Below are 72089 nucleotides of genomic sequence, written 5' to 3'. Positions count from 1 at the left end.
CGGTCTTAGTTGCACCGCGGGTGCGGTCTTGCTTCAAATAAAAACTCTCATTTTCTGTCCATGCACCGCGGGTGCGGTGACTCCTGGACCGCGGGTGCGGTGTGGCTTCGGCCTCACCTTCAAAATCCAGAATTATGTAACTGCGGGTGCGGTCTCTTCCTAAGCGCGGGTGCGGTCTATCTTGTACTCAAAACTCTAATTTCTCATGCATTTTCTCCCCTCATTCCATGTCATGCATTCTCATATCTTTGAGTATCATATTAATGAAGACTAATGAATCTCGAGCCTTACATTTCTCCCCCTCTAAGAAATGATTTCGTCCTCGAAATCGTAGGCAATCTATCAATCACACATGAAAAGTAATATTATCAAGACTGAAGAATTACTTACATCATGTAAATAACTCAGGATGTTTTTGTCTCATCTCTGCTTCTGTCTCCCAAGTCGCTTCTTCGATGCCATGACGACTCCATTGGACTTTCACTAGCGGAATAGTATTCGTTCTGAGCTTCTTTTCTTTCCGATCAAGAATCTGTATCGGTTGCTCAACATAGCTCAAGGTCTGATCAAGCTCAGCTTTGTCAGGGTGAATGACATGGGAAATATCTGGCATATATCTACGTAACATTGATACATGAAAAACGTCATGTATCCCGGATAAAGAAGGAGGAAGAGCAAGTCGATATGCTCGATCGCCAATCTTTTCAAGAATCTCGTATGGACCGATGTATCTAGGAGACAACTTTCCACGCTTGCCAAATCTGACAATGCCTCTGAAAGGAGAAATCTTTAGAAACACTCTGTCTCCTTGCTCGAATACTAACGACCTACGTCTGATATTGGCGTATTTGGCTTGCCTATTCTGTGCCGTATTCATTCTTTTCTGAATGATCTTCACCTTCTCAATCATCTCACGTATCATATCAGGCCCAAGTTCTGGTACCTCAGATACATCATCCCAGTACAACGGAGATCTGCACTTCTTGCCATACAAATCTTCAAACGGTGCCATCTCGATACTCGTCTGATAGCTGTTGTTGTACGAGAATTCACACAAAGGTAGTGAATCTTGCCAACTAGTGCCGAAATCTAGCACTAAAGCTCTCAACATGTCTTCTAAAGTCTGGATAGTCCGCTCTGACTGTCCGTCTGTCTGAGGATGATAAGCAGTGCTTAGGTGTAATGTCGTACCCAAAGCCTGCTGCAAACTGTGCCAAATGTGCGAAGTGAATCGTGAATCACGATCTGATACGATAGACTTCAGCACACCATGCAATCTGACAACCTCTCTGACGTACAAATATGTCATCTGATCGTGTCGGTATGTCATTCTGTATGGAATAAAACACGCTGATTTGGTCAATCTGTCAATAATGACCCAAATCGCGTCACAGCCCCGAGAAGAACGAGGCAATTTCGTCACGAAATCCATGGAAATGTGATCCCATTTCCATTCTGGAATAGACAAACTCTGAAGTAATCCTCCGGGCTTCTTTCTTTCAGCCTTCACCTGTTGGCAGTTTAAGCACTTAGAAAAAAATTCTGCAATATCTGTCTTCATCTGTTTCGACTAGAATTGTGTCTTCAGATCATTGTACATTTTACGGCCTCCAGGATGAATGCTGAACCGACTACAGTGTGCTTCTGATAAAATCTGTTGTTTCAACTCTGAAACATCTGGCACTACAAGACGGTTATTCACATACAGTACAAAATCATGTACCTGATATTCGGATATATGCCTTGATCTGACCATATCAATCGATTTCTGCACATTTGGATCAATTTTCTGTGCTTCTTTGATCCTCATAATCAAGTCTGGCTCAACTTGAATCGAAGAAAGTAGCAATGGTCTACTACCTGTATCAAATGCTAATCCAGACAAAAAGCAATCTTCAACTAAATTCGAAACTCCTATCGTCGACAAGGATAAAGCACAAACCTTTCGACTCAAGGCATCTACTGCTGCATTTGACTTTCCTGGATAGTATTTGATTTCGAAATCAAAGTCTTTCAATAAATCGAGCCATCTACGCTGTCTCATGTTCAACTCAGATTGAGAAAACAGGTATTTTAGGCTCTTGTGATTGGAGTAGATTTCAAATTTCTCGCCATACAGATAATGACGCCAAATCTTCAATGCAAACACGATAGCTGCCAATTCAAGATCATGAATTGGGTATCGAGTCTCGTGAGTCTTCACCTGTCTCGAGGTATAAGCAATCACATGACCTCGCTGCATAAGAACACACCCCAACCTTCTGTGAGATGCATCACAATATACAACGAAATTACCCGTACCTGAAGGAATCATCAAGACAGGTGCACTGGTCAGCCTCTTCTTCAATTCTAAAAAGCTAGACTCACAATCTTCAGACCACACAAATGGCGTATTCTTCTGTGTCAATTGGGTAATCGGCTTCACAATACTGGAGAAATCTTTGATGAATCTTCTATAGTACCCTGCTAGACCCATGAAACTGCGTATCTCTGGCATAGAAGTCGGTCTAGGCCACCTGATCACAGCCACAACTTTACTCGGATCAACAGAAATATCATCTCCAGATATAATATGACCCAAAAAGACAACATGTCTCAGCCAAAACTCACACTTGGACAGTTTAGCATATAATCTTTCGTTTCTCAGTGTTTGCAACACAATTCTCAAATGATTGACATGCTCATTCAAATTCTTTGAATATACCAAAATATCATCAATAAAAACAATCACAAACTCATCCAAGTACCTCTGAAAGATGCGGTTCATTAAACTCATAAACACCGCTGGAGCATTCGTTAAATCAAAGGCATGACAACAAACTCGTAGTGTCCATACCTGGTCCGGAATGCTGTCTTCAGTATATCAACATCTCGAACTCTGAGTTGGTGATATCCCGATCGCAAATCAATCTTAGAATAGATAGAAGATCCCTGCAACTGATCAAATAAGTCGTCGATTCTAGGCAAAGGATATTTGTTCTTTATCGTTGCCTTGTTCAGTTGCCTGTAATCTATACACAACCTCATAGAACCGTCTTTATTTCACACAAATAGTACTGGAGCGCCCCAAGGAGATACACTATGTCTAATATATCCCTTGGCTAGAAGATCTTCTAACTGTGCTTTCAGTTCTTTCAGCTCTATCGGTGCCATCCTATACGGAGCTCTTGAAATAGGAACGGTACCTGGAATCAGATCAATGCTAAAATCTACCTCTCGAGCTGGAGGTAACCCTGGAATCTCGTCTGGGAATACATCTGCAAACTCCCGTACTACTGGCAAATCTGCCAATGCCGGGCTCGATTTCTGTAGATTTACAGAATAAATAAGGAACCCTTCTGCTCCTTTCTGTAACAATCTACTCATAGTCAGAGCAGATACTAAGGGAATCCGAGATCTGGAACCCTTATCGTAGAATTTCCACTCTTCTGTCATTTCAGGTCTGAATCTGACAATCTTGTGGAAGCAATCCACGGTAGCTCTGTACTTAGTCAACATGTCAATCCCGACATTGCAATCAAAATCAGATAAACCAAGTACAACACAGTCTAAATCGATCACATGCCCTTCAAAATGTAGTATGCAATGCTCAACTGAAGTCACAGATATAAGACCACTTCCCAACGGAGAAGAAATAGATACTACAGTAGACATTGACATGACAGGCAATGCATATGTCAATGCAAAACGTTATGATATAAATGTATGTGATGCACCTGTATCTATCAACACATATGCAAGATAACCGCAAAGAAAACAGTTACCTGCAATCACGTTGTCTGGCGCATCTTGTGCCTGCTCCTCTGTCAATGCAAACACCTGAGCCTGTTGTCTGGGAGGTTGGCTCACTGTCTGGCCACCTCTGGCTCTAGGCTGGGACTGTGTAGGCGTGGGTTGGAAGGAATGGACAGACGAAGCTTGCCTCTCGGGCTGAGCTACTGAAGCTGATGACCCTGCACTCTGAAATCTCTGGGCACCTTTTTGGGGACAAACTCTAGCGAAGTGTCCCGGTTGTCTGCAATAGTTACATCTGCCCATCACTCCCTAACACTGCTCAGTGGCATGCCTAACACCACAAGAAATGCAATAAACACCTGTATAATCGGTACTCTGGCCAAGACCTCTCTGTCTTGACCCACTAGAGCTCGACGAACTGCTCCCTGCTCTCTTAAACTGCTTACCCTTGGCTTTCAGAAAATCCTTCTTGCCACTACCACTGCTTCCACTATCAAATCGAGGAGGAGGTGGTGGAAACTGTGCGGCGGGCGGTGGCGTCGGTCTCTGACCCTGAACACTGTAGGAAGCTCCTCGCTGCCTAATCAAGCCAGCCTCTGCTCCTTTCGCTCGATTCAATGCCTCAGAAAAAGTGTTGGGTCGCCCCGTGTTCACTAAGGTGAAGATATCTGGATTCAAACCGTTTATGAATTGATCGGCGACCGCCTCGTCATTCCCTGCTACATGTGGTGCAAATCGAAGCAAGGAAGAAAACTTGGCAACATGCTCCTCTATGTTTCATTGCCCCTGTCTCAAGTTGGCGAACTTTGCCCCTTTGTCTTTTTGGTATGACACTGGAAATAAACGTTGATAAAATTCATCTTTAAAAACTTTCCAAGTAATATCAATACCTCGATGTTCTAGGGCTCGTTTCGCCGTTAGCCACCAACTCTTGGCCACTTCTTGCAATTGATGCCCAATCAGCTTTACTCTGCGTTCATCTGAATAGGCAAGTGATTCAAATAACATTTCTATATCATCCAGCCAGCTTTCGCAATCCGCTGCATTCTCAGTGCCTTTCAAAGTCGGGGGTCGGAACGACTGAAACTGCTTCAACACAGTCTCCATCGGGGTAGCGGTTACGTCCATCTGAGTACCTGACGTACTCCCCTATTCTGGCACTTGTCCTGCAGCTGGTTGCGGGATCTTTCTAGGCGGCATATCTGGTTATCAAACAGATTAGTACACAGTCTATACAAGCTGTCTCAGCCCTCCTCTGATCATATACCTCTGATCCAGAATTGGTTCTGATTCAGGCTTGACAATTATATGGTGTAAATCAATTCAGATACAGTACAACACATAATAAGGAAAGCAATAAATCATGCTAGCACATCAAAAGCAAGGAAGATGACTCGATCTACCCCGCTCATTCTATTCTATCTCAGTCTACAGAACCTACTGCTCTGATACCACCTGTTGTGGGGACCCGGGCTCTAACTCAATTCTGTCTGAGATTAAATGGATCTGTGAGAAAATGTGGGTCAAATTTTCGCTTTTTAACATTCATTCAAATGTATATAAACAATCATAAGTTCTTTATTTATTTCTACAAACATACAACATGTCTTGTTCGGGTACAATCATACAACTAGGGTTTAATACAAATCATGAACTACAAATAATACAAGTCTAGTGAAAGCCACTAGTCATCTTCTGCGCCCGTAGTCACCACGCTAACTCGAACTCATCTCTTTCGTGACCCAGATCCTGCCCCACCTGTTGTTATGCACACATACAGATATAACAACAGCCGGAAACTCCGGTGAGAACAAATCCCAGTATAAAACATGTATACATGCATATGCATAATCAAATCATAAAACACCATATCATGCATGTAACATAAATCATGGGTTCCATAGTCTATGAAACCAATCAATATAAGCATACAATGCAAATCAAATCATGTCTTGACTCAACTCGACTCTACTCTAGGAATCCCGGGGTGAATAAGACGTCACTGTCTGTTACCTACCCTCCCAATCGTGGTAACTGTACGTCTTATTCCTAGACTTCGGTCGTGTCTGTATCGAATGTCTACAATCAGGGGAAATCTGCTCCAATGCGTCGATACCCCGAACATCTAGTTTTGACAAATCTGTCAATGACTCTCCTATCTCAATGCTTGAATATAAATCTATAAACACAGCATTATCATATCAGGGGATTTGAATATAATCTATAAACAATTCAAAACATATCAAAAGATACAATAATAAATCTAGTATGTGATTTTATTGGGAAACTCCAATCAAATCTGATTCGATTCGTATCTTCCCTATAATCACATGAATTATACCTTTCGTCGAACAATCTCTGTCGATGTCGAATTCTCGTTATCAAAGTTGCCAATACAAATCTGAAATGGCAATGTAGAGGAGTATCATGTCAACATACTACTCAAGGCAAATCTTGTACAATTCAATATCATTCTCGGTAAAATTTCGACAGCATATCGGCGTGATTTCTCAATACCGCTATCTCAATAACAACACAATCAATTACAATCAACTCCTACTCCCATCAATTCACCAATATCTACTCTGAAATCTGTATAATTTCCACATAATATATGCTGGAAAATCGTAATATTCACATTCGACATCATTTCTTCGATCCGGTTTCGAATTCATCATATTCATAAGGACACATAGTCTCAATCATATCAAAATTCTCCCAACAAGTAATCTTCAAAACATGCTGAAAATGAATGAAACTTACATCCTTTAATAGCTCTTGATACAAGGAACACAAATCTATTCTTGTATTGAAATTTGGATGAATGTCTCTTGCACCACTCAAATCTAAAGGAAAGAAACCTTTCACTTCTTTTGGGAATAGCTCTCAATTTTCCTTTGACATCTGAAGAACAAGTGACTCAGCCCAAGTATCTATATATATATAAATGCCATGTGTCATCATAAAATACAAAGGTGGACTTTTCTCATACAGCACCGCGGGTGCGGTAGGTTCAGGAGCGCGGGTGCGCTGTGCTCTCGGCACCAATTTCATTTTCTGAAATTCAACGACCGCGGGTGCGGTCTTAGTTGCACCGCGGGTGCGGTCTTGCTTCGAATAAAAACTCTCATTTTCTGTTCATGCACCGCGGGTGCGGTGACTCCTGGACCGCGGGTGCGGTGTGGCTTCGGCCTCACCTTCAAAATCCAGAATTATGTAACCGCGGGTGCGGTCTCTTCCTAAGCGCGGGTGCGGTCTCTTCCTAAGCGCGGGTGCGGTCTATCTTGTACTCAAAACTCTAATTTCTCATGCATTTTCTCCCCTCATTCCATGTCATGCATTCTCATATCTTTGAGTATCATATTAATGAAGACTAATGAATCTCGAGCCTTACAATCATCACTATATCTTCAGGCACAAGTTTCTTCCTCAGTTGGTTTCGACAATCTAGAACTACCTCATCATGAATGATCATGGCACGATCAAGTACTTCTTCTCTAAATGCAGATGATGCTTTGAAATTCTGAGCGCCTTTCTCCTCAGTCCTTTTCAGAAGATTATTGCACGCCTCAGAGACAAGAAATTGACCACCTTTCTTCACCTCAGTCGAATACTTCTCTTCCAGGATCGAAAATTCTTTTATCTTGTCCGCAAGATTTCCCTGAACCTGCAGCAGCTCCGTGTTGGCTTTTTCTTTCTCCTGAGTAAGACGAAGTTTCTCTTCTTTCAGCCGAGCAACCTCTTCTCGCAGTTTATCTTGACAATTGCGCAGCCTTTCCTCCCGAACTCGCACAACACTAGCTAACGACAAACCCTGCAAATATAATAACAACCAATTTTAAAACGGACAAACCGTGCAAGATTCTAACATAATAAGCACAATACCTGACACGAATTCCAGGCAAGGGAATGAGAAAATGAATCTGTAGACAGCGACACTAGATGGACCATGTCATAGTCTCCGACAATGCTTCGTCCTTTCTTCCATCCAATCTCTGGATCATCTAAATCCCAGAAAGAGTCATCTTTCTCCCTATGGTTCACCCCATCGACAAAGATATGCTTAACACGAGAAGTCTTGGAAGGTGCTCCTTCATCGTCCACACGGACCCTCTTAGAATTCTTTTGCATTTCATCATCAATCTTCTTTTGCACCCCTTCATGAGCTCGTTTTTTTGCCTCTCCTCCTCCCCCATTCGCAGGCCTAATCTCCAAAGTTTTGCTTGATGGCGAATAATTAGTTTTCTTTTGCGAGTTAGAACTCGACCCACGGACAGGCTCAGAATGTGCCAGAGGAATACCTCTACGGATAGGGTCACGAAAGTCATGAACATCCCGATTCGCAGGCGCTCTACTATCACCAGCAGACAAGGAACGCCTCCCCACAGTGGCCTTGCGAGCCCGGATCGTTGCCAAATCAAATCTATCGCCTGCACAGATACAGTTGGCCGAAAATGTTATATAAAAGAAAGAGAATCAGCTATTTACAGTGCGAAATAATATGGAGAACGAAGAAATAACCAACACAGAGTACAAAAAAAATTAAAATTAATACCAGCGATCATTAAATTCCTAGGATTAAAAAGTTCTTCAAAAAGACCTAAATCACGACATTGAAGTTGAAGTGCATGGTGATTCCCTCTCATCACAATCACTCGAAGTCCCGAACTCCAGACCACGGGTATACCCCACCCGCAGTCCTTAACATAGAAAAAATGAGACTTCCAAGAGCTCATAGGAGATGGAATTCGGGAAAAAAACTTGCATGTGGCCCGAGGTTGGAAGTAAACGTGCGAATCCGGTTTGCCTCTACGTGCAGAGAAAAGTGAGTGGAACAATTCTACAGACAAAGGCATGTGAATTTCCTTCATCTTATGACAAAAGGCCGAATAAACTATAACGGCATTTGGTGTCAATTGACTAAAGCTCATACCGAGGCTTTTAACCAACTCAACTAATAAAGGTTGCGGAGGAAACATAAGTCCACCAGTAAATTATTCAAGGAAAAGGGTGAAATAACCCGGCGGCGGTTCATGACAATCATCTCGAGGTCCTGGAACCTTAATGTCGCACTCGGGTGGTATCCCAAGCACTTCGTGCAAATCCCAGACATCTTGGCCAGACAAAGCATCTTTATAGTCACCGTCTAAAGGTTCGTTCCGTTCAGGATTATCACCCAACAAACGATCCTCTAATGGCATAGATCCCCATAGGGAATCCACGAGAGTCTACGGATCGAGGCTTGGAATCACTAAAAAAACCCAAACCACCCGAGAAGTCGGCGTCATCAGACTTTGAAGAGTCACTATCAGAATCATCACTCTCGCTAGAGCTACTTATTAAATTTTGGCTATTCCGGCGGTTGGCCATCAACAAGGAGTACTCTTTCCCTCGAGGAACACAACCTGCACATATTGTTCGATTTTTTTTAAACAAAAATAATACCTACAAGCAATACCCTGTCGAGCAAATCCAAATTTATATCAAAAAAATTTATAGTCATCAAAAAGACATGTTCCTTGATGGTGGGAAAAGTGATGTTCCTTGAAACCAATACAGTCATGATACCACCAATAGTTTCAAGACCAGCGGAGAGATGAGTGACATCCAGCAGCAACAGACCATGCACCTTCGTGTTAAGTTCCGAAAATTTCCTGAACAAATCCATGCTGGAATTCTGCGAATTAGTTACGTGTAATGGTGGAGTGGAAATTAATACCCTCATGGAGTGAGTCAATCTCAATAGTAGTTTGTTCGTTGTACAGTTTTTTTTTCTCGGGGAAAACGGCGCTACCTTCAGCACGGCCAATACACTTATGCACGCATTGGCTCAACACGTTCATCTCTTTCGGCTCCGTCGAGAAAAACAATCGCATGTTGTTATCTGCACTGGTTTGCTCGGCCCGGCTCGTGGCTTTAGCAATGCGGATCTGCGCCAGCCCAACCAAGGAAGAAGATGCACGGGTGGCGGGATCCGACCCAAACACGTTGAGGCAAATCTCTGGATCAGTAGCTTTGTTGCATTCTGTTTCGAAAAGCGTGGCATGTGTTGCTGAGAATAAGCATGCATGGAGAAGAACAAGAAACGATGACTCCAGGAGAAAGAATAGCTTGTCCGCCATTTTGGTTGTCAAAACCTTCAAGATGGGCATCACTAGCAACAGCATCGGCTATAGACAGAGACGGATTTATATAAGGGCTGTACTGGGCTGTAGCCCAGCCCATTTTTAATAATTTAGCGACGGTTTTTCAAACCGTCGCTAATATTTGCGACGGTTTGAGTAAAACCATCGCCGATGGGGATCGGCGACTGTTTTAATTATACCGTCGCTACTAGCGACGGTTTATTCAAAAGTAAATAATAACAGTCGCTATTAGCGACGATTTTTCCAAAAAAAGTCGCTAATGGCGACGGTTGTTCCAAAAACCGTCGTACATCCGTCCAATCAAGTCCAATCTATTTATACCAAATTCATCCTATATCCTCTAATCCGCCCCACCTCAATTCTACAAAATTTCTCTCCCAAGTCCCAAGCCCTTTAGCGATAGAATAGAATTACGGACTCTCGAAGAAATCGAATTGCTCATCGGCAAGGCAACAATCCAGGTAAGAATCGGCTATACATTTTTTATTTTGTTTTTTATAGCTTCTCTGTGCGTGATTTGTGGTTTCTTGATTGTTTGTTGTTGAGTTGTTGATTAACTATTACTTGTTTATTTGTTTAATAATTATTTTATTCTTGTTTAAGATTATAACTTGAACTATTTCAAAATGGAACATCAATCTGTTGCAAAGAAAGGAAAAACATTGATATCTTCTTTCTTTAAGAAGAGAGATCGTCAAGCTAGTGAAGATACTTCAATTCCTACGTTCCTTACAATGCAACATCAATCCAATGAAAGTCTTCTATTTCCCAATATCCAAATTCCTTCATGTTCCTCTCCTAGAGACGATCATCAGTCTTCGTCTACTTTTATTGAACGAGATCCGGGAAAAAGAAAACAGATATGTGAATATCATGTTAATGTACGAGATGAGATAAGACGTTCATATCTAAATATGGGGCCTTATCAACCAGATATGTTAGAGTATCCAGGTACGAAATTTGGAAGCCAGAATCGTCGTTTTCAGAAAAAATGGTTTCAGAAATTTTATTGGTTGGAGTATTCGCCTTCAACAAATAAGGCATATTGTTTCTATTGCTTTCTTTTCCTGAATGATGTTAATTCATCTAATATCTCGGCATTGGTCAATGAAAGATTTGACAATTGGAAAAGGGTAAACCAAGGAAAAACATGTGCTTTTCTTTCCCATATTGGTTCTGCAGCTTCTTCACCTCATACTATGTGTGAGAGAAGGGCTGAAAATTTGATGAGGGCCTCACAACATATTGATAAAGTGATGCATGCACAATCTAAAGAGGAAAAAGAGAAAAATCGTCTGCGTTTGAGCACCTCAATTGTAGTTGTTCGTTGGCTAGCACTTCAAGGTTGTGCTTTTAGAGGTAACGATGAATCTCTATCTTCATCTAATCGTGGAAATTTTCTTGAATTGGTGAAGGCTTTTGCAAAAATGAATATAGAAATTGATGAAGTTGTGCTTGAGAATGCTCCAAAAAATTCCCAATATATCGCTCCAAAAATTCAGAAAGAGATTTTACATATTATGGCCAATAGAGTACGAAAGATGGTTCGTGAAGAAGTTGGAGATAAATACTTCTGTATTCTTGTTGATGAAGCCCGAGATATATCTAAACGAGAGAAAATGGCCATTATATTGAGGTTTGTGAACAATCATGGGGTTTTGACAGAAAGATTTTTTGCCATCAAAAGTGTTAGTGACACTACCTCAATGAATTTGAAAAATGAGATATCAAATATTCTTGTTCATCATGATCTCCATGTTAAGAAAATCAGAGGCCAAGGATATGATGGTGCTAGCAATATGCGTGGAGCCTGGAATGGACTTCAAGCATTATTTCTCAAAGATTGTCCCTATGCATACTATGTCCACTGTTTTGCACATCGTTTACAACTGACATTGGTTTCTGCAGCTAAGGATGTTAGTGTTATTTGGGAATTCTTTTCTCATTTGGACAATATTGTTAATATTGTCACTTCTTCTACTAAGCGCATTGCTGAATTACATACTGCACAAAGAAATGAAATTGAGTATATGTTGTCAATTGGAGAACGTGATTCTGGAAGTGGTGCAAACCAGATTGGTAATTTGCAACGAGCAGGAGCTACTCGTTGGAGTTCTCACTATGATTCGGTAAAAAGCTTGATAGGTATGTACACTGCAACTTGCAAAGTTTTTGAAGTTCTCAGTGATCATTCTCCAAATGGAAGAGCTAAGGCTGAAGTTCGGGGGATTTACAGAAACATGGCAAGCTTTGAATTTGTGTTTATTTTGCACTTAATGCATAAAATTATGAGAACAACAGATACTCTTTGTCAAATTCTTCAAAAAAAAATCTCAAGACATTTTGACTGCTATCACATTTGTCACTACTACCAAAACTTGCCTTCAAGAATTTAGAGAATGTGGGTGGAATGAATTTCTTCAGGAAGTTAAAGTTTTTTGCTCAAGAAATGAAATTGATGTGCCTGATCTTGATTGTCTATATAAGATTGGACGTTCCTGTCGGCAAACTACAATAGAACATCATTACCACTTTGATGTTTTTAATGCAGCAATAGATTTCATTTTGATGGAGTTGAATACTCGGTTCAATGAGTCATCTGTGGAACTTCTTTCTCTTAGTACAGCTTTAGATCCTAAAAATTCATTTGACTCATTTAACAGTGATGATATTTGCAAGCTTGCGAAGAAGTTTTATCCTGGAGATTTCACAGATCAAGAAATTGTTACTTTGGAGTATGAATTGATACATTATAAACTTGATGTGATGCAGAATTTAAAGGTTTCTACACTTGTTGAGTTGTGTCAGCAATTGACCGAGAGTGGACGGTCAAGTGTTTATGTTATGTTGACTAGATTGATTCATCTTGTTTTGACATTACCTGTGTCTACTGCCACTACTGAGCGAGCTTTTTCAGCAATGAAGCATGTGAAGACGGCACTTCGCAATAAAATGGAGGATGACTTTCTTGCCGATTGTTTGACACTCTATATTGAACGAGATTTAGCTAAACATATTGATGTAAATTCTATTATTGATGAATTTTATGTTTTAAAATCTCGTAGGGCACAACTTTGTTGAACGATATAATGTAATTTTTTTTTTAATAATATATAACTTATCATATTGAGTTCAAGCCCCCCAACTGTTATTCCTGGATCCGTCCCTGGCTATAGGCTCCTTGATGATACAAAACTTTGCCATGGTTCACACCCATCCACGTTTAAATGCACTGCGTGAAGAGGCCACGGGAATTTCCACCACCGTGTTCCAGAGAAGCCGCCTAATGTTGTCCCGGCGCTTGAATTCCACCACCATACCCCGCTCGCTAATAGCGGTGAAAGCCCGGTGTATACGCCTTCGTTTTCGCCCTCGCCGATCTCTTCCTCGGCGCTGCACACGCTGCTTACCCACATCCACGCCCCGACCATCACTCCAGAGAGCAGTAGCATTCAAAGCCCAAATCATGAAATAAAAAATAAAAACAAAACGCGGAGGAGGAGTCTTCGATTTTTATTCCAACCATGAGCAAGGATAAATAACCATCATACTACAATAAAACAAAGACGCACAGACAAATAGAAGGCACAATAATAACGAGATAGAAAACACAGTGCGATAGTGAAGGCAATAATACTACCCAAAAATAATGAAAAGAAGGAGAAGACAGTCCATACCCATTTCTCCAACTACGTTGACTGAGCCTTTAGGTTTTTGTTTTGTCCTCTTGTGTTTTAATTCAAGGGTAAATTGTGTATCAGTACACTTTAAAAACCAACTTTGGTTTAGGTACCTGGAGAGAGAAAATAATTTTCAAAATGCCAAAATTGCCCTTCTTTCCCATTTAAGTTTAATTGATTTTATTGATCCCCACGCCTCCCCGAAATGGTATCAGAGCATGGTTAATTTATTTCAAACACGAAAATTTTATTATTACTAGTAACTAAATGTATGAGAAGGAGAATTTCGAAAAAATTATGAATCCGAACTATAGTTCGAGAAGAATAATTCACAAGAACTATTCCAATATTTTGGAATATACACAAGTTCCTCTAACTATTGTTAGATATCAGAAACAGGAGAACAAAGGTATGTTCCAATGGTGACCATCAAGTTATGGTACAGATCTGATGGAAACATCAGACACATGACGATATATGTCATGTATCAAGAAATGAAAGGATTTAGGTACCCCCGAAATCATTTCAATCTCTATTCCAGAAACATTAGTTTCCGAATAGATCTATTCAGATGTTCTATAAAACATCTGAAACAACTCATTGAATCAGGAAACTTATCTCCTGATGAAAGACAGCAGTGTTTGCAAAACCTTGCATACACAAAAGGTAGACTCTTACAGGCCGAAAAAACCAGATCTTCAATGATCTGTTAAAAATGCCAGGGACTACCATCCAGTTCGAAATTGAACTTATTTCCCTGGAAATAATTCAATTAGAACAAGAATTACAGCGAAGTACCTGCTTCACTGAACTCAGGACGAAAGGTATGCGTTTACAAGGTTTAAAGAACCGTAAAAACATACTTCAAAATCAACTCAGAAGAAATTCTTCAGAGAACAATGGATCTGAATAGACAGAAGATCTATGAAGGGAAGCAACAGCACCCTCAGGTAAAAATTTATGATTCAGAATAATAAATTTCTGGAGATAGTACCAGACTCCTCTAAGCTCTCTCTGGATCTTAGAGAAATACAGAAAACGGTACAAAATTATGGCAATGTGCTATTTTATGTACCTCAAAGAGTTGAAAAGGTCCTAGAGAAACAAGAAGAAATTCTTGAAATTTTAAAGGATATTCAAACAAGAATACAGAAACTAGAACAACAACCAAGTTCTAGTAGAAGAACTTCAGGAGGTTGGCTACCACCGTCTTTTGGTACCGAACCTTTGTTACATCAACAAGGGAAGGCCAGAGTGGTGTCAAAACCATTAACTGAAGAAGAAAAGATGATCAATCTAATTAAGGCTGTCTCAGAAAAGAAATTGATCTGATGACAACTTTAGAAAGGATTGGTTTGGAAGATCTACAAGAGCTTGCAGAATCCTTCGCAAATCTCAAAGTAGTAGATCTAAAGATGAATACAGCGGTAGGTGAAACACCACCTGCGATAACCTGGTCATCTTCTCAGGTACCACCAAGGGAAAGTATGGGATCTCATGATGTAAATATGAGAGAGTCTCAAACTGATTTCCATACTGGTGGAGGATCACACCCAGCGGAACAAGGGCAAGGAGAACTCAAATTCCTTTGCACCAAACACCCTATGGGAAAACTGTTTTGGATCCTATACATCCTTACGGGGTTATGCTTAACCTTGATATATTGGACTTCAAAAATAGAGAAGATCTCATAGACGATTGGACATCTGCTATGAGGATTGCAGCAGGAACACTTGATCTCAACAAAGAAGGATTCATTAAACTTTTGGAAATGAGTCTTATGGGATCAGTGAAAATTGCTTGGGACATGACTACACCAGACATGAAAGAGTCAGTCCTAGTTGGGGAATCTCTTAGTGAGATCGCAGGAAAGATGGCTACCCTATTCAAAGCACACTTTATAGGGGTAGACTATTTCAATAATCAAGATACAGAGAAAAAGAAAAAATATACGCAAGCTCTGTATAGTCTTGAATTACATGATATATGTTTGGTAGATGAATACATTATGTTATTCACCAAATATAGATGGAATTCAGGAGTCGAAGAAGATATAGCTATGCAGCTTTTCTTCGCAAAAATGCCAAGTCCTTGGAGAGAAATGCTCATAAGGGAATATGTACCTGGTAATCCAGATACACTGGCAAGAAGAGCCTCTTTCCTTAAAGGAAAATTGGCAGAATGGTGCCACATAGCAGCATTACAAAAGAATTACAAACGACTAAGGGGCATCAACAAAAGAGCTCCTTTGTGTTGTAAAGAAAATGATCTTCCAACAATTATTGGAAGTAAACCACAGAAGCATAAAAGGAAAAGTTTCAAGACTCATCCTTATGCCCGAAGTGGGAGAAGTTCTTGGAAACCAAGAACTATATGGTCTAGACAGAAAGCCAGATCTTATAAATCTGGACAAAGAAGTGGACCATCAAGAAGTAGGATATCATCCCAGGCATCGAGTACATCTCGAAGCACAGGAAGGACACCTACCAAGAAAACTTTCAGAAGAGCTCATACTCGAGCCAATGAAAGTTTCAAAGATTGTAATTGCTGGACATGTGAAGCAAGAGGTCATATCTCGACCAACTGTCCAGAAAATGAGAAAAGAGGTATTAAACGCTTCGATCCTACTCAGGATATAGAAGATGCAGTTTATTACCAAGATCTCATTCAAGTATACCGATTTGAGGACATTGCCTCAGATGAAAGTATATATGAAGAAGAAGAAGTCTTAAGTCAGGAAGAATCTGATGGAACAGAATCGGAATCTGACTGAAGACGAGGTGTTTCGACACGAAACACATGAAGATCTGTCTGGATTTTTCAGCCAGACAACAATATCTCATAACATGGTTCAAAGAATCATGAGAGAAAGTCCGAGCCTACAGAGATATCAAGGTTTCTCTGCAGGACAGGTAGAAAAGTTCTTAGGAAGTCTTGGCCTAAGAAACAGAAAGCATCACCTAATCTATAAAGTTTCTAGAAGGGAAATGGCAATCCCGATGGAACTTACAGGAAATAGAATGGAGATGCAGTTAATTCCTTCCGAAGAAATAAAGGAGGAATTACAAAAACTCAAGATAGAAGTAGCAAGGACTATGTCCTGGATTCATATAGGAGCAATCCAGATTATGATAAAGGCTACTTTCAAAGAAGGAATAGATTCACCAATTGATATCGCCATATGCGATAAAAGAATGGGGAATCTACAAGATTCAGTACTAGGAACAATCTCAGGAAACCTCTGTGCAGGGAAAATTGTAGGAGTAATCTATCCAAGGATAGCCTACAACCTGGCAGATCGAGATTTCAGCCGAGCCTTGACATTACATCAGAACTTCAAGGAAAAAAGGTTGATGAAAGAAGGTAATAGACCGTATTCTATTACCTATCAAATTTCATATGCTCTATCTAATACACATCATTCTGAATTATTTATTAGAAACGAGTTTATTGAAATCCCTGAGATATTTGGAAAAGTTGCACAGGCAATTTATCCAGAAAGAATTGAGTTTCCTTTAATACAGGAAACAGATATCCAGATCCAAGACAAACCGATTCTACAGAGGAATCAAAGTCTTAGACTGGAACCAAGAAGACTATCTTTTCAAGGAGATAGGATTACAAGTTACAGATGGGATAAAAGGCCTGTCATAGAAACCCAACAAGAGCTGAAAAGTTTTTCTACAATAGGAAAACTTAGATGCCCAGAAGGGTGGAAGGAAGTAGAAATAGTATTTGACATTACAAAGCAAAGGAATCAATTTCCGTGTAATTCAATATACTATTTGGAACAACAGATGATAGGAACTTACCAAGGACTGATTAATATCGGAGAATTGGAGGTTCATATTCAAGGAATCTCAGGAAAAGAATCAGATCGACTGATTCTTGGACTAGAGTTTCTCGAGGAACATAAACCTTGGAAACGTCTAGAGTATGGAATGGAGTTTATGGCAGAAGATAAAATGTGGAAAATCCAATGACCACGAGTCCATTCTCCATATACATTCCAGTAGGAATGTTGTATGAACAATATAAGGCAGAATACTTTGCTGCATATATTGATTCAGGTGCTGGAATATGTACAGCAAAACGAGGAGTTTTTCCAATTGACTTGGAAGAAGAGTTACCCAAGATTGCTGGAAGAGATTTTTCCAAAAGAATCTTAATCTTATGCAAAGGGATTAAGATGACTGAAATCATGATTGGCGGTGCTGGACAAACACCTTGGTACAAGGTAAAGACACCACCAATTTATTTTCATGATACAGGAGCTGACATATTGTTAGGAAATAATTTCCTACAAATGTTCAAGTCCTATACACAAGAAAATGAGACTAGAAAATTAGTGTTCACAACGCCATGTGCCCACAAAATCATAGTCCAGAGACTTAGGGAGGCATTTTACAGAAAATTGCCAATCCAGTTTCGCAGCAAGCGTGGTGATTCAGGAAAACTTCTGAACCCAAAAATGAAGGATTCAAGACGGTTTGGAGAAACAATGCTCCAGTTAAGAGCAGATAAAGAACTCCAACCAGAAGATATAGAATGCCTTAAGATAACTCTACACACAAATGAAGTAGAGTTTGAATCTAAGGTATCACTGGAAGATGTCAAGAAAAGGATCAAAGAAAATTATAACGAAGATCCCTTGGCATGGTGGGACAGAAATCAACTCAAGGCTTGCCTTAAAATCAAGGAAGGCAAAGAGTATGAATTTGTCCGTTGTAAACCCATCCCAATGAACATCATTGATCAGAGGGATATGCAGATTATAATCAAGGAACATTTGGACCTTGGATTAATCAAAGCAGGTGTATCACCATATAGTAGTCCAGGTTTTCTGGTAAGAAATCATGGTGAGATTAAACGAGGAAAACCCAGATTGGTTATTAATTATCAAGAAATTAATAAGATTCTGGAGTTTGATGGGTATTTTATACCTAGTAGAGAACACTTGATTAGTTGCATTCGCAATGCCAAGATATTCTCTAAATTTGATTGCAAGTCTGGATTCTATCAGATTCGAATGCAGGAAGAAAGCAAGAAATTCACAGCTTTCTCCACACCTCAAGGACATTATATCTGGGAAGTATTACCAATGGGATTGGCTAACTCACCCCAGATATTTCAAAGAAAGATGGATAATCTTTTCAAAGATTATTTCAAGTTTATGTTTGTTTACATCGACGATGTTTTAATAGCATCCAAAGATATGAATGAACATGTTAAACATTTGGAGATTTTCTCTAATGTTTGTAAAAAAGAAGGACTAGTTTTATCTGAAAAGAAAGCAGTCATTGCTACAAGAAAGATTGAATTCCTCGGAATTGAAATCGATGAGTCAGGAATAATTCTGCAAGAACACATAGTAGAAAAGGTGCAGAATTTTCCAGAGAATCTCAAAGACAAGAAGCAACTTCAAAGTTTTTTAGGGGTTGTTAATTTTGCTGGGATGTTCATTAAAAACCTAGCAAAACACAGGAAGGTGTTCAGTCCATTATTGAAAAAAGATGCTAGATTTATATGGACAGACGAACACACAAAAAGACTTATCCATTTAAAGAAGGTTTGCAAAAATCTTCCAAAGATGGCTATTCCTCAAGACGAGGATGATCTGGTATTATATACCGATGCAAGTGATCATTGGTGGGCTGCAGTATTAACAAAGCTCACACCAGATGGAGAACAACCATGCAGATATTGTAGTGGGTTATTCTCAGATGCACAAGCCATAAGATGGCATATCAACGAAAAAGAATTTTATGCAGTAAAGAGGGCTTTTGAAAAATGGCCGTTATTCTTACTTGCAAAGAAATTCACTTTGAAAGTTGATAACACTCAAGTTAAAGCTTTCTTAAGAAATAGAATCGAGTCTAAACCCGAGAAAGCTAGATTACTACGATGGCAAGCTTTATGTCAAAATTATATCTTTGATATTATGATAATAAAATCTCACGAAAATATTCTTGCAGATTTTTTAACAAGAGATGGACAGCATTGACATAGATGCTATTATCAAGATGCAGAGGCATTTGAGGGAACACCTTGAAATGCTTCAGACCGAGTTCAACAAGTTAGCTGTTAACGCAGAAATTGCGGGAAGGCTACAACAAGCTGATAAGAGAATTGTCTCTGATCGAATTACAGGATGTTTACAGGCATATACTCAGTTATGGTCTGTAACGCAAAGGCCTATCCTCCAGGGCATTGAGAGACCATTGGTTTCCCAAATGGAGAGTTTTCGAGTACAGGACTCTATACCTGTAGCGGGGGATTCAAATACCCCTTGCACAAGTGTTAAGTCGGGATCATCACTAGATGAGTCGGCTGAAACAAAAATTGAGACTCCTGATCCTTATCTTGAGTCATCAAGTCAACCCTTCACCTCGGGGATAGAAGAGGGAGAGATCAACCTTAGGCCTCGTATTGACAAAGGCAAAACTAAGGTTGGTACTAATGAAGTTACAATTTCTCCATTTCAGGTTTACCAACAGAATTGGGAGAAATTAAAAACAAGAATAGGCATTAACCCAGCCACCAATAGGGTTGATGTTTCAGGAAAATATCCAAGGGTATGGATGAAGCCTAATTCATATCCTTAGGAGGTTAAAGCTTGGTATGAATTTGGGGCTCTTGCCTCAGTTTATACTACATCACCCAGCTTTCCAGAGATTTCATGTTTACCAAAATGGATCCAAGAAGCTGTTCACGAAACTTGGGCAAATAATGATTATTTGTCCAGAGGAGATATTCTGGAATTGTATTTTTTCAGTACAGCACCAGAACCAGCAGAGAAAGGCACACATGAAGCCTTTCATTTCATCAAGCTAAGGAGGCCAGATTTAAATGTCCAGAAATTCATCAAGGACCCTCCGACAGAAGAAACACCCCTGGTATCTTCAATTACCGAAGATGATATTTCTACCAGAAGAGCTTGGGGCATTTGGGTCTGTCTCACTGAGATGGACAAAGTCAAGTTTCCGTTCAAATTCTACAATCATTCGGTGAACGGATCATTCCTGTTGAATACCATGACAGGAAAAACAACAAGTTTCGCAGAAGATTTATTTGAAAAGAAAAGAAATCTCTTGTGGAACAACAAGCTACCGGCAAGCAAAGAGACTCGCCGAAAGTTCTGTAATATGGCACACATAGGAAGATGGTCGGAAAACATCTGCTCTGAATGCCAAATACAGAAAGAACCAGAGTTCGGTAAAGGTTTCAAACCAAGATCCGATCGGAAACATTTTACCGAAGCAAGGACAAGTGGGGAAGGACCACATGCACATTTTCCTCGAGGATACAAAAAATCAAAGATTCCTCGACAAAATTAAAAGAGACATGTGACCCTCCATTACAAAAGCAAGATCACTACCATGTGAGTGATAGAAACAGGACAACCACTAATCAGTGGTAAAGGACAAATGGACCACCAATAACAAATGGTGGATGACTCAGCAAACATTGGATACCCATCTAAAAGGAATCCAATGAATAAAAAATTAACTGGTCCCGAAAAATTCTTCCATAAATAAGGACAAAATGAAAATCAGTTAAACACACCAGAATCAAAACTTAAAAATGTATCGAGTATATTTGAAAGTTTTGAAAAGAAGGATAACATACAAGAGGAAAGAGGCAGAAGCTCTTAAATGGTTAGTTAATCATTTCCAAGAGTATAAAAAAGATGAAATTACTGCCGATATCCTGGAAACTCATCGTCAATGGTTTCTAAAAGAGATAAAGGAGGATGAGAAGTTGATGTCCAGATTAATAATCTAGACAGGGACCCTTCAACCACTACATGGTCCCCCAGCAAGCTGTAAAGGCTAATGAAGATTTGAAATCCGAGTTTCAAATCCGAAGAAGCCTTCTATAAATAAAGACGGAAGAAGGAAGTGAAGATCATCAAATATTTTCTCCATTTCTTTCATACAAGGTTGTAATATTTTCTTTCAAGTTTTATGTGTGCGAAGAATTCAGCTACGATAAGTAGCTAAACAAGTTTTTCCTCCTCTACAGGAGGTTACTATGTAATAAATAAATGTTTGTGTTTGAATAGAAGAGATCTTTGCTCTCAGCCCCTCTCATGTATTATTTTCAAAATTTTATTTTATACTGTACATTCTAAGGTAGGAAACGAATTAGAGTTGTGCTAAGTACTGCTGAAGGAATCCGCGTCGGTAACCATCGGTTGCGATCGCGTGGTTGGACTGTGAGGAGCAGTTCGTAAAATACGGTGGATATAACCCGGTGGTACTCTGGTCAAAAAGGTATAAGATTTTATTTTATTTTACGGAAGCATGATGGGCTTTTATTTATAAAAGAAAAATCAATTATTTAAAATTAAAGGATGAAGGGTATTATGGGAAGCTAGGTACTAAATTTAAAGATTGAAAGATTCTTGTACTGATACATAAGTTGCCCTTAATTCAAACCTGGCCCTATTTATGAGTGCACGTACGAGTCTTGTTTCCATCTATTTTCAAAGGAAAGATAATCATTCCATCTCAATTTCAAGGAAAGGTAATCATTCCAAATATATATATATATATATGTAGAATATCAATTGAAATATTAACCACGTAATTGATATGCCTGTAAATAGTGACTCATTGATTTCTTCTTTTCTGGGCTTTCCTAATATTGTTTTTTTCATCATACGTTTACCTTGTTTTTGAAATTAACATCACATAGTATTTAAAAATAGTATATTTAAAAATAGTAAATACGTAAACAATTTAACAATATTTATTTAGTTTTGTGCAGAAGTTCTTAATGCTTTTCGGAGTAGGAATAAGCATCAATAAGTCTTCCACTGATGATAAGATTTCTACTAAAGCAAGATCTATTGCAATGTGGCTTAGGCTTTTAAAATATTGTGAAGAAGAAATAGATAGGCTTCTAAAAAAAATTAGTTAGACCAAGTAATAGTCCTTGGAGTTGCCTAGCATTTTATGTAGAAAATGCAGCTGAGTTGGAAAAAAGGGTTCCTAGACTTGTTATTAATTATAAACCACTTAATAAAGCATTAAAATGGATAAAGCACTGCTCCGATCTAATAGGTCGACCTAGATACCTCGGATGCCGAATCCATAAGAATATCGACCAAAATCTGAGCAAAATAATCAGATATAACATCCAACAACCATCAACGTAAATTCATATACATCGGCACGGAGCTCAAAGATGCATAACCGAAGAATTCAACTCATTACTCAATCCACCAGTTTTCCCATAATTAACCGGTTCCTCAATTTTTCCCTTATATTTTATAACATATTATTCCAACAATTCATCAATCCGTACAAAGTTCCTCCATCGCACCAACTAATTCGATTGATTTAATTATTTAAACAAGCTAAAATCCACAAGGTTCGAAGTCCTAAATCTCAACTCAAATGTTGGTAACAATCTCGACTCAAAGAATCTCATAAACAAAGAGGAAATTATAATTATTTTCTCAAAGTCGCAATATTTGAGTTATAGTTTAATCTTATCTCAAATATCCAACACAAATAACCAACAATACTCGCAACAATTCTAGAAACAACGATAATTTAAATAATTCAATTAATACCACCAAAATCTTCAAATTTGAATCAGTTCGATTTCGGTTTTAAATTTTAAAAACCAGTTAAACCGATTAAACCAATATATATCATGTAAATTGTATGTATACACACACACACACACACAAACAATTAACATATAATAGCACATGCAATGCATGTGTAACTTTTACTAGTTAAAAGTAATGTTCTTAGCATAAAAAGTAATATTTTTTTCATGGATGACCCAAATAAGAGACCCGTCTCACAAATACGACCCGTGAGACCGTCTCACACAAGTTTTTGCCCCTACACAAATAACCAACAATACTCGCAACAATTCTAGAAACAACGATAGCTCGACTTTATATATATATATATATGTATATATATATATATGTATATATATATATGGTACGTAATAACAATGCTAATATTTGCAAGGGAGAGAAAGTAAAATATAAGACAAAAATCATGTAATATATTTATCAAGATCTCCAAATCAAGGAGACTTTTGTACCAAAGTCTGCATCTGAAATTGAGTGATTTCCTTATGAATTTTATACTCTCCATCACCTCCATTTACCTGCAGCTGCTCGAGAGTGGGGGGCCTATGATGGGTACAAGACCAACCTATGATGGGTATAAGACCAATTATTTGTTGGGTTAATAAAATCAATTGGGTTTAGCATTATTGAGGCACAAAATATTGATTATGCTTGCAAAAACCCAAGCCCATTAGACTCTCTTAAAAATCTATAAATAGAGGAGTCTCCACCCAATTGAAGGTATGCTCTCATTTTCATAAAAGTTCTTTAGTTCTCTGAATTTTCTTTGGACTGATTACTGACTTGAGCGTCGGAGTGTCTACGTCGAGAACCCTCCCGACGCCCACTTAACGAGTGTTTGTGACGCAGGTGACGCCCCGCAAATTAACTATATATTGTCTACGTGGATCCGTTTATCAGCCAGGCGAGCCCATTTACAGGCCCAGTAGACCAGTATACTAACCAGTCGGATCTCGAGTGTGCAGTTTACTCGACTCATTTATTTTAGCTGCATCAGCATCCAAACTTGATCTTCGATAGCTTACCAGGTCAAGGAATGCAGTTAATATGAAATGAATGATCACATTCAACAATAAATATGATCTATCGCGACGCACCTCTTTTAAACGTTGTCATATGCTACCATTTGGTGACGCATAATGTGTTTAGCGTCGCTGAAATAGCGAATCGTGTGCTTTCATTTTCCCACCTTCATTTTGGTTTATTTGGCGACAAGACAAAGCTAACGCGTCACGAAATGTAAGCATTTGACGACATAGAGCACACTCAACGTCGCTGATATGTAGCGGGAAATTTTCCCACCAACTTTCTGGGTCTTTGGCAACATGACTCAGCTGAAGCGTCGCAGAAAGATAATCTGAGAGCGTCTCAAAATTGGTAAATCATTTCACGACGTGTAGCAAGCGTTGCCGAATGTTTTTGATGGAAAGTTATTTCATCGGTACATTTCGTGACGCATCATACACTCAACGTCGCTAACGCGTGGAGTGTCCTTTCGCAACGCGACTCATTGGCTTTTGTTCGTCGCCAAATAGCTTTTATTTTTCAACAAATGTGAAGGAATGTAAAAGATCTGAGTTGGGATACAAATGCTAAAAATGAAATTTAAATTATTAGATTTCATATTATGTCTCAAAACCGAACAGATAAAAAGTATCCAAAATTTTAAGTTAATAATTTTTTTTATTTTTATATAGATTATATATATATTATAAAATAATTTTTAGTGAATTAAGTATAAGTTTGTGAATTTTTAGTTGATTAATATTTTTTAAATTCATTTCGCTTTTAGATTTAAATGTTTTTTAAAAAATTAACTTAAAAAATAATATCTAAAATTTATATTATTATTTAATTACTAATTTAAATAATTATCCAAACTGAATAAATGAAATAGAAATAATCGAATCATTTTTGTATAAAACAAATCAAACCGATGTTTTCAGTTTTTAAAATCGAAAACCAAGAAACTGAAATCACATTGTGTCAAATTGAACCGAACCGAACCAACTGATTAACATATATAAGATATTATATACGTGAAGTGGGTCAACCCGACTCATATCTATAATAAAAAATAATATGTTTGACATAAAAAAAATATTTTTCATGTGTCGGATCGAAAAAAATATTGCTCACAAAATTGACTTGTTGGACAATGTAATGAGAGTTTTTACGTTAAGCTTTTTGTGCCAATTATTTTAAAAAATTTAAACTTGTTACATTTATAATGAAACATCTTTCACTTGTGATAAAAACTTTTATTTCATTATTATTTTGACTCATATTCAGTTTTTGTTTGGTAAAATTTATTATTTTATAACTTAATTTTTTTATATGTATTATATATATATATATATATGTATTTATATACAAAATTATAATTTATATTATTTATTATAAGTATTTTCATCATCTCACTCTTCTCCCCAAATCTCTCCCGCCTCATAGAATCCTCATGTTGGAAGTGGCTTCCAGTGAAAGATTTTCAGAGAGCTGTTGTTAACAGAAGAGGCAGGGCCGGATTTCATCGACCACGTATGATAAAAACTTTTATTTCATTTTTATTTTGACTCATATTCGGTTTTTGTTTGGTAAAATTTATTATTTTATAACTTAATTTTTTTATATGTATTATATATATATATATGTATTTATATACAAAATTATAATTTATATTATTTATTATAAGTATTTTCATCATCTCACTCTTCTCCTCAAATCTCTCCCGCCTCATAGAATCCTCAAATCTCTCCCGCCTCATAGAATCCTCACGTTCTTTTCTTCTGTCGGGAAGTGGCTTCCAGTGAAAGATTTTCAGAGAGCTGTTGTTAACAGAAGAGGGAGGGCCGGATTTCATCGACCACGTATGATAAAAACTTTTATTTCATTATTATTTTGACTCATATTCAGTTTTTGTTTGGTAAAATTTATTATTTTATAACTTAATTTTTTTATATGTTATATATATATATTATTTATTATAAGTATTTTCATCATCTCACTCTTCTCCCCAAATCTCTCCCACCTTATAGAATCCCCAAATCCTCCCGCCTCATAGAATCCTCACGTTCTTTTCTTCTATCGGGAAGTGGCTGCTTCCAATGAAAGATTTTCAGAGAGCTGTTGTTAACAGAAGAGGCAGGGCCGGATTTCATCGACATCGAATCTGTTGAGGTGAAGAAAGCTGCTAATTTTATTTTCCCAATCTTTGATTGTCAATTTTTAAACATTTAGATTTAGTATATAATTACACACTTTCTATTTCAAATATCAAACCCTTCTACCGAAGATTGGGCAAATGACTACAATATTATTGGGCAAATGATTAATGTTAAGGGTATTTGTTGTTATTCTTTATGTTTTGGGTTTACGATATTTAATTGAAGTTATGGTGCACGAATAGGGTTCTATGGTTTTGCCGGATATGGAATCGTGATATGCAATCAGTTGGTGATCTCTTACTCTTTTCCTTTTGTCCTTTTAAATGGTTGATGGTGTACGAGATTTTTGTTGGAACTTATGGTTTAGCGAATGCATGATATTATGATGTCTGATTAGAGTCTCCGTGTCCTTAGGGTTCGGAAATTTATGAATGGTAATTGTAATGTAAATAATTTGTTTGGATATGATGTATTTGTTACGTGGACAATATTGTATGGAATCCTGATGATTTTCATGTCATTGAATGAAACTTAATGTATATATTCGTTGACTCTAGTTTTTCAGAATGACGATTGACAAAAGTTGGATGAGTGTAACGAATAGAATCTCTCTCGAGTATAAAAATGGTGTTCGGACATTTGTAACACGAGCTATCGAGTACGTCAATGAAGAGGGGAAAATAAGATGTCCATGTAATACTTGTTTGAATCATCTGTATCAGCCATTGCGCTTAGTAGAGATACACCTGATAAAATATGGGATACAACAATCATACAAAGTGTGGGACTACCATGGTGAGCGGTATGAACATCCACCGATAGAGCATGAAGTTTTATCTGATATTGATGCTCAAGATGAAATGATAGACGTTCTGGCTAATTTGACTGGACCAGTAGAGATAGGAGAATCCAGTGAGCCTATTCGACATCAAGGTTTGCAAACTGATAATTTCGATGATATGTTGAAGGAAATTGAGAAAGAATTGTATCCGGGATGTGTAAATTTCTCGGCGCTTAATTTCTTGGTAAAATTAATGTATGTGAAAGTACTGAACAAATAGAGTAACAAATCTTTTGATATGTTACTTAAGTTATTGAAGCAGGCATTTCCTCAAGCATTATTACCTGGCTCACACTATGAGGCAAAGAGAAAGCTAAGTGAACCGGGATTGGGGTACGAGTCAATTCATGTATGCGAACATGATTGTGTTCTTTTCTGGAAAGAGAATGTCGGGCTTCAAAATTGTCCTGTATGTAGAGTGAGTAGATGGGTAGACAAAAAATATGAAAGGGAAAAAAATACCAAAAAAAGTGATGCGATACTTTCCCCTAACTCCTAGATTAAAGCATTTGTATAGTTCTAGGCACACTGCAAGAGATATGAGATGGCATGATGCTGAGCGGCTAAAAGATGATGGTGTTTTAAGGCAGCCCGCTGATGGTTCCGCTTGGAAGATGTTTGATGTGAAATTTCCAGCATTTGCAATGGATCCTAGAAATGTGCGTCTTGGTTTGGCAACAGACGGTTTTAATCCATTTGGTAGCATGAGCACGACTTATAGTATGTGGCCTGTTATGGTTGTTCCATATCACACACCACCTTGGAAGTGTATGAAGTCAGAAAATATGATGTTGTCTTTATTAATACCTGGGCCGACATCTCCTGGAAAAGACATGGATGTTTTCCTTCAGCCACTAATTGAAGAATTTAAAAAAATGTGGGAAGGCGTGAATACTCGAGATGCATCGAGCAATGATACTTTCTTAATGCGTGCAGCAGTTTTGTGGACCATCAATGATTACCCTGCATAAGATTTAATGTCTCGATGGAGTACATAAGGGTATAAAGCATGTCCAACTTGTAACGAAGAAAATCCTTCAAAAGGCATAAGAAGTAAGATAGCTTACGTTGGGCATAGGCATGCTTATCGGACCGGTTCGACCCGGAACCGGTCCGATAAGCCCGAAACTGGATCCGGTATGTGAGAACCGGATCTGGTACCATGTACAATCCGTTAATATGTGGGTTGAACCGGTTCAACATATTCTGAACCGGTTCAACCGGTTCCGGGTCCGGTTTCGTCCGGAACCGGTCCGAAACCGGACCCGGAACCAGACCCATAACCCGAATTTCGAAATTTTTTTTTTTAAAAATAAAAATACAATTTGGGCCAACGGCTGCATTTGCAACCGTTGGCCCAAAGGCTCCCCAACGGCTGCATTGGGCAGCAAATGCAGCAGTCCAACTCTGCAGATTTCAGTAGCAACGGCTACTGAAATCTGCATTTTTTTTCTCAATTTTGGGGGCCAAATTGCAAATAAATTTTTTTTTAACCCCAAAAATCACCTATAAATACAAGTCATTTTTTTCATTTCATATATCAATTTTCTCTCAACTTTCATTTCCCTACAAGCAATATATTTCTTTGCTATCATATCTCCAAATATATTCAATAATTGTGTTATAATTTTATCTATAATCCGTATTATTTTTATTGTTAGTTATTTACTATTTCGTAATTTACTCATATAAATATTTCGAATTTCAAGGGCATCATCTTCAAACCGTCGTGGTGGTGGTGGTAAATACGCTCCCGAATTTGGTGAACATTATGGCTACATCCCCGACTTTGATGAAGTCGAACCTGGCCACGAGGATGAAGAACCCATGGAACTCCCCAACAAAGATGTAGGGACGTCATCGTCTACTCGAGCAAGAACACAATTTCTACGAGCACGACGACGGCCCGTGCAAAGCGAAGCAAAGTTTGGGATCACTTTGATATTGAACAACAAGGTACGAATAACTCTTTTGCCGTTTGTAAAATTTGCAAGCGAGGTATTCTTACAAAACAGGTGGTGGTTCCGGTGGAACCGGCACTTTGAAAAAACATTTAGTTAAAATACATAAACTTGACCCCGATACGCTACAACCATTCAGTAGGGAATTAACACAACAACAAATTAATCCTTCAAGTGGTAAAGCTTTCACAATTACAAAAGAAATTTCTAGGAAAGCTATAGTAAAGTTTGTTACCAAATGTTGTCAACCTTTTATAATAGCTGAACAAGAAGGTTTTGTTGAATTTACTAGTACTATTCAACCTGGTTTTCACAATATTTCTAGGCACACACTTAAAAAATATTGTTTTGATATTTATAAAGAATATAAAGAAACACTAAAATCGCATCTTTCAAATATTTCTTGTAGAGTTAGTTTGACTACTGATATTTGGACTAATTTAAAATATGAATCATATCTTGTTGTTACATGTCATTGGATTGACGAAAGTTGGAGTATGCAAAAAAGAATTTTAGCGCTAGATCATTTAGAATCGTCTCACAACGCATACACTATAGCTAGATATGTTTTAAATGTTGTTAAAATTTATGGCATACAAAATAAAATAATGTCGATAACGTTAGATAATGCGAGTGCCAATACTCTTGCAATTAAATATCTTAAAGATTCACTAAAATCAATTTTAGAAGGTAAGTTGCTTCATGTTAGATGTGAGTGTCATATTATCAACTTATGTGTTAAATGTGCATGTGATGAGCAAATGTCCACTGTAATAGAAAAGTTCAAATTATGTGGGAAATTATTACGTGAAAGAAGATATGGACGTGACTGGAAAACACTAGTCGAATCAACCGGAATTAAATTTAAAAAATTTCCTCTTCCAATTAATACTAGATGGAATTCTTTATATCACTTGCTTCATACTTTATTACGTTTTCAAGATTTAGTTACTCCATATTATAATAATATTGCGGTAGAAAGTTTGATGCTAAATGACGATGATTGGATTATTTTGAGTAAATGTGTTTCTTTGTTAGAAATTTTTAAAGAAGCAACCGAAAAATTTTCTGGCATTAACTACCCTACTTCAACGATGTTTCTACCTTTGCTTTTCAATATGTTTTATAAATTTATTGAATATCGTAATGATTCTGTAATGCGTGAATTTGTTTCAAATATGGAAAATAAATTTAAAAAATATTGGGAAACTATACCAATTGTGCATGGTTTAGCAACATTACTTGATCCTACTCAAAATCAAGGAGGATTAGACATTTTTTTTTGAATATTATGCTAAATTTCTTGGGAAGAATGTTGACGATCAAAAGAAGTCAATCACGCATTCTCTCCAAGAATTGTTTGATTTGTATGCTAGTGAACAATGTGATGAACTGAGCGCGCAGCCGGAGGAGATGCCGACATATAAAAGCAAAAGTGGAGCACTTAACTTCTTTCAAAGTTTGAAACGACAAAAGTTCAAAGGAAAATCGGTGACTACAACCAATTACAATGAGATCCAAATTTATCTAAGCCAATATATTGAGACTACGGAGAATTTCGATGTTCTTGATTGGTGGAAAGTAAATTCTAAACTTTATCCAGTGTTAGCTGCAATCGCAAGAGATGTCCTACCAATTCAAAGTTCAAGTGTTGCTTCCGAATCAGCATTTTCAGTATGTGGAAGGATCATTGGTGATCAAAGAACTAATTTAAAGCCAGAAACATTTTCCATGCTAACATGCCTACAAGATTGGTTTGCTGCAGAAAAAAAGAATAGGACATCTGGCGCGATCGACGAATTTCAAAGCTCAAGCTCCGACGAAGATCCAGAATATTCAAAATATATTTTAATAAATCGTGATGAATTTTAGATGTTCAATTGTAAAAATAAATGTTTAAGTTATTTTGTTAATTTTTTTTAATGTAATGCACATTTATTTGCATCGAAATATTAAATAAAAAATTGTCCCTTAATATTTTTAATTTTAATTATATAATAAATTAGAGTTCGGAACCGGTTCGACCCGAACCGGAACCGGTTTATTAGAGGCCGAACCGGTCTAAGGTTGGATTGGTTCCAAGTATTTCAACTTGGAACCGGAACCGAAACCGGTTCGGAACCGGTTCCTTACCGGACCGAGAACCGGTAGGAACCGGTCCGGTGGAACCGATAAGCATGCCTAGTTGGGCATAAACGTTTTCTTCCTTTAAATGATCCAATGAGGCGAAGCAAACAATTTGATGGTAATGTGGAAACAAGATCTCCTCCTAAAGAATTAACCGCTAGAGATATATTAGCTCAGTTAGAACATGTGCATGTTGGTCTTTCTGGAAAGCATAAGCAGTATAAGGGTATAAAGTGCAAGCATTCGATTATTGAGCTTAATTGGTCGAAAAAAAAAATATTTTTTCAGCTTGAATATTGGCAATATTTACCACTTCGACATAACTTGGATGTAATGCACATTGAGAAGAATGTATGTGATAGTGTTCTCGGCACCTTGTTGAAAATAGAAGAAAAATCAAAAGACACAAAAAAAGCAAGACTATATCTTCAAGACATGGGGATTAGGAAAGAGTTGCTTCTCTACAAAGATGGAAATAAATGGAAGAAGACACCAACAACATATACATTCAGTGCTCAAGAGAGACACTTATTTTGTCAATTTATCAAATCGGTGAAGTTTCCGGATGGTTTTCCCGCCAACTTATCAAAAAACGTCAATGAGGTCACTGGTAAAATATTGGGACTTAAGTCTCATGACTGTCATGTTTTGCTCAAGCGTTTATTGCCAACAGGAATCAGGTCATGCTTGAAGAAAGAGGTTCGTGAAACTATCATTGAGTTGTGTAATTTCTTTCAACAAATATGTGCCAACACTTTGAACGTCAGTGATCTTAAGTTGTTGCAGACAAATTTTGTTCTTATTTTGTGCAAGTTGGAAAGAATATTCCCTCCAGCGTTCTTTGATATTATGGTCCACTTGATACTTCATTTACCACAAGAGGCGATAATGGGTGGTCTTGTGTATTTTAGATGGATGTATTGTATTGAGAGAGCTATGGGTATTTACAAGCAATATGTTAACAATAGAGCACGTCCAGAGGGATCAATTGCTGAAGCTTATATTGTTAATGAGGCTTTAACTTTTTGCTCTATGTATTTTCAAGATATTGAAACCTGATATAATCGACCAGAAAGAAATGATGACAGCGTGAACACATGTCCGTCTCGAGTTCTTTACATATTCATGACACATTTTGGCAATGTTTTTATGGGATGAATAAAAAGTAGAAAAATCGGTAATGCTAAGGGAATCGCCAAATGTTTAATATATTTGGTCTTGCGTCGCCGAATAATTACAATAATATAGGAGAATCAAATAAAAAAAAATACATTTCACGACGCAAAGAAGACGTCGCCAAATGTTTAATATCTTTGGTCTTACGTCACTGAATAATTACAATAATATAAGAAAATCGAATAGAAAAAATACAGTTTACCAGTTCTCAACTGATCTGAAACTATTTAGCACAACTGATCTATTTAAGATCGAATAATTGATAAGTGCAAGATTTGCACTTAATTTACATTTAAATCCATTTTGAATTATGCTTGTTTCGAACAGAATTATGCGTTTTTGGTTTGTTTATGTTGTCATTTCAGGAATGAAGGAAACAGAGGGCACGAAGCCAAGTAACCAAGAAAACAAGGGTCATTGCCATTACCTTGGACAGCAGCTACCGCGCGACCGCGCGACATCTCGCGCTGCCGCGCGCGCACATCACGCAAGGCGTCTACCCGAGGGTCCCGCGCGCCCGCGCCAATTCTCGCGCACCCGCGCGCCCAAGTGCCATGTTGAAGACCCGAGACCAACGCGCGACAGCGCCAAGTCTCGCGCTGCCGCGCGCACACATGCATGGCAAGAAGAGCAGAAGCTTGCGCGCGTCCACGCGAATTCATGCGCCACCGCGCGCATACACCCGAGAGGAGCACGCCATCGCGCGACTTCATGCGCAACCGCGCGCAAGCCAGCACACAGCAGATGGCAGATGCTTGCGCGCCTCCGCGCCACCGCGCGCGCGCCGCAGCCAGAATAGGTATAAAAGCGCGATCGCTAGGTCAGAAAAAAGGGAGGCCGCCGTGGAGAGCCGTCATTGGAGAAAATACACGCGAACCAGAGCACATACACGGAATAGAGATTCAGAGTGCGAAGAATCATCGCAAATACGAAGAACGACGGATCTGGGGACAGAGACGACACTTCGATTTGTTATCTTTTCCTTTGTTTCTTTATTTTATTGCGTAAACATGTCTAGAATCATAAACATGTCTTGTTTTCTCTTGGATTTCGTGATGAACTAAATTCTTATTCTGGAGAATGACGTAACTCTGTTGAAACGATGATTTGACACCGTTATTTATTGATTGAATTCTGTTTTCGTTTAATTGTGTTCTCTGCGTTTACTGCACTGCAATTTACTGGCCATAAATTGTTTGTTGTTTGATTAATCTTATAACTCGGGAGAGGGACTAGGATTATAGATCATTAGAGACACATCGTTGAATGTTTATATCGTTCGGAAGGCGTATAACTTTAGCGAGGCTTAGTAAGAACATTGTATGTGCTTATCTATGAACCGTAGATTCTAATTAGGAATAATTGAATCAAGGTTGATAGATACACTTTATTCGTCACTTGGGAAAGGGGGAATAAAACAATCTAAGTGTTCTTGGCCATTAACCGATTGGAATTCAGGAAAATAAATTAAACTGTGAATAATTATCGTGGAAACTTTGTGAAATCATTTCTCTAGATACTTTCTCTCATTATTATCTCTCGATTCGGTGACTTAATTTATTCCTTGCCTTCAATTAATTCGTTTAAACAAACAAAACTGATTATTGATTTTTCTAGATAAAGTCTTGGCTATTTTAATTACAAGAATTGATATACATTTTTATACACACTCCTCGTGGGATCGATACTTGTACTCAAACGTACATTTTACTATAACTTGACATCGTGCGCTTGCGAGCAGTTAAGAAAACGCGCAACAATAATACAACGATATATGTTTGTGCTTGTAAGCTCAAAGTATAGCCCTTGAATGTTATGAATATATACGGTAAGTGTGAGCTTTTGAAATCTTTGAATATGAACATAAAGTTTTAGAGAAGATTTCAGCAGAATAACAGCTTGGTTCTCTGTAACTTGTTTTCTCATCTGCTCTTCTCGGCTATTTATAGTCTTTGATTCTAACGGTAATAATGTATGTGTTTGAATCTTTCTATCTGTTGTTTGACACGTCAATATCCTTCTGACAGTCGTACACTCTAGCAGTTTCTGATATGCGGCATTCCCACCCCATGTTACAGTCAGCTTTTGTACAGTTGTGGTTGATAGTTACATTCCTAAACTGATGACGTGTCAAACTATCAGCTTTACACAGCCGATGGAACTAGCTGATAGCTCACAAATTATTGCAGTAGGACTGATCAGTTCCAACTGATCATCCCGTCGACTATACATTTCAATTAGCTTAGTTCAGTTGCCTTGTCTGCGCACTAATCTTCAGTTAGGCAACTAATATATTTTGCATCAGTTCTATTTAGTCTTCTTGACCAGTTAGTTTAATCTTTAATCGCTTTGTTTGTCAAACTTCCGAAATTAAGTATTCAACAATTTCTCTCTTTTTGGTGTTTGACAAAACTTAGAAAATGAAAATTGATCAAGCTGAATCTCTTTGTAGATAAAATAAGTAAGAGCTTATCTAGCTGGAAATCTTGTAGATAAAATAATTTTTTATTAACAAATCTTTCAATGTACAGATTCGTACAAGGAATGAAAGAATAAAAGAAATACAAAGAATGTCTTCTAACTGATCTGGATCTCTTTAATTCTTCACTCTTTTATCAGATGGTCCTTGATCAGTCAGTTGATTATGTCTCTTCTTTGATTGCTTCTGCTGATCTTATTTTTTTTTCCTCTTCCCCCATTTTGTCAAACTTGTCAACTCTGTTGGATAAGGAGCGAACTTCCGAAGTGACATTCGATAAAGCATGTACTATGTGTTCTTGCAACAAATCCATTCTCTTTGTGACTACCGATTTCGTCAAAAATTGATTACCGATTTAAAATACGATTTGGAATATAAAAACATCTAAAAACACCATTTTCGAAAGCCACCTATTAAATATGTCATATATTAAATAATTAAAAATAATCATTTAATAAAAGAATTTCTTTTTACAGTCCTCGGTCTTCATTCCTCTATTGCGTCTCGAATAACCTTTGAAAACATAGTTTTATGAATTCTAATAGAAAATCATATTTTAAACATGTAAACAAGTATACCACATATAAATAATGCAATAAAATGATTTAATCAAGTATTTTCTATTTTCTTAAATTTGCATGCAGTTGGATTACTTTATCGTATTTTAGACCTTACAATTCCTCCCTCCCTTAAATGAAATTTCTTCATCAAAATTAAGACTCATCGAATAACTCCGAGTAGCGACTCCTCATGTCGATATATTTTCTAATTTCCACTGAATAAGAAGTGGCTTAAACTTCCCTACTGGCTTCTGGTGTTTTGCCTTAACTTGCTGACATGTCAAACACTCGGACAAAACACAATATGTCTCGTTTTATATCCGACCACCAATACAATGTCTACAGATCTTTATAAATCTTCGTACTTCCAGGATGAATGGAGTACGGAGTATTATAGGCTTCCTTTACAACAACTTTTCTTAGTGACTCACCACTAGGAACCCATAGTCGATCTCAATATCGAACTATGCCATCCTCCTCAGAATACATCATCCGACCCTTCAATTCATCTCTCAGTCTCCATTTCTGTAATTGCTCATCAGAAGACTGACCTTCGCGGTTCTATCCGTCAGGGTCGACTGAACTGTCATAGTAGCAAGATTAGGAGCCTCGCTCCTAGCATACACTGCAAGCTTGAATCGCTGAATCTCTGCTTCCAATGGTTTTTGCACTGTGAATTGAGCTATAACAGTTGTCTTTCTACTCAAAGCGTCCGCGATCACGTTAGCCTTTCCCGGATGGTGGCTAATATTTCCGTCGTAATCCTTCACCAGCTCTAACCATCTTTGCAACCTCATATAGCATATTCAACTCTTTCTAGGTGAAAATGTACTTCAAGCTTTTATGGTCAGTGAAAATCTTGAACTTCTCCCCATATAGGTAATATCTCTTTGGGGTGTTCACTAAATGGTTTACACCGAAAAACCGACCTGACCATAAGTTGATCTAATTTATATAAAGTTATTCTTTTTCATAATAGGTTGATATTTTAGTTTCCCTACATATGAGGATTTTTGTTGCAGGAGTTGATGGATCCAATGCTGGAATTATTCACTGTCAACATATCCAAATTCTAAATTGCTTACAATTGTCATAACTATATTTTTTATTATTTTATTTTGATTTTTGTAATATAATCAAAACCAATTTGATTGTGGTTTTTTATTATATATTTTTTAAAATTTATAACGTACAACTTCATTTATAACTAAAAAAAATTTCATTTATCACTAAATTTATTACACAAACCGTAATAACCGACCATAATAACCAAACCGTAATACAAAAAAACCAAACCGGACCGAATTAAAATGGTTTGGTTTAGGATTAGGCATTTGAAAAATCGTAAACCGAAAAACCGAGCCAAAATTTATTAAAACCGAACCAAACCGACCGTTGCACACCCCTAATATCTCCAGACCTTCAAAGCAAATACTACTACTGCAAGCTCGAGGTCATGAGTCGAGTAGTTCTTCTCATGAACCCTCAACTGTCTAGATGCATATGCTATCACTCGATCATTAAGCATCAGGATTGCGCCTAAACCAAGCTTCGAAGCGTCTGTATAGAGAACATACTCTCCATTCTCTGATGGCATCGATAGAACTCGTGCTGAAGTCAAAGCTTACTTCAGATTTTCGAAACTTTCCTGGTTGTTTGATCCTTAAATAACTTCGTATTTTTCTTTGTCAAGACGGTCAGGGGTACTGCAATAGAGGAGAAATCTTGAATGAACTTCTGGTAATAGCCAGCTAGACCCAAGAAACTATGGATCTCGGTTATGCTCTTAGGTACTGGCCACTCTCTAACCGCGTCGACCTTTCTAGGATCGACTTCAACTCCATCTCTAGAAATAATGTGGCCTAAGAATGCCACTCTTTTGAGCTAAAACTCGCACTTGCTGAACTTAGCGAACGGCTTTCTATCTTGCAATATTTGTAGAGTCGTTCTTAAGTGCTGACTATGCTCTTCTCTACTCCTTGAGTAAATCAGAATATCATCTATAAAAACTATGATAACTGATTCAGATACGGCTGAAATACGTGATTCATGAGATCCATGAAAATCGCCGGCGCATTGGTCAACTCGAATGGCATCACCATAAACTAGTAGTGCCCATATCGAGTCCTGAAAGCTGTCTTATAAATATCTGCCTCCTTCACCTTCAGCTGATGGTATCCCGAACGAAGATCTATATTCGAGAAAATAGAATCTCCTTGCAGCTTATCAAACAAGTCCTCGATTCTAGGTAAGCGATACTTTATTCTTGATGGTGACGATTTTCAGCTCTATATAGTCAATATAGAGTCGCATACTACCATCATTCTTCTTCACAAACAAAATCAGTGCGCCCCACAGAGAACAACTCGGGCAAATAAAACCCTTGTCTAACAACTCCTGAATTTGATCTTTCAGCTCTTTCATCTCTGCTGGTGGTAGATGATACCGTGCCTTAGAGATTGACACTGTACCCGACATCAATTCAATAGAAAATTTTACCTCTCGGTCTGGTGGAATGCCAGAAACATCCTTAGGAAAGACAATAGGAAAGTCTCTTGCAACTTCAACATCATCTAGCTTCTGACTGTCCGGAATAGGTACTGAAGTAACACTCGCTAGAAAGGCTTGGCAGCCTCGTCTCATAAGCTTCCTCGCACATATGCAGGAGATAATGTCCGTCATTTGCTTGTTCCTTGATGCCTCAAAAACAAAAATTTCCTGCTGGGCGGTCTAATAGATGCTGATTTCTGCCGAAAATCTATCGAAGTTTCATTCAAAGATAGCCAATCCATAAATAGTGTGAAGTAATCAAATAAATACACTTTGACAAATTCAAAATTGTGGCAAATTAATGAAAACATTTACTTCGTCACAATTGAAAATATTGTGCAATCGTCATCAATTACTTCGTTAACTTAAAACTTTGATGTATTCATATGTAATTAATTAATTCGTTATTTGATGAAACAACCGAGGTAAAAGACGTTTTTTTTTATGTTGGAATCGGTTCAATTTTAAACCGATTTTGCTTCGTCGGACTTGTGGATTTCACTTTTCTATAGACTACGGCCAATTTTGATGCGAAGTAAAAAGCTTCGCTTTTTTTTAGGACTACGATCGGTTTTATTGCGAAGTTTTTTTTTTTTACTTAATGTGCATCTATTTTGATATTTATCTGTTTATTATTTTATTTAATATATGAAGTGTATTTGTGAATTTCTACCATTGCAAGAAACTACGTTTTCAATTGTTGACCTAATTTTTGGATATTGAAAATCATTCATAGGAGATACAACAAGAGCTTTCTTCACCAAAACATCGAAATAGTTGAAACCAAATGTTTGATACTAAAGTAAACATACTATGAATGCATATTAAAATCACGAGACACCAGACTTTAAGTTTTGAGCGTTAAAACAGAAAATTCTTTAAAAATTTTAAACTCTTCTTGCGTCTTGAGCGAATGGTACTTTAAAAATTTTAAGCATTCGCTGCAAATGCAAAAAATCAGTACTCCAACATATGAACCTTAAAAAATTGCACTTACTGTAACAAGAGATATAGTACAGAAGCATTTCATGAAAAAGTGAGTGCCGTGCAGAAGATCTAACACATACAATATTCATACTTATAAATAATTTTATACCATTCTGGTGTTTCACAAAAAAGTACATACAAATAATATACAACAGAAATGGTCCTGACAGTGAAAGGATGCAGATTATGTGCAGCAATTTGCATCACAAGAGAGGGCTGAGGACCATACAGTAGAGTTGACTCAGAAAAGGAAACTATAAGTTGTTCAAAGAATGGATTGGCCTTGCACCCTACCTGTAAATTCAACCACTGCTTCTTCTACAAGCTCTTCCAGCAACTTCCCTTCAATTTCCTTCCCTAAATTATCAGCCTCCAAAATCAAATGATCGATCAATCCCTTGCCTACAACCTCCTTTCTCACCACTCGCTCCAACATGAGGCTATTGTCACAGTCATCCGAAACACATTTGATCTCACCAGATAACCATAAATTAGTTCGGTTCCACACCTCGTCCAGCATTGGTAATGATGTGTTCCCCAATACGCTATTGTGGGCTTTAATGCAAGGAATGGCTCTTTGACCCGAGACTGACCCATATCCAGCAATTTCCACTAAAGCAGCATTCACACAGTCAAACACAAGCTTCCGGGTTGATCGTTTTAGCCTCCGCTTGGCCTCATGAGGTGTCTCCTTGTCTTTTAAGTCTATGTATTTGTCTCTTAACGATGGGTCTAACGGGCTATCAAGAGAGTGCCATCTGGTTAAAAACATGTTCGATTGCACCTCCCCTAGCAGATCAGAAACAGATAATAGTGTCTTGACGAAGAAGTACCATTCTCGTTTCTCTTCGTCTGTTCCTTGACCACAAAATGATTGGTTCGGGGAATATCTCGAGACCGTGTCGATGCATGAATCATCCCATGAAAGAGTGCGAGCAATGGATCCTATAGGTGGTGATTTGTCAATCAAGTTTAATTTCACAGTATTGGCTGGCAACCCATCACCTGTAACACAAGTAACATAAAGAAACAAAATTTTAGTTTAATAACATATCTGGCATAGAAAAAAAGAGTTGAAGTGAATTTCAGGCAACAAATTTCACCATGTCGGTCAGTATTGACATAATGTGGAAACACTGATGCCACATGCTCATCTTCTTCGAAGGGTGTATCTAGAACAGATATTGGACTTGGCTGATCCAAGTTTTCACCTGAGTTCCCAGATGTCATGGGCTTTTCCATGGAAAATCCACTCTGCAAATGTAGAATTCATGAACAATATTCTAAAGTTTCCCTGATCGTAAATAATCCAAATGAAGGTAGCCCGTATTCAAGAGGCAGAATAAAGTATACACCATTTAACACACCCCCCAATCTCAGACTACAAACAAGAACCAATACATGCATTCCTCACCTCTTAACAACATCCTACATCAAAAACTAAGTAAAGACAGAATTAAACTTTAAAAGATCAAGCAGCCAACGTGCCGCCAGGCTGAAAGAAATTCTGTATGCTAATTCATGATTTAAAAAGTAACAAGGATTTTCTTCCCTTCATCATCTGCCTCACATTCAATCCTCATTAATATCACAACTCTACAATAGTATTACCAATATTTGGTATGTGCAAAAACAGCAACTATTTCAACAAGCTCATATTAGTTACATGAGACAAAGAACAATTCCTGTAAGTAAAAGAATATAAAAAAATGGTCTTTATTTTGCTTGTTTAACATTTAATCTAAGCATTAAATAAAATAACAGAGAAAACCAAACAAAAGACTTCTTACTTCACAAAACTAACATATCTAATTGCCCCAAATAAGGTAAGCCAACAGAAAAGACAAATAAACTGTAACATTAAAACTTACAAAATACCAAAGTACCTCTGGACATGTTGCAGCAAACTCGCCAACTTGATTTGAGGAAGATGCTTTGTTAGAAAGCTTGGGCCAACCAGGTGGAAAATGTTGAAATCCTTCGTCATTAAGACCTTCACTTCCATCGCACCCTTGTTCAGGAACAATTTTGGTGTCAAACTCATCTTCTGTTTCAGATGCAAGTGACTTATCTTTACTAGCTTTTTTGTTCCTTGAGAAAAACAAACTTGACACTTTCCCTTTGAATGATGATTTAACAATTCTTCCCTTCGTCTTATCCTTTTGAGCTTCTGCTTTGTCCTTAACCGGAACTGATATGCTTGGGCTTAACCTGGTTCCATACTCAAAAAAGGAAACGGGAACAGACTTCACCCGCATTAGATTCTTTGGTGAATGATTCATTCTTTCATTAGGCTCTGGTCCATTGTCGGCCAGAGATATCGAACCCTTGCGCTCTTTGTTGGAAATGCCGTCTTCCCCTGACATCACTGCCTTCTTTGTCTCAGAAAGTGCAAGCATTTCACCCAATGTGCTGGAGATTCTTCGCGTGTATGTCTGCTCTTGGCAAATCCCATTAGATGCCATCATGGCCCATCTTTCAGAAAGACGTTTCTTAGCTTCTCTGCAAACTGATGACTCCGGGGAACAGGATACTCTACCAAAAGAGGAAGTTGAAAACGGACTTCCGAGCCTGTTAATGTAATCCCAAGAGTGCCTAGATAGAGGTGACAGGGCTTCTGAGTCACTCAGATTGCCAGCTGCATATTCAATTTCTGATTTATTAAACGAACTTTCATCACCAACATAACCATTGGAGAACACAGAAGACATCAAGCCTTCATCATGGTGGTGCCTGCCAAGTTTCTCACACATTTTCGGTGTGATTGTTTTGGCAACTTCTCTTGATTCTTGATTTTCATCATCTCCTACTTCCCCCAAAATGTCTTCACCATTTATTAAGCTTGGTGACTCTACTCGTGGACAAATATCTGCCTTAATATCATGAAACCTCACAGTACTTGGCTTTAGAACCACTATTCGAGTTGCTTGGGAGGGACATCCATAATCCTTCCACCTTGCTGGAGAGGAATTAACCAATTGACTTTTCTCCAACCCATTCAGAAGAATGAAGGCACTTTTTCTAATTTGTTTCCCATCACTATTCCCAGCACCAGAAAAATCATTACTATTTGCCACTTTTGAAGGTTTAAGAACAGTGATATACTTTATCTCTGGAGGAGGAATGGACGGTAGAGTGTAAAGATTATGTGAAAACATAGAATTTGGTTCTTGTAGACACTTCAGGAATAAGTCTTTATTGGAATTCAACACTTCTAATGCATCTTGGAATTGTTTAGACTGACGAAGTTTTTCATCCATAGACATGCGTTTTGCTTCGACAAACTTCTGACGAACAAAAGCCATCCTTTTGTCATTTGAAGCTTCATCGTATCTTCCCTTATGAGGAGATTTCTGCAATGTTTCATAGACATCTTTATATTCATGTGGCTCTATGTCGCGAAAGAATCCATTATGTTGCTCCCAGTAACACATTGGTGTGTCTGAATGATTACGAGAATGGCCTCTAGAATGGTTTCTCTGAATACATGCATCAGTTTCCAGCCTTGGAAGAGTGTCAAGCCCCATTAATTTGGCAATTACATTCGGTGGACTGCATCTCGAGTCTATATCTTTGGACATCTCTTTGGCAATGAGTAATTTCATGGGTGTTCCATTGGATTTTTTGTTGATGTGTGAATTCCTAATTTCAGATACAATCTGCAGGTATAATACAGAAAAAATATATTGATGTTAAAGGAACTCGGCAAAGCAGAGGAGGCAAAGTTTTGTACGTCAATCGAAGTTAACATTACATCATATAGAGAGTTTACCCCTTTCTCCTCCATTGGGTCACCTGATGGACTCATTCTTGTTACCTCTGATCTGCTTCTTGAGAGAAGGGAACAAAGAATCAGCAACCAGAAAATTATCATTCAAGCATATCCATATGCATAATAATGGGAAAACAAAAATCAAAGTTAATCCCTCATTGAAGAAATTTACAAGGAAAATTCAAGGAAACCATCAAAAGGAAAAAGATTACAGGCCAAAATCCGTATGCAATTGAAACTGAAACATGATGTTACACTCCATTATACATCTGCCAGTATACTTTAAGCCAAAAGCATTTTCAAAAAGAAAGTGATGGATATGCATGGTGGCAGCATTTCTGTGAAAAAAATACACAAATGCAGTGGAGGAAAATATCTAAATAATTGAACCTTCCCGATGGGGTTTATCGGTGAGCATCCGGTTTGTGGAAACCCCTACATTCAATTCAGAGAGGTTTGCCAATCTCCCCAAGCATCCTGGAAATGTTCTCTCAAAACTGTGATTTTTCGACATTTTGACGAATACCATTCATCTCACTACCTGGTACAGATTGTTTCTTGGCGTTAGCTACCAAAAAAAAAAATCTACAATGGATAACAGAAAAAAGGAAAATTGTTGACACTCCGCATGTAAATCACCTTTTCTAAGAAAAATACTGTTTTGTGGTAGAAAAATATATATACAAATCTAGCTACTTTTGCAAATTTTCAATCACCTTCCTTAGGGCAACTAACTTCACTGAAAAAAAATCAAATGAAAGAAACATAAGAGGGGGCAAAGAAGTTGAGGGAAAAGTAGATACATGATGCCTGATTCAGTAAATTTGTAATGCAAATATTCACAAATATAAAGATAAACAAAGTAAAAAATACAAGGAGAAGAGAATATGAAGAGGAGGTGAATGAAATATACACTGATCTTTTAGGAAAAACCCACCACACACAAATTGCATTCTTATGCAGAAAAAGAAAGTGACCGAGGGTAACGACTATCGAGAATAATAGAGGGCTAAATAATTGAACATTTACAGTATCCTCCCATTGCATCAATGAGTCACCGAACAAATGATGAGATCCTCAGTTACAATCACGAAATGAATCACACAACCAACATTTTTCTCGTCAAAAAAATAAAACCAAAGTAAAAAAAATTAGAAGTAGCGACATTTTTCCAGTGAATCACATCTAGAGCTCACAATTGGATCTCGCAACATATTCGTACAAAAGAAAGATAACATTCAAGTACATATTCAACCAAAACATAGGTAAATTTTAATTATGAATAAAAACTTTATCCTTAACTAACCTTGGAGAGAAAGATAGCATCAAGTCCAAAATATAGAACTTTATCCAGAAACAGTACCACTTTAATAGAAAATCATTCAAAAAAAGTAGCAAACACGGAGCAGACAAAAAGAATTCCAAAATACCAACGAGATATTCTATTTAATTTATCACCTTCGAAAAACGAGATCGGACGACAGCAAAGACAGGAGGAATCTTAACAAAAAGTACCGCAGCTAGCTAAAAAATCATCACAGCATTTTATAGTAAACTTTCATTTCCTACTTCCGACAATGTGAAGCGCGGAACAGTTAGGGTATCCTCCTTTACTCACTCGCGGAGTCGTGTACTTTTTCAAGCACTAAATAGCGAAGTATAACAGGTGAAGGGATGCACTACGACCACTAATCTATGATTCCGGTGAGAATGTAGCCGGAGATCCGCCGGTATTCACGTGAAGAAGAGGGAGAAAAGGAGCTTTCTCAGCTTGCAGTGAGCTCTGATCTCTTTTCCGTCACAACCGACTCCCAGTCGGACGCGACGCGCTTTGTTTATTCTGATTAAATTAACTGTTTCGGTTACGTATACATGATCAAAATAAGGTGCAATTTCGGAAATTGAAAAAAGAAATTCGTAACGGAAACATTAATTAAAGTATTGAATAAAATGTATGCTGTGATTTCGAGTTAATGCAATGTGGCCCCTATAGGTAGACTCTAATTTAATTTGAGTCCTCTTCTATTAACTTTGAAATTATCTTAGGATAAAGTTTCGTAGTTTTGATGATTTTTAATGACTTTTTTAAATTATAAACATTTATGGATTTGATATATTTTTACAGAAACTTACGTATTTATAAACAGATTTATGTGGATTCATTTACACTTTTTTGTAAGATTTTTATAAATTTTTGTAAATTTTTTTTATAAAATTTTATAAATTTTGTTACAACATATTATTTTTTATTATTTTTTTTGAATCAATAATTAATTGATATATATATATATATATATATATAACAAATTCATTTTGAAATAGTTTTTCAATATTTATATTAATAAATAAATTTACTTATTTAAAAGTTAAATCATTTAATTCTTACATGTGTATATATTAAGAATTAAGTGACATTTTTTTGGATCATCTTTTATTATTATTAAATATTACATTAATTTATATAAATCATAAATTAAAAATCACAAAATCAATTCTAAAATTCAAAATTTTCCTATGATATTAAAATAAAAAATTATTAAATTAACAATCAGCCAAAATATGAAAAATTTAAAAAGGAAAAATGAAAATATATATAGAGATATACTTCGAAAATTTGAGAAAGTGATAGAGATAGATGAAAGGAGAGAAGACAAGAAGAGAGGTGATGTGAAGCGATAGAGAGAGAAATAAATAGTTTGTGTCTGAGTTAGAAGTTTTAAAAATCTATCCAAATCTTTGGGTTGAACCAAATACAATTTTTGACAAGTTATAGTTGTACCTTAGGCTTTAATGTTTGTATGTTAATGAATTCCATGAAGTTATTAAAAGTCTATTGAAAATTTGAATACTACTTTTATAGAGTTTAATTTTTAAAAGTCCACGTTGAGTATCATTTGACTTTTTAAAACTCTGTGAAAGTCTATTTTGAATACTACTAGACTTCTATAGAGTATGTAAAACTCTTAATTGAATACATCTAGACTTTTACAATCTACAAAAGTCATTAAAAGTCAATAAGCCTCTTTCATTGAATACACCCCCTTTAATTTCTAGGTATGGTTGTGAACTTTGCGTGGTTAGATCTTCATCTTTTCTGTAAAGACTTTTAATCAGATGAGTAGTTTTTTATAATTAAATTTCGAATATGAAATATCATCTCAAATTTATGACTTTCTTGTCTGATATTTTATAAGTGGCTTGTATAAATAAATTTTGGTTTCTAATGTATTTGAAACTTTGAGTTTTTTTTCCTTCAAAGACCGATAACCTCCATATTTATTCCCTCGTATTGTTCTAATATGACTACATATACATTTAAATATTTATTGGCTTTGTCATGTGTTGGCATCATATTAAAGTTTAGAGAGAGGATGAACTTTAAACTGTTCTTAACAGTTTTTAGTTTGTTAAAAAATATTTTTGAACGACTCGTTTTGCTGGAACACTGAAAAACGAGTAAGTACAGAAATGGTCGGGCTTGACTAGCATTGAATTAAATAAAGTAATTTGATCATTTAACAAGAAACAACTTGAAAAATTATTTGCAAGAATGTAAAATGCGTAATCAAATAACGCAATTATTTTTATGAATCTTCGGAGATAAAATTCTCGTGTCACCTATTTTTTGGTTATGAAGATTTTCATTAAAAGAATTTGGTTTTACAAAATCTTGTAATAAGTAATAACTCACTTTAGATATGACTTACCATTGCCTAAGTTGAAACTATTAGTGATCACTTTACGAATTTGGATGTATAAAAATCATTGGTTCACCAGAAAACAATACAATAACCCAACGATCAGTCTTGACAACTTGCGTTGTTGGTTTGGAACAGAATATTCCTTGATGCTCTAATATAAACTGAGGAGTGTGCTCGAAGTTCTTAGAAAATATGGAGGATTAAAATAAATATTTTGATTCAATATTTTCTTTTGTCTTCCTCTCTTTGAAATTTTCATATATATAGTTGAAAAACCAACTATCGTATTTGCTTTTCAACGTTCATCTGAACTGAAACGTCTACTAATTTAATATGCGGATTTTTTTTTAAAAAAAAGCTCACATTTTCGAAAATAAACATCGAAATATTTTACGTGCATGCAACCTTACTGAAAAAAATATGACATTTTAAAATAATCGTATACAATCGACAAATAAAACACTGTAGTTTAAAATTGACAACCCGGCACACAATCATGCATAAATAAAATAAAACGAGTAAAACCCCAAAAATTAACAGCATATCATAAAAACGTATAAAACTGATGGCTTGTATGAAGAGAAAATGAAAATAGAAGCGTGCTTTGATGTTTAGATGCTCGAAAACTCAAAAAATTGTGCATCGGGGAAGCACCGGAGGAGCGGGGAGGTAACTTGTTTGAAGAAATAATGGATGACCGAAATATTTTCCGCAAGGCTGCTGAAACTGATAAGAAAAGCTGCTGGACTAAGGGGGGTGGGCGGCCAAAGGATTAGGTTTAGGGTTAGGATTAGTTTAAGGTATATTTAAATGTTAAACATTGTACTAATGAGCCAAAAATAAAGATTAAGGGATAACACAAAGTTGTAGGGCCCATTAAGCACTAAATCAAACCTAACAAGCCCAAAAATGCTCCTGAAAAATATTTCAATTTGGTACGATTTTGAAAATATCGCCCGAGCCCTCAAAGAGTCCTCCGAATCGTTAAAATTTTTGTACCGATAAAAATTACGACCCGGCTAGTAAAAATACCTAGCAAGGCCCATTTTTTGGAAACACCCTTGAAAAAACACCATATTAATTAATTAAAATTAATCACGTAATAAAAATATTTTTCCTGATAATCCCCAGCCTCCGTTCCTCGATCGAGCGCGAAGTGCAACTAGAAACCCTACTCATGACATAACCATCAATTAAATGCATAAAAATCAATAAACATATATTTTAAATAAAACCCTAGATTGCATGCATTCAAGTTACGTATATTTTAATTTCATGGACTTTACAACTCTCCCCCCCTTAAATATAATTTGTCCTCGAAATTTAGAACATACCGAATAACTTCGGGTTGCGAATCCTCATTTCGGCCTCTGTCTCCAAGTAGCTTCCTCCTCGAAATGATTCAGCCACTTGACTTTGACCATATAGATTACCTTGTTTCGGAGCCTCTTCTCCTGTCAATCCAAAATCTAAGTGAGTCTCTCGTCGAATGACAGGTGCGGTGTCAGCTGAAGTGGCTCATAGTTAAGCACGTGCGAAGGATTCGACATGTACTTCTGCAGCATAGAGACGTGGAACACATTATGAACTTCCGCCAGATTTGGCGATAATGCAACTTTGTATGCAAGTGTCCCAACTCTCTCTAGGATCTCGAATGGTCCAATGAATCTAGGGCTGAGCTTGCCCTTCTTCCCAAATCTCATCACACCCTTCATCGGTGCGACTTTCACAAAAACATGATTCCCTACCACGAACTCGAGATCTATGCGCCTCTGATCTGCGTAACTTTTCTGACGGCTCTGAGCGGTCCTCATCCTGTCTCGAATCCTGACCACTAACTCTGTTGTCAGCTTGAAAATGTCTAGACCAAACTCTGCCCTCTCTCCTACCTCATCCCAATACACTGGCGACCTACACTTCCTCCCGTACAGTGCCTCGTATGGAGCCATACCGATTGATGCCTGATAATTTTTGTTGTATGTGAACTCCACAAGAGGTAACTTCGGCTCCCAGCTGCCCTAGAAGTCGATCATGCAAGCTGGTAGTAAGTCCTCCTGAATCTGAATCACCCTCACTGACTGTCCATCTGTCTGAGGATGGAAGGCATTATTGAATAGCAGCTTAGTACCCAATGCCTGGTGAATATTCTTCCAGAATGCAGAGGTGAATCTCGGATCCCTGTCTGACACGATGGACACTGGGATCCCATGCAGTCTGACTATCTCTCTTATATACATCTTTGTGTATTGAGTCATGATGAAAGTCTTCTTGATCGGTAGAAAATGAGCTGATTTAATGAGCCGATCAACAATCACCCAGATGGCGTTAACTCCTCCAGTAGTCCTCGGAAGCCTTATCACAAAGTCCATGGTAATGTTCTTCCATTTCCACTCGGGAATAGGGAGTGGTCTCAGCTTCCCTGTAGGTCTCTGATGCTCACTGCTGACATGTTAAACACTCGGAGGCAAAACGCAGAATATCCTGCTACATGCCCCACCACCAATAAAGAGTGTGAAGGTCTTTGTACATCTTCGTACTCCGTGGATGGATGGAGTACGGGGTGCTGTGGGCCTCGCTCAAGATATCCGCTCTCAGGGAATCACTGTTAAGAACCCATAGATGGTCCCTATATCTGACTATGCCGTCCACAACTGTGTACCGCTTCTGGCTCTTATCTTCGTCCCTCTTTCTCCACTTCTGCAACTGCTCATCAGAAGTTTGTCCTGCCAGAATTCTGTCCCTCAATGTCTGCTGCACTGTTAGAGTAGCAACTCCTGGAATAAACTGCAAGCTCAAATCTCTGAATCTCCGCTTGTAGCAGTCTCTGTACCGACAAATGACAAATCATTGCGTGCTTCCTGCTCAGAGCGTCTGCAACCACATTAGCCTTACTCGGATGTTAGCTAATGTCACAGTCATAATCCTTCAATAGCTCTAGCCATCTCCTCTGCCTCATGTATTAGCTCTTTCTGTGTGAAGAAGTAATTCGGGCTCTTGTTATCATTAAAAATCCCGGATAGTGTCTGTGGGGACCCGGACGCTAATCATCTTTTAAATCGTCATTGGGACTAATCTAATAAGTTATGATAAGTAGGGTCTAAATTTTTTTTTTTAAATGCGGAAGGTAATGGAATCAAACTCCTATACATATCAGTAGAAAAGTATAAATCTCAAACATCATACAATAATTTACATCTCAGGTTTAACACCTAACTATCAAGTGTTTAAACCCTATCTCTAGTCCAAGTCCGGAATCACCACTCTAATCTCGATCTGTCTTCACCTCTGTGACCCTGTACCTGTCCCACATGTTGTCATGCACACATACAAACAAGACAACAGCCGGATAACTCCGGTGAGATATAAATATCCCAGTATAAACAATGTATTAAATGCAATCATATAAAACATATATAAAAGCATAAACAAACATCAAAACATGTATCCAATCTGACTACATGAATCAATGACTCGTGATATAATCTTATCTTATCTCAAATCTAGGGATCCCAATCTAATTTAGACTTTGGTATTCTGTATCGAGTGTCTGAGATAGACGTCGATCTACATCTAAGGCTCTTCGATACACCGTAAGTCTAGAGTCTTATCGGTTCTGAGAAAGACTCGGCGGTTCTGCCCTAGCTAGGCTGATCTGCCCTAGACTCGGACTCTGACTCTGTTCTAAGTCAATACATTAACATATCAATCTGATAATCTGCAAATATCAATGCAATAAAGTAAAGTATGTGATTTAGGGAAACTCAAGTCAAACCTAACTCGAGTTGTGCAATCTCGAATCAACATTTATTTATACCTTTCTTGCTGTCGATCTGATACAATCAAAGTCTTGTGATGTGAATCTCGATACGAATAAATAGCAAACACGATTAAAACGCAATCGCACCCTCTATTTAATTACGATAATAAGACTCGTGTGTTTTCCCGATCTTTTGAATCAAGTAATTGATGTATTATTCACCTCTAAACTATAAAAGTTTAGCAACAAATAAACACGAGAATAACAATCGAAATTTGATACGAACCTTCGAAGAACGACGCCTACGACAATCCGCACAAGCACGATCGACAAACGCCACAAAGTTATAAACTTTGATAAGTTTGATTTGATTTAACAAAGCTAAAGCCTTGAAAAGTTGAGAGAAAATTCTCACAAGTTTGATAAAACTCAAAAATAATATGTGTATTGTGTGTAAAAATTCGTCCAACATAGTCTATATATCAAAAGATATCAAGAAATCTAGTTTTCTAACAAAACAAAACTCTAAATAAGGTAATTTTTCTCGGCCAAAACTCTAGGACACGGACCCCGTGTGTGCCTCCGTGTCCGGGTCCGTGTACACTCGGGTAACAACTTCAGCTGGAACAAGGGACACGGACCCCGTGCTCACCTCCGTGTACGGGTCCGTGTAGACACGGTCTTCGCCTATGTAGTAGGGCACGGACCCCGTGCCTGGGTCCGTCTTCAGGTCCGTGTAGGCTCTCTAGTTGCTCATCTCAGGGTGTAAAGGGCACGGACCCCGTGTGCAGGTTCGTGTGCTGGTCCGTGCAGACTCGGCCGATGAGAATAATGTTTGAATCATGTTTCTTTGGCCTTCCAACATACTCCCGTGCAAGGCTACCACGATCGCATTATCCTCCCCTTCTTGAAAAGGATTTGTCCTCAAATCTTGCCCCCTTGCACAAAAACGAAGCAAGTTAGTAACAACAAGGAGGATATTATCAACATACTTACCTTTAAGCGCAAGTTTGTAGATGCCATTGCCCACACGCGCCATCAACGCCTTGATCCCTAACTCCATGGCAGCATTCACTATCAACTCACCAACATCAACATATACCAAATAATAAATGACATAAAATGATAGAATACCGTTAAGTATCACAAAAATCAAGTTCCTCCCCTTCTTAGACCTAGTCAACACAAAAATGAAATCCATACACGTGTACGACCATAGCTCACTAGGAATAAGAAAGACTTCAAGCAACTTATAGAAATCAAGCTCAGGTGCCCTAGCCCTATAGGCAATGCATTCTTTGCTATTCCATTTAACATACCTCTTCATATGCAACCAACATAGAAATCCATGAATTTTGTCAATGATGAAATCACAACAATACACCTCACTAACGATTATTTCATAAAATGAGCATAACATGAACAATTTAATCTCCTTAAAATTATATTCATCATGAACAAAGAAATTATTATATTCATTTAACTCACCACATGAATTTAATTCTAATGCACATAGGTCATTGTCATGACAAAGTGTCAATTGGACAAACTTTGAACACTCAAAATCAATAACATTCAAATCTAATTCATGCAATACATCTCCCTCCTCATTTCTATGACACTTAGGCAACAAGATTAAATCGCATTCATATCTCCTAAACATCACATTTTCAAGTTGCTCCCATAATTCTTGAAGACAAGACAACAATGAATTAAGGTAAAGAAGAAAAGCATACCTCATAGTTGTTGTAGAGGCAACTAACCTTACCTCGTCGTGATTGCACTTGCATTCTCTAGGCTCAAACTTTTGGGTTCTCCCTTCGACAGGATTCACTTGTCTCCTTGTCATGATAACTCCACGATCCTGCAAATAACAAATAGCAATGCTCGGGATTGAACCGACGATTTCATCACAATATGGGTAAACCACTTTGTACAAAGGTACATGTAATGGTTTTTGCAATAATAAACAACTCTCAACCTCACTCTTTTCACTCCTTTGGGCCATCAAATGATTTTTCTTTTCTTTTTCTTTGGCCTCTTTTTCTCTCTCTTTTTTCTTTTCTATGGTCATCTCACTCTTTTGTTCACTCTTTCTTTCGACCATATATTTTTCTTTTTCTTTTTCTAAGGCCATCTCACTCTTTTGGACACTCTTTTTTTCGGCCTCATCTCTTTTTTTCTTTTTCAATTGGTCCTCAAGTATTTGTTTTGGTGACAAAGGTAGTAATACAATTGGTTCTTTCTTTAGGACAAATGAGTACCTATTCTTGAAACCATCATGTGTTACCTTCCTATCGAATTGCCAAGGTCTACCCAACAAGATATGACAAGCATGCATAGGCACCACGTCACACAAAACCTCATCCACATACTTCCCAATAGAAAAGGGCACTAGAACTTGCCTATTTACTTTCACCTCCGCACAATCATTCAACCATTGAAGTCTATATGGTTGAGGGTGCTTTAGAGTAGGCAAACTCAACTTCTCCACCATCTCACAACTAGCTACGTTGGTCCAACTTCCTCCATCTATAATAACGTTGCAAACCTTTTCGTTCACAAAGCACCTAGTATGGAACAAGTTCCCCCTTTGATTGGTCTCCTCCTCCTCGACTTGGCCAATCATGATACGCCTAGTCACCAATGATTCTCCTACAACCGCCTCATATCCCTCATCGGGATCCTCCAATGCAGGCATATCATCATCACTACCCTCGTTTTGGGACTCATACTCACCATAAGCATTCAAAACCATCACCCTCTTATTAGGACATTCACTAGCAATATGACCCAACCCTTGACATCTAAAGCATTTAGTATCCCTAGAACGATTAGAAGGAGTTTCAGATTTACCTTGGACTCCTTGCTTAGGTGTTTCGTGCTTGGCCTCCATCTTGGGTTTGGTCGCCTCTTTACTTTCATCAAGTTTTGCCCCGTTTGGTCGCCAAGAAGTTGACGAGCTCCCACTTTGATTGGCGCGGCCAACTCCACGCCTTTTGAGTTGTTGCTCCACCTTTATGGCCATTTGCACCATCTCGTCTAGATCCAAGTAGTGCCTAAGCTCCACTTGATCTTGAATCTCCCTGTTCAAGCCACAAAGAAAACGAGCCATGGTTGCCTCACTATCCTCCTCAATATTGGCCCTAATCATGACTACCTCTATCTCCTTATAGTAGTCCTCAACACTCTTTGACCCTTGCCTCAAAGTTTGTAGCCTCTTAAACATCTCCCTATAGTAGTGATTAGGCACAAACCGCTTCCTCATGACCCTCTTCATCTCATCCCAAGACTCAATGGGTCTCTCATTATACCTTCTTCTAGTGGTCACTAATTGATCCCAACAAATGAGAGCATAGTCTAAGAATTCAACCACCGCCAACCTCACCTTCTTTTGTTCGGAGTAGTGGTGACATTCAAATACGAACTCTACCCTCTTTTCCCACTCTAGGTATGCCTCCGGGTCAGATTTCCCATGGAACGATGGAATTTTCATCTTAATGCTACCCATGTGACCATCTTCCCTAGTCTCCTCATATCTACCCCGCATGGCTTCCCCTTTTCCTCTACCAAATCCTCTACCTCCTCCATTCCTACCCCAATTTTCATTTTGACTCTCATCGCCTCCTCCCAGATCATACTCCTCATCATCTCTACCCAAATCCCTAGGCTTAGGTTTACCCCCACTAACAATAACCTCAAGTTTATTCAACCGCTCATGCAACGACTCCATTTGGGTCGTCATCACCCTACTAAAATCCCCAAACAATGCATCTAGTTGGGCCTTAGACAAACCCGAATTCGAACTACCTCCCTCTCCATTTAATGTAAAATTTGTACCTTCAAGAAAAGGTTAGTAGAAATAAAATAATCCTCACCCAAATGCTCACGGTCACTCCAAAGAAATTCACTCGTCTTTTCTCACAATTTTGTTTGCTCACAACAAATACTCACCGTTCACTCCAAAGAAAAGTCACTTGCACTCAAGTGTATCACTCAAATTTTGAAAGCTCTCTTGGAAGTGCTCAAGCTTTGTATTCTGGGTATATCAAACAATCAAGGTTCAAACATGTGAACAAATGCGACCGACTCACTTGGACTGTGTAGACAAGAAATTCGAATATAGGGAATATATATATATATATTTGGACTGTGAAAGACAATTGAATATGACTCTCTAAAGGGAATAGAACAATATACCAAAACAATTGTGTAGGCAAATTTTTGAAATTTTGTACTTTTTTTTTTTAGGCTGAGTACAACTCGAAAATCCCAAAAAAATTCTCGAAAATTGACCTAATTTTCGAGAAAACTGTTTCACGAAAATTGAATAATGATAGAACGAAACAGATCTGAAAACGATTGAAGAAATAACGCAGATCTGAAATATATTAACAAGATACTTACTTGATTTCAATAAACCTATGCTCTGATACCAAATGATGTGAATCTCGATACGAATAAATAGCAAACACGATTAAAACGCAATCGCACCCTCTATTTAATTACGATAATAAGACTCGTGTGTTTTCCCGATTTTTTGAATCAAGTAATTGATGTGTTATTCACCTCTAAACTATAAAAGTTTAGCAACAAATAAACACGAGAATAACAATCGAAATTTGATACAAACCTTCGAAGAATGACGCCTACGACAATCCGCACAAGCACGATCGACAAACGCCACAAAGTTATAAACTTTGATAAGTTTGATTTGATTTAACAAAGCTAAAGCCTTGAAAAGTTGAGAGAAAATTCTCACAAGTTTGATAAAACTCAAAAATAATATGTGTATTGTGTGAAAAAATTCGTCCAACATAGTCTATATATCAAAAGATATCAAGAAATCTAGTTTCCTAACAAAACAAAACTCTAAATAAGGTAATTTTTCTCGGCCAAAACTCTAGGACACGGGCCCCGTGTGTGCCTCCGTGTCCGGGTCCGTGTACACTCGGGTAACAACTTCAGGTGGAACAAGGGACACGGACCCCGTGCTCACCTCCGTGTACGGGTCCGTGTAGACACGGTCTTCGCCTATGTAGTAGGGCACGGACCCCGTGCCTGGGTCCGTCTTCAGGTCCGTGTAGGCTCTGTAGTTGCTCATCTCAAGGTGTAAAGGGCACGGACCCCGTGTGCAGGTCCGTGTGCTGGTCCGTGCAGACTCGGCCGATGAGAATAATGTTTGAATCATGTTCCTTTGGCCTTCCAACATACTCCCGTGCAAGGCTACCACGATCGCATCATCTTGATTCAAAGTCTGTCACTGTTCAATCTGGCAATGACAATACCAATATTCTGTATCAATATTCTAATCAATAACAATCTGCTCAATCTGGATTTAATTCAAAATCAACGGTACAACGGTACAAACTCAGTATCCCCGTCAATACCACGTCACCAGATAACAACTCTCTTAATTCATAATCGATACCAACACAATCTGATATCATATCTCAATCAATTAATTTTAGAAAATCAAAACAATTCCATAATCAGTCCGTTTCTTAATCAGACTTCGATTCTATGATGTCTAACATGTCAAGAACAACATATATGAGTTCCATTCAATTCTGACAATATCATAATTTCAAAGCATGTCAAATCGTAGTAAAACTTACGTCCAGTTGTAGCCTGCGCTGATAGGAACACAGTACCGAAGTCGGATTCAAAATCTAACGGACGGATCAAAATATAAAGGCGTAAGGATTTTACAAGCCTTTCTCAACTCTTTTCTCGGAAAAATGAAGGGGAAACGAAGCTGGTTACATATATATATATCAATGCATGCAACAGCGAGGTGGCCTCATTTTTTCCAAACACGTCGCGCCGCGGGTGCAGTAGCAACAGGACCGCGGGTGCGCTGTGTGTATTAATCCATATCCATTTTCCAGAAGTCAAGACCGTGGGTGCGGTCTTATTTTTACCGCGGGTACGGTCTCACTTTTTCAAAAATTGCTACCCTACTGGACATGCACCGCGGGTGCGGTGTCTTCCTGAGCGCGGGTGCAGTGTTGCTTCGGCAACACATTCTGAAATTCAACATAAATGGCCACACATTATCTTAAATCGTATCTCAATTGGCCCTTTCGTAATCACGTTAAATTATAAATCAATAATATTTGATTAACAGTGATTAAATCTCGGGCATTACATTTCTCCCCCCCTAAGATACGATTTCGTCCTCGAAATCACAGGCATTTCATTCGTATCAATACGGAGTATCTATACAAAACTGTATAAGAATTTATATCAGTGAAACTATGCTGGGAATTCTTGTCTCATATCCGATTCAGTTTCCCAAGTGGCTTCCTCAGTGCCATGACGAGTCCATTGAACTTTCACAAGAGGAATCGTCTTTGTTCTGAGCTGTTTTTCTTTTCGATCGATAATCCGAATCGGTTTCTCGACATAACTCAATGTCTCATCCAGCTCGGTCTCGTCTGGCTGAATAACGTGAGAATCATCAGGGAGATATTTCCGCACCATCGATACATGAAAGACATCATGTATTCCAGATAATGAAGGCGGTAATGCAAGTCGATAGGCACGATCTCCTATCTTTTTGAGAATTTCATAAGGCCCAATGTATCGTGGAGACAATTTCCCTTTCTTGACAAATCTGACAACTCCTCTGAAAGGTGAAATCTTGAAAAATACTCGGTCTCCTACTTCAAATACTAACAGTCTACGTCGAACATTGGCATATTTGGCCTGTCTGTCTTGTGCTGCCTTCATTTTCTTTCTAATTAGCTTCACTTTTTCTGTCATATCTCTAATCATATCTGGTCCAATTTCAGGCACTTCAGAGATATCATCCCAATATAGAGGGGATCTGCACTTCTTTCTGTACAACTCTTCAAATGGTGCCATCTCAATACTCGTAAGATAGCTGTTGTTGTACGAAAACTCACAAAGCAGCAATGCATCTTGCCAATTAGTGCTAAGATCTAGCACTACTGCTCTCAGCATATCCTCCAGTGTCTGGATAGTCCGCTCTGACTGTCCATCGGTCTGTGGATGGTATGCGGTACTCAGATGTAACTTCGTACCGAGAGCCTGCTGTAAACTCTGCCAAAAGTGCGAAGTAAATCGAGGATCACGATCTGATACAACTGACTTCGGCACTTCATGCAATCTGACCACTTCTCTGACATAGATCTCTGCCATTTGGTCAAATTTTGTACGTCATCTTGGACGGAATAAAACATGCGGATTTGGTCAATCTGTCAATCACGACCCAAATCACATCACAACCTTTGGAGGAACGCGGCAGCTGCGTCACAAAATCCATGGAAATATGATCCCATTTCCATTCAGGAATGGACAAACTCTGTAATAAACCTCCTGGTTTCTTTCTTTCTGCTTTTACCTGCTGGAAATTCAGACATTTGGAGACAAACTCGGCAATGTCAGTCTTCATTTGTTTCCACCAGAATTGTCTTTTCAAATCGTTGTACATCTTTCTGCCACCAGGATGAATACTGAATCGACTGTTGTGCGCTTCTGACAATATCTGTCGTCTTAAATCTGAAATATCCGGCACAACCAGACGATTATTCACATACAAGACGTTATCACGTACCTGATACTCTGATCGATGTCCGGTTCTGACCATCGATACTGATTTCTGTACATTCTGATCAATTCGTTGAGCTGCCTTAATTCTCATAATCAGCTCTGGTTCTACTTGCACCGTATAAAGTCTTAACGGTCTATAATCTGTTTCAAATTCTAATCCAGACAAACAGTAGTCTTCTATCAAATTTGAAACACCAATCGTCGATAAGGATAAAGAACATACCTTTCGACTTAGTGCATCAGCTGCTGCATTAGACTTTCCTGGATAGTATTTGATTTCACAATCAAAATCTTTAAGCAAATCAAGCCATCTTCGCTGTCTCATATTCAATTCAGATTGTGAAAACAAATATTTCAAACTCTTATGATCAGAATATATCTCAAACTTTTCACCATAAAGATAGTGTCGCCATATCTTTAATGCAAAGACAATGGCCGCCAATTCTAGGTCATGAATTGGATAACGAGTCTCATGTGGTTTAAGCTGTCTTGAGGCATAAGCGATAACATGCCCTCGTTGCATCAGCACACATCCCAATCCTCTGTGAGAAGCGTCGCAATAAACCACAAAATCGCCAGTACCTGACGGAATGGTCAACACCGGGGCACTGGTCAGTCTCTTCTTCAACTCCAGAAAACTGGTCTCACATATTTTAGACCAAACAAATGGAGCATTCTTCTGAGTCAGCTGAGTAATTGGTTTAGCTATACTCGAAAAATCTTTAAAGAACGGCGGTAGTATACTGCTAAACCCATAAAACTGCGAATTTCGGGCACTGACGTCGGTCTTGGCCAAGAAATCACGGCTTCCACCTTACTGGGATCCACTGATATCCCATCTCCAGATATAATATGACCCAGAAATATTTCCTGTCTTAACCAAAACTCACATTTCGACAATTTAGCATATAACTTCTCAGCCCTTAAAATTCGCAACACAGTTCTTAGATGTTCAGCATGCTCACTCATATTCTTTGAATAAATCAGAATATCATCGATGAAAATAATCACAAAATTATCGAGATATTTCTGGAAGATACGGTTCATCAATCCCATGAATACAACTGGAGCATTCGTCAGACCAAACGGCATGACAATAAATTCATAGTGTCCATACCTGATTCTGAATGCCGTCTTTGAGATATCAGAATCTCTGACTCTCAATTGATGATATCACAATCTCAAATCAATCTTGGAATATACGGAAGAACCTACAACTGATCGAATAAATCATCAATACGAGGCAAAGGATATTTATTCGTTATCGTTGCCTTGTTCAGTTGCCGATAGTCGATGCAGAGTCTCATCAAACCATATTTCTTTCTTACGAATAGTACTGGAGCACCCCACGGAGACACACTCGGTCTGATGTATCCCTTGGCCAATAAATCTTCCAACTGATCCTTCAATTCTGTCAATTCAACTGGTGCCATTCTGTACGGAGATCTAGAAATCGGTACGGTACCTGGCATCCGTTCAATGCTGAAGTCTATCTCCCTAACTGGAGGTAATCACGGGATCTCATCTGGGAAGACGTCAGCAAACTCACGCACCACTGTCAGATCTGCCAATGCTGGACTCGACTTCAGTAAATCTACTGAATATACAAGGAATCCTTCTGCTCCTTTCTGTAACAATCGAGTCATAGATAATACGGATACTAAAGGAATTCTCGATCTAGAACCCTTACCGTAAAATTTCCACTCTTCAGCCATATCTGGTATGAATCTCACTATCTTGTGGAAACAATCAACTGTCGCTCTGTACTTGGTCAGCATATCAATACCGATAATACAATCAAAATCTGACAACCCAAGTACAATGCAATCTAACTCAATCTCATGCCCGTCATACTATAGTACACAATGATTAACCGAATTTACGGATATCAAACCCATCCGCAAAGGCGAAGATACAGACACTACAGTAGCTAAAGACTCTACAGGCAATGCATGACTCAATGCAAATTGTTTAGAAATAAATGTGTGTGAAGCACCGGTATCAATCAGTACGTAAGCAGAGTAACCACATAAAGAACAGTTACCTGCTACAACGTCATCTGGTACTTCCTGGGCCTGCTCCTCTGTCAAAGAGAAGACTCTGGCCTGCTGTCTAGGAGGCTGACCAACTATCTGGCTTCCTCCTGGCCTCTGCTGTGACTGAGCTGGCGCTGGCTGAAATGTATGAACAGCAGCTGATCGTCTCTCAGTCTGTGCTGCTGATCCCGATGACTCGGCCCCCTGAGTTCTCTGCGAACCTCTTTGTGGACACACTTTAGCAAAGTGTCCCGGCTGTTTACAGAAATTGCAACTACCAGTCACTCCCTGGCATTGCTCAGTAGCATGTCTTCCTCCGCAAGTCTTGCAATAAACTCCAGTGTAACTCTGGCTCTGTCTAGAACCACCGGAGCTAGAAGAACTACTGCCAGATTTCTTGAATTGCTTTCCCCTGGCTTTCAAAAATTCCTTCTTCCCTCCAATGCTGCTGCCACCCTCAAATCTGGGAGGTGGTTGATGTGGTCTCGGTGCTGGAGGCACAAATGAAGCCCCTTTCTGTCTCATCAGACCGGCTTCTGCTGCCTTGGTTCTGTTCAGGACATCAGTAAAATTATCCGGTCGCCCTGTGTTCACCAATGTGAAAATGTCGGGGTTCAGGCCATTGATGAACTGGTCAGCAATAGATTCTTCGCTGTCAGCCACATGTGGAGCAAATTTCAGCAAGGAGGAGAACTTTGACACGTACTCCTCTATGTTCATCTGTCTTTGCTTTAGATTGGCAAACTCCGCCCCCTTGTCCTTCTGGTACGACACTGGAAAGAATCGTTGATAAAATTCAGTTCTAAATATATTCCAGGTAATAATACCTCTATGCTCCATGGCTCTCTTCCTCGTAATCCACCAGTCTTTGGCAACATCGTGCAGCTGATGTCCAATCAATTTCACTCTCTTCTCATCTGTATACTCCAAGGATTCGAACAACATTTCTATATTATCAAGCCAACTCTCACAGTCCACAGCGTTCTCTGTGCCTTTCAAGGTTGGCGGATGAAATGACTGAAATCGTTTTAGTAACGTTTCCATTGGAGTCGGTGTGACATCCATTGTAGGATTGGATGTACTTCCCTGTTCTGGTACTCATCTCGGAGGCATATCTGAGAATCAAATAGATTAACAACCAATACCACAATTCTGTTGCAATCCTCCTCTGATCATCTTACTGCTGATCTAGATTCAGTACTGATCCAATCTCAATAAAACATATTACTATATCAAATCAGATAAACAAGTAACATGTAATAAATCAGTAAGACATGCTAGAATTCAAAAGCAGGAAAGAAAACCTCAATCTACCCCGCTCACTAGCCTTTTCTATCTCAATCTAAAGGATCTATCGCTCTGATACCACCTGTTGTAGGGACCCGGACGCTAATCATCTTTTAAATCGTCATTGTGACTAATCTAATCAGTTATGATAAGTAGGGTCTAATTTTTTTTTTAAAAATGCGGAAGGTAATGGAATCAAACTCCTATACATATCAGTAGAAAAGTTTAAATCTCAAACATCATACAATAATTTACATCTCAGGTTTAACACCTAACTATCAAGTGTTTAAACTCTATCTCTAGTCCAAGTCCGGAATCACCACTCTAATCTCGATCTGTCTTCACCTCTGTGACCCTGTACCTGTCCCACATGTTGTCATGCACACATACAAACAAGACAACAGCCGGATAACTCCGGTGAGATATAAATATCCCAGTATAAACAATGTATTAAATGCAATCATATAAAACATATATAAAAGCATAAACAAACATCAAAACATGTATCCAATCTGACTACATGAATCAATGACTCGTGATCTAATCTTATCTTATCTCAAATCTAGGGATCCCAATCTAATTTAGACTTTGGTATTCTGTATCGAGTGTCTGAGATAGACGTCGATCTACATCTAAGGCTCTTCGATACACCGTAAGTCTAGAGTCTTATCGGTTCTGAGAAAGACTCGGCGGTTCTGCCCTAGCTAGGCTGATCTGCCCTAGACTCGGACTCTGACTCTATTCTAAGTCAATACATTAACATATCAATCTGATAATCTGCAAATATCAATGCAATAAAGTAAAGTATGTGATTTAGGGAAACTCAAGTCAAACCTAACTCGAGTTGTGCAATCTCGAATCAACATTTATTTATACATTTCTTGCTGTCGATCTGATACAATCAAAGTCTTGATTCAAAGTCTGTCACTGTTCAATCTGGCAATGACAATACCAATATTCTGTATCAATATTCTAATCAATAACAATCTGCTCAATCTGGATTTAATTCAAAATCAACGGTACAACGGTACAAACTCAGTATCCCCGTCAATACCACGTCACCAGATAACAACTCTCTTAATTCATAATCGATACCAACACAATCTGATATCATATCTCAATCAATTAACTTCAGAAAATCACAACAATTCCATAATCAGTCCGTTTCTTAATCTGACTTCGATTCTATGATGTCTAACATGTCAAGAACAACATATATGAGTTCCATTCAATTCTGACAATATCATAATTTCAAATCATGTCAAAACGTAGTAAAACTTACGTCTAGTTGTAGCCTGCGCTGATAGGAACACAGTACCGAAGTCGGATTCAAAATCTAACGGACGGATCAAAATATAAAGGCGTAAGGATTTTACAAGCCTTTCTCAACTCTTTTCTCGGAAAAATGAAGGGGAAACGAAGCTGGTTACATATATATATATATATATATATATATATATATATATATATATATATATATATATATATCAATGCATGCAGCAGCGAGGTGGCCTCATTTTTACCAAACACGTCGCACCGCGGGTGCGGTAGCAACGGGACCGCGGGTGCGCTGCGTCTATTAATCCATATCCATTTTCCAGAAGTCAAGACCGCGGGTGCGGTCTTATTTTTACCGCGGGTGCGGTCTCACTTTTTCAAAAATTGCTACCCTACTGGACATGCACCGCGGGTGCGGTGTCTTCCTGAGTGCGGGTGCGGTGTTGCTTCGGCAACACATTCTGAAATTCAACATAAATGGCCACACATTATCTTAAATTGTATCTCAATTGGCCCTTTCGTAATCACGTTAAATTATAAATCAATAATATTTGATTAACAATGATTAAATCTCGGGCATTACAGTGTCTCCAAATATTTAGGGCAAATATCATTGCTGCTAGCTCGAGGTCATGAGTCGGATAATTCTTTTCACGGACAATCAGTTGTTTCGATGCGTAGGCTATAACTCTATCATGCTGCATCAGAACCGTGACCAAACCGAGCTTCGAAGCATCTGTATAAACCATGAACTCTCCCTGGCTCGATGGCATAGCTAGAACCGGTGCTGTGGTCAGTGCTAGCTTCAGTCTGTCAAAGCTCTCCTGGCACTCAGATCCCCAGATAAACTTGACATTCTTCTTCCTCAAGGTGGTCATAGGCACCGCAATGGAGGAGAAGCCCTGAATAAATTTCATGTAGTAGCCTGCCAACCCTAAGAAACTACAGATCTCTGTCACGCTCTTAGGAACCGGCCAATCTCTGACTGCTTCAACCTTACTGGGGTCGACCAAAATACCATCCTTAGATACAATGTGTCCTAAGAAATGCCACCCTATCAAGCCAGAACTCGCATTTACTGAACTTGGCATACATCCGTTTATCCTGTGATGTCTGCAATATGGTCCTCAGATGTCGGCTATGCTCTTCTCTGCTCCTCAAATAGATCAGAATTTCGTCAATTAAAACTACGATGAACTGATCCAAATATGGTTGAAACACGTGATTCATGAGATCCGTGAATATCGCTGGCGCGTTCCTCAAACCGAAGGGCATCACCATTAACTCATAGTGCCCGTATCGCATCCGGAAGGCTATCTTATGAATGTCAGACTCTCTCACCTTCAGCTGATGGTATCCGGATCGGAGGTCTATCTTGGAGAACACTTACGCTCCCCATGAAGCTGATCAAACAAGTCCTCGATCCTCGGCAACAGATAATTATTCTTGACTGTGACCATGTTCAGTTCTCGGTAGTCAATGCACAGTCGCATGTTTCCATATTTCTTCTTGACAAACAGAACCGGTGCACCCCAAGGAGAAAAGCTAGGGCGAATGAATTTGATCCTTCAGCTCCTTCATCTCAGCAAGTGCTAATCTGTATGGTGCTTTTGATATCGGTACTGTACGCAGCATGAGCTCAATAGAAAAATCCACTTCTCTGTCTGGTGGGATGCCTGAAACGTCATCTGATAAAACGCTAGAGAACTCTCTGATCACATCAACAGCCTCTAGTCTCTGACCGATTGGATCTGCGATCGATACAATACTGGCAAAAAATGCCTGGCAGCCTCTCTTCATGAGCTTCCTCGCACACATGAAAGAAATGAATGAGGCATCTGCTAATGTATGGCTGCCTCGAATACGAATGGCTTACGGCTGGGCGATCAGATGGACAGTGACCTTCATCGGAAATCTATGACTGATCCATAAGAAGAAAGCCAGTCCATACCCAGAATGATGTCGAACTCCGACAATGGTAGCACTATCAAATCTGCCTGGATCGTATATTACTGCAACTGAAGCTCCTCCCCTCACTATCTTAGATGTGAACATCTGATCCTCGGATATAGTCGATACGCTGAATTCTAACTCCATCGCCACATGTATGATTCTTAGTCGCTTGACGAAGGTTTCAGATATAAACGAATGTCTAGCTCCTGAATCTAGCGATGCATGCGTTGCTACACCTGAAATGTATATCCTCCCTATGACAAAACATAACATCAAATCTGATCACGTTGAAACTTAAGAATTTTCTTACCGGAAATTAACCCAAAATCCTCAAAAAATTACTGAATTAACCCACACATTGCTCCAAAAATTTCGAAATTAATCCTCAAAATATCAAAAATTGCCAATTTAGCCCCCATAATGTTACAAAAATTACACTTCGGTCCTTCAAACTTTTCGAAATTTGCAAAATGACCCGATACAAATTTTGGGATTTAAACTCATAAATTGTGAAATTCTCGAAAACCTAAATGTCAAATCCTCCAAATTTCAGAAAATTCAAAAATCACCCTTAAATTATTGAGTTTAGCAATTAGGCACTAAAAATATCGGTTACTACAATTGGATCTCAAAAATTATCAAATGAACCAATACATTCTTAATCCCAACTAGGTAGAGCATGCATCCTAATTCCTTCTAAGTTATCAATCCTGTAAATTAATTCTCATTACAAGAATAAAAATCCATGCAATCAAGCGATAAATTAAAATTTTAAACGTAAGGGTTACCAGTAATCAATGTTGAATCTGGTTCGACCTCCTCGGCATGCATCACATATGCTTGGCCAGTAGTGGGGTGATCGAGCAAAACTTGCACTGTGGAATCCTCAATAAAAATATGGTTTTGTCTACTCGAAAATTAATCGCAAGTGCACGATGTCAAGTAATAGTATAATGTACGCGAATATGAGTATCGTTCCGCTGAAGACTGTATTTTACAATTATTACTTTCAATTATCAAATCTTTAGCAACGAAATTTGAATGGTTGTTTATTACTACTATGCTCAAATAAAAATGCAAATAAAAAGGTTCAGAAATTAAATATTGAGATATAATATCTAGAATGGTTAATTAAAATTCAATGAGAAGTGAATTTGTTGGGAATTTCAGTTCACCTACCCCTTGTTCATTAATTAATTCGTTCGATAGTGATTTAAGCTTCCGACAGGATTTCTTATTCAGTTGAACACTCCCTCTCGAGTTATGCTAAACTAATTCTACTCAGTGAAGTAATTAAATATCTTTAATTATTTATCAAGAGTGAATCGCATATCGATCTATGAAATCCCCTAGTTTTCGCACTACCGGACTATGACTATCGGTGCGTCTCCAATTTCATATGTCTATGTAAATTGTAGATCCACGGATTATGCTACTCGTTCCTATCACAAGATATTCTCTCGAACTCACTCGCAATATAATATTATTATTAAAGTTAGCTATACTTTAATAATTATAATGAAAACAGTAGTATAAGCAAGAATAAACCAACAATTGAAATATGGATTAACTAAATCAATTTCGGGGTAGGATCCCCTTAAATCCCAACAAATATTTTTGGTTTAGAATTCATGGTAAAAATAAACACAACAATGTTTAAAAGATAATAGTCTAAATAAGAAATACTAGAATTGACGAAAACTGCGAAGAACGATGCACGAAAATCTCGAAATCTTCAACTCCAAGCACCCAATTCTCTCCAAGACTTGTGGTGGCTCTCAATAATGTCTGAATCTCCCCCAAAAACGTTCTATCTCCTTCCATATCCTCTCCCCTTTAGAAATAAGGGAGGAAATCACCAAAAGAAATCTTTTTATTTTTAGGTGGCGCTCGGGCGGTAGAATATTACCGCTCGAGCGCCACACCCTCTGTAATCTTGCTTGGGAAGTGCAGCACTCGCGCTCGGGCAGTAGAATTTCACTGCCCGAGCGCCATGTCTTCTGTATGTCCTTTCTTCGGAAGGCAGTTCTCGCGCCCGGGCGGTAGAATATTACCGTCCGAGCGCCATGCTCTTTGGACTTCAGTTCCTCGATTCGCTTCTCGCGCCCAAGCGGTATAAAACTACTGCTCGGGCGCCAGCCTTTCTACCCATTGTCTTCTTGGCTTGCACTTTTTGCACCGATTTCAGTTTTTCGGTCATTTTCCCTGCAAATTCATCATGAACCAGTAAGACATGACTATATGCATACACTTACTCTAAAACGAACAGAATGTAAATGAAATATATGCATGCACGATGCAAACACACACAAAACTAATGCAATAAAATACGTAAAAACAACACCTATCATGGGGCCCTTGTTCCTAGGTCAGTCTGCTGCTTTATGACCCTCTTGCCCGCAAACGAAGCATTTTTAGGTCCCCCATAAACACTTGCGAGGTATAACTTGTTGCACTGTGCGCTTAGCTGTATGTCCTCTGGCTGAGGCGCCCCTGGCGCCTGAGGAGGTCTTTGGTGTTGGGGCCTCCTAACCTGTCCCTGGTGCTTCTGCTGCCTCTGCTGGCTCGTTGGCCCTGTATACTGTTTTTTCTGCGGCTGGGATCTGGACTGAGTCTGATGCCACTTCCTCTGCATCTTGATGTCAATGTCTCGGAGTGTCTGCTCCACTTGGAAGGCACAGGAAGTAGCCTCATCGTAGATCGACGGTCTCATCAGCATAACATCCTGGCGTAGGGTGGGTCTCAGTACATCTATAAAATGCCTCAGCTTCTGGTCGGCATCTCTGGCAATAATAGGCACTAAATGGCAGCCCCTGTAAAACTTCTGGATAAATTCCTCCATAGATGAGTCCCCTTGGCGGAGACTCATAAACTCCCTTGTCAGGCGGCCCCCGGTATGTTCCAGGTGAGGGTAGCCAAATCCACTGCATGCGAGGCTCCTTCCCACCATAGGGATGCATCGTCTAGCAATATATATGTGGCGCACCTGACTCGGTCGTCATCTCTCATCTGTAGATACTCAAAGTGCAACTCTAGAGATCGAATCCATCCCTCTACCAAGAATAGATCAGTAGTGCCCCCGAACTCCTTTGGGTTGAGCCTGCTCCAAAAGTCGAGCCATATCATCCAGTATACTGGTGGTTGCATCCATCGGCAGCTGTGGTGGTGGAGGGCGTCTTCCACCTGCAGGAATATCGTCTTGTCTGTCTATGTTGGGGTCGCGTCTGGGAGGCATGCTATTTGAACACAGTCCAAAACTAAATGTAACCCATCATGCAATTAATCTAGTTTTTTCAAAGCAGTAGGCCCTTAAATCATAAAAGCAGTTAAACATGTACTGTAAATCATCGTAAATCCTAAATCATGTAAACATGCCGGTGATATCAGTAATTCATTTAAAACATTTAAATCATAAAAGCTTCTAGACTTGTGGCTTGAAGACTAAGCTGCAGAAGATGACGGTGGCACAACTCTATACAGGACTCTTGATCTAATACATACTGAAACGTCTACTAATTTAAAATGCGGAATTTTTTTAAAAGCTCACATTTTCGAAAATAAACATCTAAATATTTTACATGCATGCAACTTTACTGAAAAAAATTGGCATTTTTAAATAATCGTAAACAATCGACAAATAAAATACCGTAGTTTAAAAATTGCTAACCTGACCCACAATCATGCATAAAAAAAATAAAACGAGTAAAATCCCAAAAATCAACAGCATATCATAAAAACGTATAAAACTGATCATGTCTACTCAAAGCTAGTAAAATCCTGATGTGCGGAAAATTGTGGTCCTCGAGTCATGTGCGCACGTCTAGCCCTGCCTACTCAGAGTTCGGCACCCCCAATCTCATCTTCCAAATGCTCATCTACATCACACACACCTAATGAGTCTAAAGACTCAACACACCTGTACCGAATTATATCAAATACATATATATATAGCACACAACAATGAAAAATACTGTAATCAACATACCTTTCATGAACTGAATGTGAGACAGCGCAGATGGCTTGAGTTAGTAAAGGACTATGATTGTGAGATTAGCTACCATCCGGGAAAAGCTAATGTAGTGGCAGACGTATTGAGTAGAAAAGCAGCAGCTATAACTCAATTATCACTCCAAAGACCGTTGTAGTCCGAGATACAGCGGTTTGAGCTTACAGTGTATGCTAGGGGCGAGACCACTAATCTCGTCACATTATCAGTACAGTCGACTTTGAGAGATAAAATTCGGGATGGACAGTCCACTGATGAGTAGTTGCAAAAGTGGAGAGCTAGAGATGAGGCAAAGGGTCGGAAATTATATTCAGAGGTGGGTCGTATAGTTCGTTATCGAGATCGGTCATGGGTTCCTAGTGACGATTCTGTGAGAGATCTTATTATGAAGGAAGCTCATGACTAACCATACTCCATTCACCCGGGAAGCACCAAGATGTACAAGGATTTGCAGTTGTTATATTGGTGGCCACGCATGAAGAGGGACATTTTGAGATTTGTATCCGAATGCTTGACTTGTCAGTAAGTTAAGGCAGAGCATCAAAGACCAGCGGGGAAAATGAAGCCACTCCCTATTCCCGGGTGGAAACGGGAAATATCACTATGGACTTTGTTGTGGGATTGCCTAAGACTGTTAAGGGACTAAATGCTATATGGGTGATAGTTGATCGTCCTACGAAATCAGCGCATTTTCTACCTATTAAGACGAATTTCACCATGATTCAATATGCCGACTTGTATATTCGAGAGATTGTCCGTCTGCATGGGATTTCTGTATCTATCATTTCTGACAGAGATCCGAGATTCACGTCATCTTTTTGGAAAAGCTTGCATGCAGCGATGGGGAACAAGTTATTATTCAGTACAGCATTCCATCCTCAAACCGATGGTGAGTCCGAAAGAGTTATACAGAATTTGGAAGATCTACTGCGAGCATGTGTTATTGATTTCCAAGGCAGTGGGGAACCAAAATTACCACTAGTGGAGCTCACGTACAATAATAGCTACCAATCATCTATCGGGATGGCTCCTTTTGAGGCACTTTATGAAATAAAATGTATATATCCGATTCATTGGGACGAGGTTGGGGAAAGAAGAGAGATTGGTCCGGATGCGATTGAAGAGACTGTCGAGCTTGTAGCCAAAATTCGCGATAGAATGAAGACTGCGCAAAGCCGACAAAAGAGTTATGCGGATAAAAGACGAAGGGACTTAGAGTTTGCAGTGGGCGACCATGTATTAATGGAAATAGCACCTATGAAGGGTGTTATGCGCTTTGGCAAGGAAGACAAGCTTAGTCCTAGATTCATTGGTCAATTCGAGATTTTGGAGAGAATTAGGACACTAGCTTATAGAGTGGCATTGCCACTAGCGCTTTCAGGAGTTCACAATGTGTTCCATATTTCAATGCTGCGGAAGTACATGTCGAACCCGTCACATGTACTAAACTATGAACCTTTTCAATTAACAGCAAATATGACATATGATGAAAGACTTGTCCAGATCTTGGCAAGGCAAGAAAGAAGATTGCGAAATAAAGTCATTCCAATGGTCAAGGTCAAGTGGCTGAATCACTTGGAAGAAGATGCTACTTGGGAAACCGAGAGGGACTTAAAGGGTCGCTATCCAGAATTATTTGGTAAGATCTAATTTAGAGAAAAAAAATTTATTTAACGGGGGGAAGGAATTGTAAGGTCCAAAATTAAGGTGATGTAATCCAACTGCATGCAAATCTAGGAAATATGAAAATAAGTAATTAATTGATTTAATTGCTTAATCGATTATGTGACATGTATGATTATATGTTAAATAAGATTTAATTGTCATCATGCATAAACTATATTTTTAAGGATTATTCAAGTTGCGATCGAAGAACGGAGACCGAGGGCTGAAAAACGCAAAATATGTTTATTAAATAATTATTTTTAATTATTTAAAATATGATTGATGGTTTTTTTTGAAAATAAGGGGTTTTTAGGTGATTTTATACGCCGGGACGTAAATTTTATTGGTGTTGGTTTTTTAACAAAAAATACGAACTTTTTAGCAACCCAGCTATTTAATTCACAAACTATTTTTACCAAAACTATTTTAATATTCTAATTAAATCATAATTAAGACTAATGGGCCTAAATTGTTGGCTTAATAGGCCTTAAGCTTTGTTAGTGTTTAATTAGTATTTATTATACATAAAACCCTCCCCACACCATCACTTGTACATGCCTCCAAGTCTGAAAAAGCACCCCATCACACGGCACACACCATCTACAATATTTGAAAAAGAAAATCGAGAAAGCCAACGAGAATTCAAAGCCAAAGGTCTTGCCTCATTCTTCGATAACGTCAACGGTTTTTTGTGCATTAATTACGCAATGGCACACATATTCTTTCCTTTTCAAAACATCATCACACCATAGTATATTTTTATGCATGAAAAGATTGGAAAACAAGTGGCACTTTGAATTATTTTCGGAATTTCTGCATAGGTCAAATTTTTAGATTGTATATTCTTTCAAAAATCATGTTTGTGTATGGTCTAAGGGCTGCCATGATCTAGGCTATGATTTAGAATGGTTTTACACATGATACAGGGTCCTAGACACACGCTATACATGCTGGAAACCATGGAATAACAAGCTAGTATTCATAGTTGTTGTCATAGGGAACATGGTGCGGTTTCTGTTCTTCACGGCTAGGCTTGGTTTGGGCTTGGTTCTAGGGCTAGCCAGGGACGTGGAAGGGTCAAGAGAAGAGTCCTAGCCATGATAGGACTCGAGCTTGTAGGCTGGGAGGAGTCCTTGCTAACAAGGACTCCTACCCAAGATTCATGGGGCATGCGCGCAGGTTCTGTGGTCTGCACAGGCTTGTGCGCTCAGTCAAGGGGGCCTGGGCTGGGTTAGGTCGACTCTTTGGGGTCCTAGGTGAGTGCACAACAGGCTGGTTCAAGGGGGCTCGTTCGGTTACGGTCCTAAGATAAAAAAACATAGAGTCCATGCAAAATTGTTGTCTTCTCGGCTGCAGCACTTGGAGAAGTTGTCTTCGGCTACTGTTGCTGGGGGGCTGGTCCGTGGGTTCCTAGGATCCAGTAGTGTGTCTAAGGGTGTTGGTCAGGGTTTGGTTCATCATGGTTTGAGGGCGGCTCGAGAAATCGAAAGATGACTCGGTGTTAACCAAATAGGGTCAAATGAGGGTTTCTAAACTTAAATAATTGAAAAATGGCTCACGGGGGTCGAGTCGTGGTTCACGGGGACTAAAATAATATAAAAATAGTAAATTTATAATTTAGGAATTTTATATTAAAGTTTGGGGATTTTCAGAATTTAAAACGCTTTCAAAATATCAAATTATGAATTATTTAAAACCTAGTTTTTAAGCTAAATAAAATTATGAGAATTTTAATTTAAGCTTAAAATAATTATTTGGGGCATGTTAGAATCAAAGAAATCAAGAAAATGTCAAAAACGAGAAATTATACGTCCAGGGGTAAAACGGTGTTTTTACACTTAGAAATTAGTAAACGTGGTGGCAGTGTCCTAAATGTTGTTTTATATGATAATATGATTATTTCCAACGATTATGGATGTTTAAGAATTTTTATATGTTAAATTATGATTTTTAAATGTCTATGATTTTTATGATTTAAATATGGGAATTTAAAAGACATGTTGCATGCTTGATTTCAAAATAAAATGA

The 72089-nt window shown here is 38.4% G+C and overlaps 2 protein-coding genes across 12 annotated transcripts; both read right to left on the bottom strand.

The window, feature by feature from the left end:
• Nucleotides 1–7108: 7108 nt before the first annotated feature.
• On the bottom strand, nt 7109–8877 carry LOC140810281 (uncharacterized). The gene is made up of 3 exons (XM_073168154.1): nt 8669–8877; nt 7621–8165; nt 7109–7549 (listed from the first exon to the last, which is right to left on the bottom strand). Exons 1-3 carry the CDS (start codon nt 8712–8714, stop codon nt 7109–7111), a joined length of 1032 nt encoding a protein of 343 aa, XP_073024255.1. The 5' UTR covers nt 8715–8877.
• Nucleotides 8878–39020: 30143 nt separating this feature from the next.
• LOC140808733 (uncharacterized) lies at nt 39021–44671 on the bottom strand. 11 transcript variants are annotated; one of them, XM_073165937.1, is made up of 7 exons: nt 44259–44671; nt 43440–43539; nt 43192–43341; nt 42783–42920; nt 40915–42687; nt 40132–40282; nt 39021–40033 (listed from the first exon to the last, which is right to left on the bottom strand). In XM_073165937.1, exons 4-7 carry the CDS (start codon nt 42900–42902, stop codon nt 39294–39296), a joined length of 2784 nt encoding a protein of 927 aa, XP_073022038.1. In that variant the 5' UTR covers nt 42903–42920; nt 43192–43341; nt 43440–43539; nt 44259–44671; the 3' UTR covers nt 39021–39293. The 11 variants fall into 11 exon arrangements, with proteins under 11 accessions (XP_073022038.1, XP_073022039.1, XP_073022042.1 ...); XM_073165938.1 differs by having other exon boundaries at nt 43440–43534; XM_073165941.1 differs by lacking the exon at nt 43440–43539 and having other exon boundaries at nt 42783–42858; nt 43191–43341.
• Nucleotides 44672–72089: the final 27418 nt, after the last annotated feature.

Source organism: Primulina eburnea, chromosome 13 (genome assembly GCF_022965805.1).
Source record: "Primulina eburnea isolate SZY01 chromosome 13, ASM2296580v1, whole genome shotgun sequence".
Lineage (NCBI taxonomy): Eukaryota > Viridiplantae > Streptophyta > Magnoliopsida > Lamiales > Gesneriaceae > Primulina > Primulina eburnea.
The sequence above is the reverse complement of the archived record's forward strand: the minus strand, read 5'-3'. Positions and strand labels throughout refer to the sequence as shown.

What these genes read in the sequence shown, in the direction of transcription:
- LOC140810281 (XM_073168154.1), bottom strand. Translation starts at nt 8,714, where the DNA reads ATGTTTCCTCCGCAACCTTTATTAGTTGAGTTGGTTAAAAGCCTCG. An exon ending in TGAGTTGGTTAAAAGCCTCG is followed by an intron (nt 8,166 to 8,668) that starts GTATGAGCTTTA and finishes GTATCTGTGCAG; the next exon opens with GCGATAGATTTGATTTGGCA. An exon ending in TTGCCTGGAATTCGTGTCAG is followed by an intron (nt 7,550 to 7,620) that starts GTATTGTGCTTA and finishes TTATATTTGCAG; the next exon opens with GGTTTGTCGTTAGCTAGTGT.
- LOC140808733 (XM_073165937.1), bottom strand. Translation starts at nt 42,902, where the DNA reads ATGATAATTTTCTGGTTGCTGATTCTTTGTTCCCTTCTCTCAAGAAGC. An exon ending in GGGTAAACTCTCTATATGAT is followed by an intron (nt 42,688 to 42,782) that starts GTAATGTTAACT and finishes TTATACCTGCAG; the next exon opens with ATTGTATCTGAAATTAGGAA. An exon ending in TGTCAATACTGACCGACATG is followed by an intron (nt 40,034 to 40,131) that starts GTGAAATTTGTT and finishes CTTGTGTTACAG; the next exon opens with GTGATGGGTTGCCAGCCAAT.